The following is a 70,465-nucleotide window of genomic DNA, read 5'->3' as shown; positions in this document are numbered from 1 at the left end:
TTTTCCCTGCTGAACTGGAATAAAATCTATTGAGGGCATTCAGACTTGAGGGTCTATGATTCTACTGTTACACTTAATATTTTTGAATTGATCTGTTTGAAGAGGGAAAAATCAGTTCTTCTGCAGCCTGGTCAGCCCATGGCTGCCAGGAGAAGGCACTCCAATTCCTCCTCTGGGGGGTGTCCCTTTGCAGAAAAACTCCCAGGGAACGTGCAACATCCATGCACCAAACCAGCCACTTGTTTAGTTTTAATAGAACACAAAATTTGAGGCTAGAGAACTGGGTTATTGTCTCAGAAGGCACTCCAATTCCTCCTCTGGGGGGTGTCCCTTTGCAGAAAAACTCCCAGGGAACGTGCAACATCCATGCACCAAACCAGCCACTTGTTTAGTTTTAATAGAACACAAAATTTGAAGCTAGAGAACTGGGTTATTGTCTCAGACAAGCCAGTTTCACAGACTTTTCCTGATACTATGTGACAGATATAGTCCTGGGACTAGAAATAGAACAACAAACAAGATACTGCCACTCTCTGTTCCTCAGTCTCCCCCTCTATAAAAGGCATTTGACTAGGTCAGAGATAGCAAGAAATACAGCCTGCAGACCCCTTCTCTGCCTTCCAGCATCCATAGCAGACATTGCTAATCGATCCCAGCACACTTTCCTGCTGAAACACATCTCAGCCTCAAATACGCCACTCGCAGAGGCCACCAAGCACCAAGGACAGAGGTCCCAGGGTGGATGAAATACTTTGCCCTCCCTGGACTAAGGTAGCTCAGACTCTCCTCAGCTCTGCCTTTCAGCTCAGTATCTCCCAGTCCCCCCCAGAGTCCCCATCCCTGTGGTTTCTCTGCTCCCAGAAAGGATCCTCCCCTAGGAGAAGTGAGACTGCTGAGCCAAGCAAGAGAGCCATGGGGCAGGGTCTCCTTCTGCCTCTTTCCCTGTTGTGCAGAGAAGGGAGATTTGACAAGCCCCCTAAAGACTGGCTTCCCCAAGCAGCGCCTCCTAAAGGACTGCTTCCCAGCTGTCTGCAGGGAGGCTGGCCACTCCTGTAGTCACACGTCAGCCACCTCCCCACCAAGGCCACCTTGGCTCAGGCCAAAGTCGGGAAAGGCAAGAAGAAGAGGAAGTGTTGGGTTGGCCAGAGGGGAATCCGGCAGATGCCAGTGTCCACCATCTCGGTTGTGTTGTTGCGAGCCTTCCAGCCTCTCCGCTCCTGCACGTCCCTCCCTCTGACTGCCCTGCACACTGTCTGTCTGACAAACTTCTATTCTATTCATCCGCTCGCCCCTTTCAGATGTGCTTTCCTTTGGAAGCCTTTCTTCCCTCCCTCTAGGCAGCCACCCTTTGTGGGTATCCTGTCTGTGGCTACACACACACACACATACACACACACACCATTTCCCGTAGCCACTGGACTGATTCTCCTACTTGTTTCTCTCCCTGTGTGGACAGTGAGCTCCTCAAACACCAGTGATGTCTTATTCTACAGGGCCGTGGCCGAGAGAGGGAACTCACTTAATGTTTACAGACCTGTTGACCCATCACCAAATCCTTCTACCTGAAAAGTTTAAAACACCCCCAAGCTGATGAGCCAGGAACAAACATCATTATCCCCAATTTGTGAGTGACTCAGCTCAGGCAAAGAGACCTGCCAAAAAGTCACCTGCTTCTGCCACTAGCTAAGTCAGGGCAAGGTCTAGGAGTCCAAGCTCCTCAGCATTCCAAGGAAGGGAAGTCGTCCCTCCCTTTGATTCTGCATATGAGCTGGCAAACTTTAAGTGTCCATTAGTGGGGTTTTTTTCTTTTCTCTGTATATTCTGAGGCTGGAGCGGTTCATCCAAGTAGTTCTAGCTCATGCTGCCACAGTGAAAAGTTTGCACCATTTTCAGCAAACACCTTCTAAGAAATCAAAAGATGGAGTACTAATATCCTTAATAAACAAAGAGTTCTTGCAAATAAATAATAACTCAGTAGAAAAATGGTAAAAAAAATCATGAAGAGGTGAACCAGGTAATTTCAAATCAATTCAACAATTATTCATTGAGCAACTACTGTATGTCAGGCACTGTGGTAGACATTGGAGGTACAGAGTGAATGACACAAGGTCACCCACTCTTGGAATGATCTAGTGAGGGGAGAACAACAAGAACAGACCACTCCTAGAAGGTGGGAGGGACAGTAAAGTATCCCCCAAACTGAGAAGGCACTTTGAGACCAGAAAACAGCAGGTGACCCCGTACAATTTACACAGAGTTTTATTCCATGTAACTTACTAATGGGGGCATCTGGCAAAGGACGGTCCACGGCACCTGCCTAGTTATTCTCCACAAAGTCCAGAACTTAGTCCACAGATTTTATAGAGCGAGGGGCCGCTCAGAAGGGCACTGCAGTGAGACCAAAGGATCCAGACACGCCTCAAAGGGTTTTGCCCTGAACACTGGGAAGATGGTGGTACTTTCTCTTAGAAGGGAAAAAAGTGGCAGAAGGCAAGAGCAGAAGCTGGTTCAGACAGAAGTTTGTTTCTCTGAAGATTTTATTTTTTTCAGTAACCTCTACACCCAACGTGGGGCTCAAACCCACCACCCCGAGATCAAGAGTCACACGCTCTACCATCTACCAACTGAGCCAGCTGGGCATGTGACAAGTTTTTGTTTTTGTTGTCTTGTTTTGTTTTGTTGTTAGAGAGAGCGCAAGAGTGAGCAGGGGAGGGGGCAGAGGGAGAGAGAGAATCCCAAGCAGACTCCCCACTGAGTGCAGAGTCAGACACGATCCTACAACCCTGAGACCATGACCTGAGCCAAAATCAAAAGTCGGGCGCTTAACTGACTGAGCCACCCAGGTGCCCCAAAGTCATGAGTTCTTTGGCCAAGTTGGGCTGGAGGGCCCACTGGCCATCTTTGGACAGATATCAACCAGGCAGGTGGCTGGCCACGACTGGGGCTCAGGGAAGCAGTTAGGGTGAAGAGAGGAGCCACCTTTGGGAGGCACCAGTATCTGGTTGGGATTTATGCCATGGGACTGGAGGAGGTCCCCAAAAGGGAATGTAACATTCCCTCTCTTTTGATGGACCTTACTCCTGTTATCTCTGCCCACTCCTGTCTCAAAACAGGATGTGGATGTCCCCCTGAGCAAACACAAGGAGTGTCACCCTCCTACCTCCCCTCAAGCTCCCACCCCCTTTCTCCACTCTCCTTTCTAGCAATATTCCCGAAAGTGTGGGGCCAGTCTGTCTCTCCAAAACATCACCTTCCATTCCCCCTCCACCCACTGTGATTAGGCTCCCATCCCAACATGTTACTGAGACTGTGCCCTCCAGGCCACCAACCTCAGGGACCACTCCTCTGTCCTCATCTTATTGGCCCTCTCAGCAGCCTTGGACATACCTGGCCTCCCTCCTTCCAGAAGCACTTTGTTTCCCTGGCTTCCTCAACATCATGCTCTCTGGGCTTCCTTCAACTTCTCTTCTCCTCCAAAGGGGCCCAGGGTCTGGTCATGGACCCCCGTTGCTTCCCTACTTATACAGAAGGAAAATGGCCAGCACAAAAAGAAAAAAAACACGCTCAGTCCCAAGCATAAGGGGTGCCCAATGAAACAAATGAGATAGAGAGAGAGAGAGAGAGAAAGCAAGCACATAAGCAGGCAGAGAGGCAGGCAGAGGTAGAGAGAGAAGCAGGCTCCCTGCTCAGCAGGGAGCCTGATGTGGGACTCAATCCCAGGACCCCAAGATCATGACCTGAGCCGAAGGCAGAGGCTTAACCGACTGAGCTACCCAGGTGCCCCATAATTTCTGATTTACAGAAAAACTATAAAAATAATGCAAAGAATTCTCAGATACCCGCCATCTAGGTCAATTAGATTCCCCAAATATTAACATCTTACTACATTAATGTCTCTCTCTCTCTCTATATATATATATATTCATGTTTTATATATTTAATATACATGCTTTTCCCCAAACTACAGGCATGATGACCTTTTACCATAGATACATATTTGTTTATGTGTTTCCTACAAGTGTAGAATTCTCTTATAACCACAGTATAATTATCAAAATCAGGAAGCTAACACCATGCGGTGCTATTATCTAATCCATGGTCCTTAACGTGGATTTTACCAACTGTCAAAATAATGTCCATTTCAGCAAAACAAGATCATCTGTTGCATCCGGTCCTCATGTCTCTTTAGTCCCCTTTCATCTGAAACAACTCCTTGGACTTGCTTTGCATTTCATGACAATGACATTCTTGAAGTTTTTGCAGACGCTGTACCTCCATTTTATCTGATGTTTCCTCATCATCAGACTCAGGTGACGCACTTTGGCATAAACTTTTGTGCTTCCCTTCCCTCTGCCTAAAGCTGGTTTCCTGGCTTTTCTGTGGTTTTCTGCCCGCTCCTCTTCTGAATCTCCCATCAAACATCGCCTCCTCTGAGAAGCCTTCCCTGACCACCCTAGTAAATAGGTCTCTTCTGCTTTCTCTGTGACAACCTCATGCTTACTTCCTCTACAGCACTTCTAATACCCTGTAATTTTTTATACATTTGTTTGCTTGCTGATTATTCTTCTCTTTGTAAAAGTAAGCTCAGCCTGAGCCATGACCTTGCCTGACCTGACCTTTGCTTTCATTCTAGAGTAGACCAACACTGCCTGGAATACAGTAGCTGTTCAATAAATATTTGTTGCGCCAATAATGATTGTGCATAAAAGCAATTTGAAGCATAAGATATATATTAGTGTGATCCCATTTTTGTTGGAAAATTTTTTCATAAAATATGGTTATATATGTTAGGAATGTTCTAGAAAGATTCACATTGAAAGGCTAAAAGTGGTTACCTCTGGGAAGAAGGATTGTGGGGGAGGGCAAGCTTTCACTTTTTTTCACTTTGTATAGTTTAGTATTGTTTGATTTTTTTTTACAACAAACATGCATTGTTTATGCAATAATAATTTTTTAAAATAAAATTACTTACTCCCTCTGGGAAGTGTTCCCAAATCACTTCTCCCTCCTCTGGCCCCTCCCTGGGAACAGGTCATGCCCGTGCTGGGCAGAATGTGGCCATCCTCAAGGTCAGGGGCTTCCAACCCTCTCTTCTGTGCTCTCTCCTGCCCACAGGTGCTGGAGCTGAATAAGCAAGCGGTTAAATGGGCAGGATTCTGGATCCAGGACCAACATGTCAGACCCATTCCTTAGAACATTCTAGACTGCTCCCATCTCCAGAGTACACACACCATCCCCCTGCCAGGAACACCCTTCTCTATCCTCTGCCCGGCAAACTCCTGCTTGCCCTTTAGGACCCGGTTCAAACACCACCTCCTCTGGGAAGCCTTCCCTCATTCCTACTTGAACGCAGGCCTTTCCTGCTTCAGCAGGTGCTGGATTGAAACCTGTATTAGTGTTCCCATTTGGAGCTCCCTGAGGCTAGAACCTGCTCCTATGTATTTCCGAATCCCAGGGTCCAGCACAAAGCAGGGGTCTCAGGTTATTTACCAGTGTCCATGAAACGGTAACAGTTGGTCTATTAGCTTAAAGGGAGGGTAAGATCTCAGACCTTTCACAGAGTCCACACAGTGTCCTGCACAGAGCAGGTGCACTGCCAGGGTCAGTGCAGCACCCGGCAGGGAGCATATGTTCCATCGATTAGCTGGATCCTGAAAGGCAGGAGGAGTGAAAGTCACCCTAAAAAGCAGACTTGAACTGCCCCTACAGCTCCAGAGCTAGATGCATTTCCCTTGTGGAAAAAGCCTCTTCTCTCCTCCTGCCCCCAGGGAGATCTGCACCCACCCATGTCACTTTTAGGACAGGCAGTTGGCCACCAGCCCTACGCATCTCTGTGCCTTCTTGCTGGCTCTGCCAAAATGGCCCCGTCCTGACGGCTCCTTACCCAGGCCAAGTCTCGGGCTCATGTTTGCGGCAAGCACCTGGAGGCATGAGGGATAACACTACTCCCCCGACACCAGGACGAAGCCGGCTTCCTTGTGCTTGCTGTAAAAGCAGCAGATCCCCCAAACTCAGTGCTTCTCTGCCAATGCAATCCCCCCCTTCCTTTGAGCCCTTTCTCCAGCCCTCCTACCCAGAGATTCCCCCCAACCTCCTCCTCCTACTCCCCATCTCTCCTCCTCCCTTCAACCAGCGACCATGGTGAAGGAGCCAACGGAATCACTTCCTGTTCTGATCATGCTCTCCGAGTAACCTAGCCCTGGAGAAACTAACACATTAAAGGCATGCCAGTAATTTACTCTCTTGTTCTCCAATGTATCAAAAATGCCACTGGTGGTCCCCCAGACACCTTTCAATAGGTACAGGGAAATGAACACAGCTTTAAGTAGCACTAAAGTCCCCTGAAGCAAGTAATTCCTTTCAGGGTTCTCTTTGTTCCTTCTGGTCACCTCAAGGAGAGAGTCTCAGCTGGGCGCTACTCTTGCCTTTAACACTTGCCAATCTCCTTTTCAGGTAAAAAGAGATCAGGTCTCAGGCTCTCCAGAGCTATGCCAAAATAATGTCTCTGGCTTGACCTTAAAAAAAAAAAAATGATTTCGCTTTCCTTAGATGTATTTTATAGGAATCACAGAGGAGGTAACTGGGATTGGAACCAAGAAACCCAAAGTTACCACGGTGGTGAAGGACACCAGCCCCCAGTATCCAAGAGCATCACGATGGAGGGGCTCCTCTCTGGGACACAGTCTTGAAACCCTGTCCTGCCCCTGATCCCCTGAGTTTCTCTGCCAGACACCTGACCTGGGCCACAGTATCCTGACCAGATGTTCAGGCCACCAGCCGTCTCTCTCCTCCAAGAGAGATCTCTCAGGCAAAGGAGTGCCCAGGCAGCCCGAATCCTTCCCCGCCCGTGGAGGCAGAATGACCAACTCAGCAAACGGACCAAAAGTCAATCCACCACATTATCAATTCTCCAAGGAAGCCATTGGCCAAATTATCGCGAAACCTGATGTTTTAGACCAGACGCTGACCGACTACAACTCAGGAATCAAATCCACCCCCCAGCAGATGTGCCTACAGCCCACGAGCGAAGAACAACTTTAACATTTGTTAACATGGATTCGGGGAGGGGGGTTAAATCAAAAGAAGAATATCCCATGACACGTGAAAACTAAATAAAATTCTGTTTCCATGCCCGTAGATAAAGTTCCAGTGGAACAGGACCGTACCTGCTCCCTACTCGCTGTCCAGGGTCCCCTCGCCCCATAACCACTGAGCTCAGTAGTTATAGACAAACTCTCTGCTCTCCTCACTGTGCGTGGCCATGCAGGGCGCGACAAATCACAGTGACACAGCTAAGGTGACAGTGTGCAGATCACCACAGTATTTTTATGCATTTTTTTTACCAGTGCATTCCAATCATGTCAAAACATGGAAAAACATGGACTTTGAATGTTATATTTTTTTTATTGTGGTAAAATACACCCCAAATAAATTCAACCATCTTAACCCTTTTCAAAGTGTATGGTTCAGTGGCACTAAATGTTCACACAGTTGAGCAACCACCTCTGTCTCTAGAACTTTCCGTCTTGCCAAACAGAAGCTCTGCACCCATTAAACACTAACCCCCCCAAGCCTTCCTCCCCAAGCCCCTGGTCACCACCATTCTGCTTTCTGTCTCTATGGATTTGACTACTCTAGGAACCTCATAGAAGTGAAATCATATGATACTTGTCTTTCTGTGACTGGCTTACTTCACTGAGATGACTATCCCCGAGGTCCATCCATGCTGCAGCAGATAGTGGAATTCCCTTCCTTTTCAAGGCTGAATAATAGTCCCTCGTATGTAAATACTACAATATGCTTATCCCTCCATCTGTTGATGGTCAGACGTCACACTTTTCAGGCACAGGGGAGCGTGTGTATTATTTTTTTAGTGAATTTAATGGCAAAGCATTGTACTTATGCAAGGGCACTGTATCTCTGCTAAAAGAAAACAATACGTATCTTGGTCCAAAGCACCTAAAATATTTACCCACTGGCCATCTATGAAAAAGGCTGGGCCACCCCCATTTGGGGCTTGTCCTGGCTTCCCAGCAGCCACGGGGCTGGACTGCAAATCTGACTTCATAGCATGCTATGTCATCGTGCCAACGTCAAATACAAGCTCAAATCCTCAACCCTTATCTGCAACTTCCTGTGGCCCTCCCACAAAGGCACTTGACGCTATCTTCCTAATGGTGCCACTGTCAGCCCTGCACCTGGCTCAGAACCACCCCAGCCCCCACCCCCAAGCTGGCCTTGTCCTTTCTCACCCAAACATTCATTCTGTAAATATTTCCTGGTTCCTCTTTTGTACCCAACCCTTGGAAACTTGACACTCAAGGAGGGGGTTGATGCTTAGGCACCAGCCTTGCCCCTGCCTTCCCCACCTACATGCTTAGCACCTTCCTGAAATTAATCATAGAATCTGCAAATCACGGGATCTGAGACGCAGAGGGCTCTGATTCAGCAGGTGTGAATTATAGACCCTCCGACCTTGTAAGCTCTTGCTTTAGTAGAAGCTTAGATGGAAGACACGCATGACCTTAGACCATTAAAACGTCAGGATTAGGGAATCTTTGGATGCTACTTGTTCAAAGTAACAAACACGAAACCCGTAGACTCATTTAGCCTAAGTATGTGAAACTGCAGACTTTTAGGGCAGTGAAATAGCAGAGTGTTCTGGATGGAAGGGACCTTCTAGATGATCAGGACCCACTTCCTACCTGGGCCATGACTCCCTTCCCAACCCCAGCAACCTTCCTCCTTCTGCCTGATCTCGGCCCCAGGGTCTTGCTGTCCAGCCACGCTGTGAGCCCCCACAACCCTCCCTGCTTACCACTCTCTCCATGTGCTCTCTGAAAACACCCAGAGCTGTTCATGTCTTCAAGCCTTGCTCACATGGTCTCCTCCTCCTGGCTCATCTTCTCCTCTCTTCTCATCTCCCTACCCCTGCCTGCGGACAGGCCAGCCCCGGAACAAGAGCCTCCCCAAACATCACCTCCACCAGGATGTGCCCCTTCATTCCCCTAGGCAGAGGTCAGAGCCCCTCCATCCTCAGGCTCACCTCAAGCCTGAAAGTCACTTTAATTCTGAAAACCTCAGTCTCAACATCAGCAAAATAGAATAGAATAAAAGTTCTCCCTCTGGAAGTGTTGCTATGGGAACAAATTTAGAGAACACTTAGCCCAGGGCCCCACACATGACATTAGTCGGTGATCTCGGGGCGGGGTGTGGGGGAGGCACTCTGGCTCCAGAGCCCCACGGAGCACGGCGGGCACACAGCCTCTGTGGGCAAACACAAAACCAGTTGAACACGGCATTGAACCTGAGCCCAGGAAGAAAGGGAGTGTGCACCTGGCAGGGAGGTGCCCATCCGGGAAGACTCCCTGAGAGAAGATGGTCTGCCTTTGCCTGAAAGCATTTTGATGATGATGAAAAACAAGGGTCAAGTGCGGCGTGGGTGAGGCCAGCCCATGATTTCACCCCAGCACTGGAGTGGGTGACAGGTCAGAGGGAGGAGCTGGGGTAGGAATGGGGGAGTCAATCATCTAGCCGGATGAGATTATAACTGAGAAGTCACCCCAGGAACAAGAAACAGTGCATTTATTGAGCACTTGCTGTGTGCCTGGTGCCGTGCTGAGCACTTACCCTGAGCTGGTTTGGTCCTCAGCAAGGCCCAGCAGTGACATTCAAGAGAGGAACCATGTGGGCCTAGGTCCAAATCCTGGCTCTGCTGTTCCATAGCAGTGTGGTCTTGGGCAGGAACTGTCCCCTCTCTCAGTCTCCGTTCCTCATCTGTAACACAGGGAAGATAATATCAGGCTATACTAAACACATCTGTCAGCATTCTGACTGTTTCTGACCTATAAAAATTGCAATTTCACATGCTTTGACCTAAAATCTATCCTGACAGGCTACTGAGAAGATCAAATAAATTAACCTCTCTAACCTCATGGCCCGGTGTCTGGCACATAGTCCGTGTTAGCTCCTCTTTTTCATTTGTCTTCTTTGTCCTCGCCTAACAGGCGAAAATACTGAAGCTGGGAGAAGTTAAGTAACTCGTTCAGGGCCATCCAGCCCGCAGGCAGCTGCGGAAGATTCACATCCAGAAGGAAGGGCAGCGCCCTGGGCTTCCCCCCTCTCTGCAGCCGAGGCTCCTCTCAGATGGGAGGGACAGGGAGCCACGCCTCAGTGTGGGCCCCTCAAGCCTTTCTTCTCCATCTGCCAGCCAGATCCTGGGTGCTGGGGCCCATGTCACCCCAGCTCCATGAACCAGCTCCAGGGTCCTCCAACCCCCTCGCACTCCCTCCCTGCAGGGGCCTGACTTACACCCCGAGGGCAGCAGCAGTGCCAGCAGCCTGGTTTGGGGGGGGGGGGCAGCTGGGAGAACTCTGGGGGGGACCAAGAGATCCCATCAGGCGGAGGAAGGATGCGGGGTCCAAGGCTCACAGCCAAACCCGCTACCAGCTTTCGCACAGACTCACCTTCCTTTCCCGCCACAGAGAACGGGACTGCTGTGCGCGCCGGGTGGGAGGGGTGGCATATGGGAAGAGTTGAGCGAGCGCGCGTGCACCTGGGGGAGGTTCCCCCACTCCCCGCGGGAGGATGAGCGCATGCGTGAGCCCGCGTGCATGAAGGGCGATGGAGGCACACGTTCCGCAGGTGTGTCTGCGGGTAGTTGCGGAGGCCTGGAGCGCGCAGGCGCACAACGGGCCAGTTAGTAGAGCATCTGGAACTCAGCTCCGAGAGCAGAAAGCCTGGATCGGAATCCTGCCCGGCTCCCTGCTGGCCGTGTGAGCTTGGACAAGTTACGGCAAACTAAACCCGACAAAGACAGACGGTGTAGGGCACGGCTTTATTCACATGGATTGTTGCAGGGAAGGAAGGAACGATTTCATGGGGTAGGAGGGCCTCTGGCAGTAGGGAGAACTCTGGCCATCTGTACATTCTGTGAGCACCCCAAGAGGCAGGCAGAAAGGGCTTTTCTTTTATAGAAAGGAGTGAATGAGGCGAGAGGAACTGGTGTGGGGAAGTGGGCCGGAACGTGGGTGATGGAGAGGTAGACCACTTCGGCCCCAGGGCCCTACTGTTCCCGGGGGCAGGGGGCGGGGGGCTGTAGCTGGCCCGTGCTGAAGGTGGACCAGACAGGCAGGGAGGAAGGAAGGGAGCTTGGTTAATCAGCACCGTGTTCTGATGGATCCGTGGCGACAAACAGTTCAGCTAATCATTTATCCAGTAAAGAATGGGAGTTTGGAAACCAAGGGCCATAGCGAAACCAGGAGACATCTAGGAGCCTTAACTAAGTCATGTGGATAAAGGGGAGTTATGTGGAAGGGTTAACCTTCACTGCTGGCAGGCTCACAGGGCTCAAATGAGTTCACCACTGTCGTCACTGAAGCTCTGTGCCTCAGTTTCCCCTTCAGGAACGTGAGGGTAATGGTAGTCCCCACCTCTTAAGCTTGGTGAGAGCACTCAGCGCCGGACATGAAGCAGGGCTCGATGCTTAATTTTGTTGCCGTGGTGGGACTCTGCTCTTACCATTCGGTGAATGGTTACTGAGACTTCCCACCCCTAGGCCAGGCGCCAGGCACAGAGATGAATCAGAGGTCCCTGAACACCAGGGGCTCACTGCCAGGGATGGGGGCAGACTTCCCAGCCCCTCACTGCCCCTCAGGGTGAGGCATGCCTTCCAAGAGGGGGCTGGGTCCCAGGAAGCCTTCTGGGGAGCTGACCCTTACGGGGTCCATGGGATCAAAGCAGGATAAGCTTATGTGCGTGTTTGAGCGCACACATGTGCAGGTTTGGGCCCAAGTGGGAGGAGGGTAGACTCATCTGTGCTGATGGAGTCTGGCTCATGGGGGCAGAGGCTGAGGCTTCAGCCCCTTCCTGGCTGGAGTGAGGGTGGCTCCGTGCAGCGCAGCCCACGTGGAGACCCCAGGACCCCTCCTTGGAAGCCCGCAAGGGCCTATGAGGGCAGAAGGGTCCCCACCAGGCCCAGCAGAGCACATTCCTGCAGGCCACATGTGGGACCCCTGTTCTCTCTCTTGGGTACATATAGCAGGCACAGGGAAGGTAACAGGTGGGACTAGTGAGTGGCTCTCCCCTACATTCGGCTTTGCTGTGGGTGGCCATCTACTGACCTCAGATTGGTGAAGCAGGTAGGACACCAGGGCTCAGAAGCACTTCAGAGGCCCCTGGGCCAGGCTCTCAACAATGGGGAACAGCGGGACTGGTCCCAACCATGGGGAACAGCAGGAAACGCTGCTCCAAATTCCATCACAAAATACTGGAACAACATACCCAAAAAATTTGCCTACGATTGGACACCTGGGTGGCTCAGATGGTTAAGTATCTGCCTTTGGCTCAGGTCATGATCCTGGGGTCCTGGGATGGAGTCCCTCATCAGGGTCCTTGCTCAGCATGGAGCCCACTTCTCTCTCTGCCTCTGCCCCTCCCCCCACTATGCTCTCTCTCTGTCTCTCTCTCTCTGATAAATAAATGAATAAACTCTTTTTAAAAAATTGTCTAGGATGGATCCAGCCAGGCCCAGGTGGCCCCAGGAAGAAAACGGGGTGTTGAACTCAGCTTGGAGGCTCGATCTGATTGCTCAAGAGATCACCAAGGGCAACCTCCCAAAAAAGGGGGTGCTGTGAGTCAGATCCCGTGCTGGGCACCAGGAGTACAGCAGGGAGCATGACAGAGAGCCTGAACCTTCACAGGCTTACAGTATTGGTTGGGGAGAGGGTGTAGGACTGGCGATTATCAACACAGTTACGTAGGGGGGCCTTGCTAGATGAACTACAGGGTGCCCAGGTGAATTTGAATTTCAGATAAACAACAAATAGTTTGCAATGCCTCACGCAATATTTGGATCCTGGGATCATTATTCATTGTTCATCTGAAATTCAAATTTAACTGGGTGGCTTATGTTTTCATTTGCTTGCACAAGATATTTTCAGCCAGGAACTGAATCATCTGAGGGAAATAAGAAAGGGTAATCAGCACCATAGACCGTGATGGGGGATGAGGGGTTTTGGCCAGAGAGGCTGAGACCAGAATGAAGAGGAAGCCCCACCCCAGGCTCCACCTCTACACCCCCTCCGACCTGACCGACACCCCATTTCTTCAGCTGCGTGCAAGTTTCTTAAGCTCCAGCTTAAGAATTGAGTTGTCAATTCTCAAGTTGTCACTATAAACGCCTTAGAATTGTGCCTAGGAACCAAACAAAATCAGAAAGATTCAGTCGGGTGTCATTCAAGTATCTGTAACAGGGTGGCTCCAAAAGGAAGTCCTTGAACAGGGTTCAGAACAGATTCAAGCAGTAAATCCAGTTGAACCAAAACCCAAACCCAAACACTTAACCTCAAATATGACTTGAGAAATAGGGAATCCACAGGTGGAACCCGTGGAGCCAAGCTAGAGAACCACTCCCTTCCAGGAGATGGGAAATCTTGTCCAAGTGACATACAAAGGACTCATGTCCCATCAAGGTCATGGGCAAAAATCTGCATCAAAGCCTGCAGTTTCTGTAGATATTAAGAAATCTTAGAGGAGATAACCCCAAAATGGCTTGGGAAGTTAACCTCAGCATTTGCTTGGAGTGGCAAAATTGTAGCCTTTGTGAACCCACTTTTTTGAGCTTGTTAAGAATTGAGTACAAAGGTATTTAAGAGGGGCACCTGGATGGCTCAGTGGGTTAAAGCCTCTGCCTTTCACTCAGATCGTGATCCTAGGGTCCTGGGATAGAGCCCTACATTGGGCTCACTGCTCAGCAGGGAGCCTGCTTCCCTGTCTCTCTGCCTACCTGTGATCTCTGTCTGTCAAATAAATAAAATAAAATTTTTCAAAAGGCATTTAAGAGAATCAAACATATAGCAGTTACACAGTGACGTCGAGAAACGATGGGTGGGTGCGTGTTTAGAATTCTGAGTATCATATTTAAAAGAATATGCTCCATGGGTGTAACAGATCAGCCTTCTGGTTCTAATTGAAAATGCACAAATGAATCATTGATTGATTTAGACTCAGGATTTTTAAATTGAAATCTATCCAAGTTTGTCAACAGCATCAGAGTAGTTCTGAGAATTCAAATTCACCATATTTATTAACATAAATTATTAGATTTCTAAGAACTATTTAAGTGCTTAAGAAAGTTTTGTTTGTCATTAAGGCAAGTGAAGTATTTTAAACATAAATTGAACATATTAAATTTATACATTCCGTTTAAAGTGTTTACACATGTTTAACCAAGATCATAAACATTCATCACTTTTAAATGATCATCTTAAAAACTTATTTTTAAAGTTGCACTATTTGTGAGGGATTTTTTTTAAAGATTTTTTTATTTATTAATTTATTTGAGAGAGAGAGAGATCACAAGTAGGCAGAGAGGCAGGCAGAGCGAGAGGGGGAAGCAGGCTCCCCGCTGAGTAGAGAGCCCGATGCTGGGCTCGATGCTGAGCTCGATCCCAGGACCCTGAGATCATGACCTGAGCCGAAGGCAGCGGCTTAACCCACTGAGCCACCCAGGTGCCCCCATGAGGGACTTTTATTCTGAACTCAAACGCTGAAATGCAGTTATTGAATTTAAAACTGTAAGAAATTGTTCATTTTGGAAAACCAAAGGAGACCTAATGATCTCTAGGCAGAAAAGCCACCTCAAGGGTACCAGGAACTCACAGTGACACTCAGGTAGCATTAGCTGTGGAAATGACAATCCGGTCACCCACTCCCCCTTCCCTGGTGACTTTGGTGTCCCCCAACCGCACGGGGCAACTATCATCCGGGGGCAAGGTCCTGGTCTCTGGACCGCTCCTATCACTTGATTTCAGCCCTCATGGCTAGTGGCTGTTTCCAGAACTTACCACCAATTTCTGAACACTATGTGCCAAGGGCTTTAATATGCTTTATTTCATTTCATCCTTGTAACAATCATCTGGAGAAGACACTTTCATCGCGTACATTTCACGAATGGGAGAATAGAAAGGTAAAGAGATAAAGGTGGCACGTGGGTTTAAATCCAGGCTGCTGGCTGTGTGTTGTTAGGTCTCCAGCCCTCCCCTAAAGAGTGGAACCCGTGGAATTCACTCACTGGGAGCAGAGAGGAGGGGGCTCCTCTTTCTTGCGTTGATGAGCGCTAAGAGGCGGAGTTTCTGTACCAGTGACTCCCCCTGCTGGAAGGTGGGCGTATGGCACAGCGGAGCTCTGGCACACAGAAAGGAGCTCTCCTAAGGTTTCTGCCCCTGGAGGAACAGAAAGGGCTCCAGGCTCCAAGATTTCTAGGACCTGTCTCCAGAAAGTTCTTTAACCCCCAGTACGCCTCTCTCTAAGCTCACTCCCACTGTCCCAGCGGAGCCGTAGCACAGCTCCCATCTGCTCTTAGGGGTCCCTCCTGCCCAGTCTCACGAAAAGCCAGAGATCCTACCTTCCATGGCTCCCTAGTGCCCAAGGAATCCAGCCAGAAGACTCTCTGGCCTGGCCTCAGGCTTTTCTTGGCCCTGCCCCCCAAACATCTCCCCACCGTGTACCCTCACTCACTGAGCATCCACACCCACCTTCCTTGGCTGTGCCCTGTCTCCCGCCAGCAATGCCCTCGTCAAACTCTTGCCCATCCCTCAGAGGTGAAATCCAGAGCCACCTCTTCCCGAAGGCCTTCCCCTCTTTCCTTAGCTTGATTTAAATTTCCCTCCTCTGTGAAGCAGTGGCTGTGCGTCCCAGCCCGCCCCCCAAGAGCACCTGTATCCCTTCACCTGGCAGAAGGCTCTCTCTACCGCAGACCACAGGCCAGGAGTGCTCAGGAATCATCCCACCGCCACCCAGGTGCGGCCCTCCACCGACAAACACCCCAGCTCCATCACCCCTCTTGGGGACAACTCTGAGTTCATGCTCCACGCTCCCCCCCAGAAACTCCCCCCACCTCCCGCCCCCCAAAACTGCAGTTGCCTACACCAGTAAATTGGACACCCCTTTCCCTATTGACTCCCTAACCTTTCCTGCTTCAAGTCCTCACTCCCCGACTGGTGCTTCCTGGGACAGCCCGTCAAATAAACAATTTCTATAGCAGGATCTGCTTCCAGGGAACCCACCCCAGGCCTGTGCACTCCCTCCATGGTACTGAGCAGATGGCTTTGCTGGAGCACCAGGCAGCAGGGGCCTTGCATGATGTCCACTAAAACCACAAGCAAGATGGATCGAGCACTTTCGACGTGCCCGGGCCTTTTTACGTATCCTCTCGTTTCCAGCTCACAACAACCTGGGAAGGGGGTGCCGTGGTGACCCTGATGTCACAGTTGAGAAAACCAAGACTCGGGTAAAAACGATTTGTCCAAGGTCTCCTCAGCTAACAAGTGGCAGGGCTGGGATTTAAATCCAGGTGGATGGATTCTAGAGATGGAGAATTTAGCCACGCGTGGGCTATGGCAGGAATAATGATAGCACCTGCCTCCACGTAGTTGTGAATGCCCGAGAAGTGTTCTTATAGAAAGGGCTGGGGGGGGGGGGCAGGGAACTTCTGTCACCCCTGCTAGATTGCTTATAAGGATGGACTGTGTCTATGGACTCACGTCCCTCCTCCTGCCCAGCCCAGTGACGATGCATACTCAAGAATGATATTAAGTGTTTATTAGACTGAATCAACAGCCCAGGCTCATAGGACCAAGCCAGTAAGACAACAGGACAGGTGAAAATGTTGAGGCTCAGAGCACCTAGCAAACTGTCCGACGTTGGGCAGGTCGCTGTCCCTCTCTGGACTTCACTCCCCCTTCTTGGGGCTGCAGTTGCCCCTGTGTCTAGGGAGAGGGTCCCTTGTCACTGACCCACACAAATGGAGTCCCTAAGCCCTAATTCCAGCCATCCAGTGGGAAGAAGGTACCGAAAGCTAAAAGAAGGCTCTAAGACAGAAAAAAGCACCTTCCTTCATCTGGCAGCGTAACACTGGCTGGTACCATGCCTCCCCTGAGAAACGTCCCGCCTCCCTGCTCCTAAAATGGGGATCTGGCGCCACCTCGTGGTCATCACTTCCTCCTCCTCCACCTTTTCCTTTATCTCCTGCCAAAGAGCCCACAGATGCCCTCTGGGAACTCCAGGGCACCTCACCCTCTTCACCAAATATTTACTATTTTTAGGCATGAAGGCACAACCCAGAAGAGAAAATTACGAGCAAGGGGGGCCACAGACCCTGCCTAATTGTTTAGAAGAGGCTAGACCAGCCCTTCCAACGGAAATATGCAAGCCACAAATGGACGTCTCATAGGCAAAGTAAAACTTTCCCAAAGTTACATTTTTTTAAAGTCAAAATAAATAGGTGCGAATCATTTTAGTAATATATTTTATTTAATCCAATAAATACAAATATCATTTGCACGTGTAATCAGTTGTTTAAATCACTTTTTTTTTTCATACAAAGTCTCCAAAACCTGTATGTGTCTTACACTCACCACACGTCTCAATCCAGCCAGAAGCTGCCTGCCACATTGGACAACACCACAAATAGACTGAATCCGTTTACTCTGGTCCCTCGGTGGCTTGTCAGAGATCTGACCCTTTACATACAACTTCTTTAGGATTTACCTTTGCAGCTTTGTTTCCAGGGTGTGGTGGGACTCATCCAAATTCTGTCCTGCTGAGCTGCGTTTGAATCTTAATGACTGGGGATAGGATGCTGTGTAAGTCATTTTGCCCTTTGAAATGTACAACGAAGGTAAGAAAATACTTACCTCTGAGGTTGTAGCAAGAATGACTGGTAGGAAATCAATGCCCCATAGAGGGTGAGCTAATGCACCAAAGCCTTAGCCTGCTTTTTGGCACTGTGATAGTTAACTTCATGTGTCCATTTGGCTAGGCTGTGACACCCAGTTGTTTAGTCAAACACCAGACTGGATGTTGCTGTGAAGGTATTCTTTTTAGATGTGATTAACATTTCAATCAACCATCTTTGATATATGTGCTGCTGAAGCAAGCACTCAATCAACAGTCTTCAAGAAAAGCAGATCACCTCCACACTGTGGGTGGGCCTCATTCAATCAGTTGAAGACCTTAAGACTGAGGTTTCTTGGAAGAACTCAATTTGCTTCAAGATTATAACATAGAGGGGCGCCTGAGTGGCTCAGTGGGTTAAGCCGCTGCCTTCGGCTCAGGTCATGATCCCAGGGTCCTGGGATCGAGCCCCGCATCGGGCTCTCTGCTCAGCGGGGAGCCTGCTTCCTCCCCTCTCTCTGCCTGCCTCTCTGCCTGCTTGTGATTTCTCTCTGTCAAATAAATACATAAAATCTTAAAAAAAAAAAAAAAGATTGTAACATAGAAATTCTGCCTGGGTTTCCATCCTGCAGACTTCAAACTCAAGACAGCAACATCAACTCTTCCTGAATTTCCAGCTAGCCTGTGGTCGTGCTCTACAAATTTCAGAATTGCCAGCCCCAATAATTAGCCTGAAGCAAATTCTAAAATAAGTATCTCTTGGGGCTCCTGAGTGGCTCATTTGGTTAAGCATCTGACTCTTGATTTTGACTTAGGTCAGGATCTTAGGGTCATGAGATCAAGCCCCGCATCAGGCTCTGAGCTTCAGCGGGGAGTCTGCTTAAGATTCTCTCTCTCCCTCTCCCTCTGCCCCTCCCCCTCTAAAAATCAATCAATCTCTCCCTCTCTGTCTCTCTCTCTGTACACAGACACACATTTCCATAGGTGATAGCAGCCCTGGAAAGCTTTCAAGTGTGGAGCAAGTCACACTTCCCTCACATTTATACCTATGGTATAAATGGTAAAATAACTACTTTGTTCAAACCACTGTATAAATGTAACAATGTAACTTCCTAGCCCTTCCCTTCTCCTAAGTGGAATGGCTTACAGGACTCAGCGCTGGGGCAGAAGTGAAAGTGATGCCCCATCCCAGAGCCCCTCCACTGACTGGCCAGAGAAACCTTCCAAGAAAGTGGGATCATAGGATGGGCTTTGCCAGGGAAAAAGGGAATTGAGAGAACAAGGAAAAACCCAGGGTGTGGGGAGCTGCTCTTGAGGACAGGGTGGGGGGAGGTCCGCTGGGCACAGAGGAGCTACCTCGGAGGCGGATGGCTCATCACCTCCCCATTCTGACCTCCTATCAGAATGTCTGTCAAATTCAGCTCACGTGGTATCCAGCGTGATTTTCCTAAAGCACCCGTCATGTCATTTGCCATGTTTCAAGGTCCTTGTAAGGCTTTCCTGTGACCTTAAGGTAAAGAAAAACATCCTTCTGATGACTTCCAAGGCACTGTGTGACCTGGTCATGGCCAGACCAGCCCCTGCCCTACCCAAAACTTGGCCAGATAGAACTCACTAGACCCTTGTGTGTGTACTTGCTTCTGTCTGGAGCACTCTTCTCACCCCCTCCTCCCCTGCAGCTCACCCTCTAAGCCTTGCCTGGGATGTCTCCCTCCCCTCATCTACAAGGCAGCCCTGCACCCTTCCTCTGGGTCCCCAAGGCCCTGGCTCAGTGGCCCTTCCAAAACTTCTGTATAGAGGGCCCTCAGATCTAATCTGCTTGGATGGCTTTAGGGGGCCTAATGGTGATGTAGGGGAGCAAACTTTGTCAACCCAAAATATGCCATTTTGGCATGCTTGTTATTTTAAACTGTTTTTTTTTTAAGATTTTATTCATTTATTTGACAGAGAGAGAGATTACAAATAGGCAGGCAGAGAGAGAGAGGAAAGCAGACTCCCCGCTGAGCAGAGAGCCCAACGTGGGGTTCAATTCCAGGACCCCAAGATCATGACCTGAGCCAAAGGCAGATATTTAACCCACTGAGCCACCCAGGCACCCCTAAACTGTTTTTTTTTTTTTTAAGAATGTGTAAATCTGCAAAAAAAAAAAAAAGAAAGAGAGAGAGAGAGAGAAGTTCTAAAGAATCAATAGAAGTTACCATTTTATCAAAGATATTTAATATGTATAAGGGAAAGTTCCATTTGTAGGGTGTCTCCCTCTCTGTACCAGAAGGAGGTATTTAGGATGACCCTAAATCTCTAGAAACTCTATCAATGTGAAGACATGGACTTAAATCTGCCTAAAAACCTGACCCCTTGTTGACTGTGCTTTTCCTGGTCACCTCCCATAACTGACTCCCTACCCCCAACATCTTCTTTCATCTTTAGCTGGAGATGGAGCCACTTCAGGAGTTACTCGGTTTCCTTGAACCTCCCCCCTGTATACAGAACTTACACATCCTATTAAACTTTGCTTATTTTTCTCTGGTTAATCGTTCTCATGTTGGTTTGAGTCTGAGACCAGCTAGAAGAATCTCAGAGGGTAGAGAAGTTTCCCCCTTCCCCAGCAGTGATCAAGGACACTCCTCTGCTCCTGCCGCCCCTTCTCAAGAAAGGCCACAACAGGGGCACCTGGCTGGCTCAGTGGGTTAAAGCCTCTGCCTTCAGCTGTCATGATCTCAGGGTCCTGGGGTCCTGGGATCGAGCCCCGAATCGTGCTCTCTGCTTGACGAGGAGCCTGTTTCCCCCTCTCTTTCTGCCTGCTTCTCTGCCTATTTGTGATCTCTCTCTCTGTCAAATAAATAAGTAAAGTCTTTAAAGATTTTATTTTTATTTCTTTATTTGACAGACATCACAAGCAGGCAGAGAAGCAGGTAGAGAGAGAGAGAGAGAGAGAGAGAGAAGCAGGCTCCCCACTGAGCAGAGAGCCCGATGCGGGGCTCGATCCCAGGACCCTGAGATCACGACCTGAGCCGAAGGCAGAGGCCTTAACCCACTGAGCCACCCAGGCACCCCAATAAGTAAAGTCTTTTTTAAAAAATGGCCACAGCTACTTGTTTTTATGTCTCAAACACCTGGTGCCCAGTACAGCCTGGCACATGGTGGCACTCGCTAAATACCACCCACGCCCTGCTCTGCATTCTTCCATTTGCTGGCTGGCTGGGTGACCTCTCTCCAATCTCTCCCCTTCTCTGAGTCTCCTGAGCTAATCAGAATCTTACTTTTATCTGCAAACTCTGAAGTTCTGGACACCATAAAGGGGGAGGATGATAGCACCCTAGAAATGCATGCTCGTGATAAATTGCAGAGGTTTTTTAAATTGTTATAGAACAGCATGTACAGTCCAAAATATGCATCTAGAAAATAACTGCCATCTATTAGACTTAGCTGGAGCTGGGCTCTGGTGCACCGAGAATGTTACTGTCTGTACCACCTCGTTATTCCTTACAACCATGCCTGCTGAGTAGTGGGGTCCGTTATCAAAGAAACGAGAATGAGACAAAGTGAAAGTTATGCAAAGCCTTATTCTATGCCAAGCATTAGAAGTCAGACTGACCGGCCAGGGCCGCCTCTGAAGAGAGCGACCCCATCCCGATTTCACAGGCTGGTCTTATAGGGCATCACCGCAGACCCAAGGTACATGGCTTCTATTGTTAAGGCGTTTGCTCCCAGAATCAATACCGGAACCATACCAGAACTACGGGGGCGTTTATTCCCGGAATGAAGTCCGTGGATGTTAACAATATGTCTACCTAGGCAATATGGAGTTGCTCTGGCTAAGCAGGCCCTAATAGTTAAACAGGTTTTAAAATTAAATTTAACATTAACTTGTAAGGTTAAAATTAAATTTTAACATTAAACCTAACACTGAGTACCACGAGCATCTCCTATAAGGAAGAAGCAGCTAAGGTCCAGAACGGTCTCCTAGCTAGCGAGGGGCAGAACTGGACTTGACCCCAGCTTTGCCAAGTCCAAAGGCCATGCACGGTCTTCACCGCCAGGCCAGTTGGTTCCCCTGTGCAAATTGGGAATAATAATAGCTCCCACCTCATAGGGTTGTTGGAGGATTAAACGAGCTAAGAGGTGCAAAGCCCTCAGGGCGGCTCCTGGCAGAGCCTTAGGGCTCAGCCAGCATCATCACCCACAGCAAGCACCGACTGCCTCCGGGCTGGCCCTACAAGATCACACTCAAAAAAAGGGAACAGTGCTATCTCTGGTCCTGAGGTCCTGGGTGATCATATCTTTTTTTCTTTTTCTATACTAATCAGGTATTCATTGTATATTTCTTTCTTCTTAAATTCTTGCATAAATTATGTCCTCAGTGAGCTGTCCCTCCTCTCAAAGCAGGCTGTGATGTCTGAGTCACCTCCCCACAACCTGGCACAGGGAGACCCCCCGGGGACAGGATCATGGCACGGAATGGCTCAGAGGAGCCCTCCCAGTCCAGGCTCTCCAACCACACACTTGGCAGGAGATGGAGTTGCGGGTGTGGGGTGCAGATCAGTGCCAGGAAGCGGCCCACACTAAGCCTCTTCTTTGTTGGCATTCCCCAAAAGACACAATGAGATGCCTTTGCAGCTCTTCCGGGCCCCAGGGGAGCGGCGGGAGCAGCCGTGATGCGTGAGACCTCCGGCCCCGAATCCCCCAACAGCTGTGACCACTTCAGCTATTTTAAACCCTTGGGCACCAGGAGGCTCCCCTCACACCGACCAGTGCCGTGACCCAACTGCAGGCCCTGAGCCAGGGGTAGGAACCCGAATGTGGGTCCACTGGGTCCAGGTTGGATTTTTGAAGGAGGAGGAGTTTCATCTCTTGACTGCTTGCTTTGTACCAGGCGCTGTGCTCGTGTTTCCCACACCTTGTCTCATTTAATGCCATCCTCACACCTATGCGAGAGCTGAGTCGTTCACAGGCCCCCAAAGGGCAGGGTGAATTGTCCAGGGCTTCATGATGCGGTCCCCACAAAGGAACTAGAACTTGGGTTTCTTCATCTACCAATCAAGAGACAGCATTCCATCTCTGCCCTGACCTGTTCTGTCCCCCAACCCCTTCCCCCATGGCCACACAAGTCCCTACATTGGCTCTGCCCCTCTTGGGAGCTGGGAGGTGGAGGGTGTTGGGGTCTGTTATCAAAGGAACGAGACTGAGACAAAGTGAAAGTTATGCAAAGCCTTATTCTATACCAAGCATTAGATGTCAGACTGACCGGCCAGGGCTGCCTCCGAAGAGAGCGACCCCCTCCCGATCTCACAGGCTGGTCTTATAGGGCATCACCGCAGACCCAAGGTATGTGGCTTCTATTGTCAAGGCATTTACTCCCAGAATTGATACCCAGACGATACCAGAAACTACTGGGGCGTTTATTCCCGGAATGAAGTCCGTGGATGTTAACAATATGGCTACCTAGGCAATATGGAGTTGCTCTGGCTAAGCAGGCCCTAATAGTTAAACAGGTTTTAACATTAAATTGGCCCTAACAGAGGGCAAATTCCTTAACATATGTGCAGCTCCCTTTCTTCATCGGGAAAGTGACGGGGTTATGGGGAGGGTACAATGATCTAATTCTAATACATGAAAAGTGCCGCTGGGACAGCGCCCGGCATGCGAGAAGAATGCATTAAGGACCCGCTGTCATTCCTTCTCTCCTGGCAATCACCACCCCTTGCCTGACGTCATCACTCAGGATCCTGCTCCAGTGGTGACCTGCCAGGGCCCCAGTGGGGGTGCAGCATTCCTCCCCCCAGCTCCAGGGCCCTAGTTTCTGGGCGGGTGAGATGAGGTTGCCATGCTTCATGATCCCCAGGAAGGGGGCACCCTGGCATAGGCCCTGGATCTGCCACATAGTAGGGACTCAAAAACAATTCTGGGAGAGGGGTGCTCCGACGAGAACCCCCTCTCAGGGGACCCTCCAAGTCAGCTCCCAGGTGCACAAGCTTTCTCCTCTTTGGCGGGTAGCTGCCCTCCAGCCGTCTCCTGAGTCTCACTCCCATCAGAAGTTACCAGGGTCTCTCTGGCTCAGTGAGCCTTTTGGGGCAGATGCCCCCCTCCCCAGCCCAACTCAGACCTTCCCCTTTGTTCACCCACATTCCTCCCAGATCCTGGCTGCCCGTGAGCAGCGGGGCTCTTCACCATCTCTTAGTCTGGGCCATCTCAAGAAGGCTGCTGGGGTCAGAGGCAGGTTGTGCCTCAGCTCTGGGCACTGGTCAGCCCCTACCCGCTCATTCAGGGGCACCCCATCCCAGGGCTCCATTCCCCCAGCAACCCTACCCCCTTCTCAAACAAGAACCCCCTCCAGCCTACTCCCCTCCTTCTTGTAACCTGCGTCCACTCTGACCCCTCCTCGCTGAAGAAGTCACCCTGAGGCTCCCACTGCACACCCAGCCAGCGATGCCTTGGCTTGGTGTTCTGACCCTGTAGGCTGCTGGGTTCCCCTGCCAATTGCTCCCTGTTCTCCCTCACCGTAGTGGGTGGATGGGGACGTCAGCTTGTCTCTGGCTTCCTGGCTTTCCTCCGGACACTGCCTCTCCTCCCTTTCCCTTAGTCTGCAAACGCCTCCTTTAGGAAAGCTCAGGTCCGGACCCCAAGCCGGGTGAGGGCACCCACTCCCTCTGGGCTACCACCACTTCCTGTCCTCGCCCCTGTAACAGCTCCACCGCTGCATTATCTGCCCTGAAAAACTGGGGGCGCCGGGAGGGGAGCCCGGCCCTGCGTCCTGGCGCCCGGTAGCTGGGGGCCCACTGAAAGTATACGGAGTCAGTAAATCAGCCGTGGAAAGGAGGAAATGGGCAACCGCCGGCTTCACCCCGATTACAGACCCGGGGATGGGGAACGCGAGTGCGCGGGCGATGGCGCGGAGGTGGGGGGAGCTGCGGGAAGGGTGGGGGCGTGGCCACGCTTGACGGACGGGCCCGCCCTCTGCTGCGAAGCGGAGGCCAAGCGGCCGCCCCGCCCACCGGCCTTAAATAGAGGCGAGCGCGCAGCCAGACCGCCGGCAGCTGGAGTGGGCTCACCTGCGGCAGGTGCTCCGGCAGGTGCTCCGGGCCGGCGCGACCTGGACGAGCGAGGACCGGCACTGTGGGAAGATGCTGCGCGAGCGGACCGTGCGGCTGCAGTACGGGAGCCGCGTGGAGGCGGTGTACGTGCTGGGCACTTACCTCTGGACCGATGTCTACAGGTGAGTGGGGCCCCCGCGACCGCTGGAGACACCCCTACCCCCCGCCCATTCCAGAAACCCCGAGCCCCTCCTCGGATGTGGGACGCGACGGACTTCCTCCAGCGCGAGTTGCTGCTCATCTTGAGGCCCTTGTATCCAGAAATTCTAAGAAACTCACACGGAAGACCGACTGCCCCCAAACCGACAGCCTCCCCGAAATCCTGACATCCTCTCACACACCCTAACACAGACCCCCTCCCCTGGACCCCAGTCTTCCCATGGTCTGACCGTCTGCAGCCCCTCACCCAGAACAAACCGGGAGACCCCTAGTCTTTCCCCTCGCTCTCCCCTCAGCACCTCCCTTCTCCCTCCTAGGCTCTCCCCTTCCTCTCAGTCCCTTCTGACTCACCACCCACCTCAAAGCAGCTGAGCTTCCTCCAGGATCTGCTGCGGGGAGGGGGGTACGGCCAGGGCCAGGCCAGAGGGGAGCTGCCCTGGGGCGGAATCTGGCCCTGGGGGTTACTCAGGCTCCAATTTCGCCCTGTGGGGGCTGCTGGTGGTTGCCTGTCCCCAGGCACTGGCTGTGAGCTCCATGTCCCTGAATGCCTTCCCCTGACTTCACGCTGGAGTTGGGGAGGACTTGGTTCTGCCAGGCTGCAGGGTGCAGAGGAAGGGTCTTTGGAAGAAGAGCGTCCCTGACTGCACCCTATTCCCTCTCCCTCCTCTCTGGCCCGCAAATTTTGGCAGGGTACAGGGTTTCTGAAATAGCAGGAGATAGGATGGGGAAATTGAGGTCATGACCCTCCCCACTTCCCCCAGCCCCCAGGAAACAGGGGGACCCCATGGTCCCCCTCCTGTATTCTGTGGGTCACCCTTGCGAAGGTGTGGCTGGTGTGTGCAAACGGGTGGAGGGGGAACCCTGGCAGGATCATTCCGTGAGCATTTTACCAGAGCAGCCCTCTCCTGTAAGCATGGCTAGAGTGGGACAGGCAAGCGCTGACAGGAGGGACCATGCGGGACTCTAAGGTAGGACCCCAAGATGATAACCTTGGGCAGGTCCCCTAACCTCTCTGTTCCTTGAGCTGAGCTGGAGCTGCCGATGTCTCATTTTCCCCAAATCATTCCGCCATCCGGAGGACCCGCCTCCCTGGGATCTTCACCAAATCCCAGCCCTGCATCTCCCCACCCCCCTCCCCAGCCCATTCTCGGTCACCTCCGGTGGCCCTGGCAGCCCTGCCCAGTCAGTCTCCTGCCACCCCTTCATTAGGCTCTGGCCACGCTGATACCATTAGGACCCCAGCCTCCTCCTGTGAGGACAGAGGGTCCCATCACCATGCAGACAAGGCACCCTCTCTGCTCATCGGCCCCTGGCCTCAATTGTGCACATGGAAACATCAAGGTGGTTTCTGAGGGTCAAAATACAGCAGAGGACTGTGGCCCAGGCCTCGGTGGCCTGGAAGGGCTCCCCTCTGTTCCCCACCCCCAATCCTAAACCAGGCACTGCCAGGGAGCGGGCGGGGAGCCAAGGCACTCAGGTCTCTAAGCCTCAGCTGTCCCTATACCCGCCTGTTTGTTCACTGGAGCACTTTCGCTGCAGCCTGAAAGCTGGCATGGTGGCTCTGGTGGGGGGATGGGGAGAAGGGAGGGGGGTCATCCTTAGGCCTCCTGCCCTCCCCTGTCCTGGCAGAGAGCGGCCCAGCCCCAGTAGGGAAGTGTGTGGGGGAGGGGTGGACCCACCATCCTCCCTCTGGCAGGGGGCAGAGGTGTGATGATCCCCTTTGTCCTTTCCCAAGAAAGCCCCCATTGCCACGATGACCCTCGTCCTCCAGCTGCCCTTCGCTTAAGACCCCCCCCCCCCAGAGTAGAAGCTTGGTCTAGACCAGCACGGTCCAGCAGAAATAGCACGCCAGCTACAAAGAGAGCCGCAGGTGTACGTTAATTTCCTATCACCCACAATTTTTAGGATTCCAATAAAGAGGCAAAATTAATTTTCATAGTATATTTTATTTAACCCAAGAGATCCAAAATACTAGCACTCAACATCTAATCAGTTTTAAATGATTAAGGAGATAGTTTACATTGTCTTTTTCATACTAAGTCTTTGAAACTCAACGTGCGTTTTACTTTTTTTTAAGATTTATTTATTTATTTATTTATTTGACAGACACAAGTAGGCAGAGAGGCAGGCGGAGAGAGGAGGAAGCAGAGCCCTGTGGAGCAGAGAGCCTGATGCAGGGCTCGATCCCAGGACCCTGGGATCATGACCTGAGCCGAAGGCAGAGGCTTTAACCCACTGAGCCACCCAGGCACCCCCAATATGTGTTTTATACTTAGGGCTCGTCTTGGTACAGACGCACTGAATCTTGGGAGCTCAGTAGACACAGGTGCCTGGTTGCCACCATCCTAAACAGTCCAGGCTGGGGTTCCAACCCTCAACACTAGTGCATTTGGAGCCAGATAATTGTTTGTTGCGGGGGGCTGTCCTGTGCAATGTTCAGCGACACCCCTGACTTCTAAACTCTAGACGCCTGTAGTAAGTCCCCTGTTGCTGTGATGACCTAAAATGTCTCCAGATAATGGCAGCAGCCCCCAGCAGGAGGACAAAAACACCTCCAGCTGCGAACCACTGGTTGAGTGGAAGGAAGCCTCTTTCAGAACGAAGGAGATGGGCTGTTACTCCTCCTGCCACTCCTAGTATCTGTGGTGATAAGGACTAGGGTCCATTTTAATAATAGCGGGGATTTTAGTGAGCACTTGGAAACCAAATGCATTCTCTTGTCTCTTCCTCACCACGGACCTTGGGGGTCAGGCTGAGATCATCTCATTTTCTAGATGAGGAAGCAAGGCTCAGAGACGTGAGGCCAGTCGCCTGATGTCAGACGGGATTCGGGTCCGGCTCTGTCTGACTCAGAACCTGTGCTCTTACCCTCCACTGTATTCTGTGTGACTTTTAAACTAGCAAGTTGAAATGGGTGACCCTCTCAGCCAGCGTTTCTTCCTCCCTCCAGAATACCTCAAGACCCTCCACACACCCCCTTTTGACCCTGCACTTCCTACAGAGCCCTTCTGGACCCAGATACAGGTTCTGACTCTATATCCCACATGAGTCCTCCCCCTCCGCCCAGGGCCTCCAAGGAGAGAGACATCAAGGGACAAGGCCTTGTGGACCCTGGGCCCAGCTAGTAAGGGAGTGTGTTTGGACCCCTCACTTCCCGAGTGACAAAAGTGAGTGAACAGGTCTCAACACCCACCCCTTCTTCCCAGGGGCTCGGGCCCCCTTTCCTGAGATGCATGCATGGCCCCCCCTTTCCTACAGACACACAGTGGGGGCCACAGCTGTGGGTGAGGAGGCCACACGGGGGGGTCCTCAGCAGACCCTGTGGTTGACCCACCCTCTCCCAGCCACACTGGCCCCTGGGGGTAGATGTCCTGGCCCAGGCACTTTCTGCATGCTGGTTTCTAGTGAGCTATAAGTAAATAAATGCACGGAAAAAGGAAGTCGGTTTTTTTCCTAGAGATTTACTTTGCGGTTGTTAAAGGTACTTGCTGTTTCCTTCTCTCCATCCTAAGCATCTTCTCTTCGATCTGGTACGTGTACACCTTGCCCACACCATCTCCCCCGACAGTCCCTTGACTTGCCAGATGCTTCCTCACTGGGGCTGGCCCTGGTTCCCCTCTGCTTCGGGCTTGAAGCTGGGGAGAGCAGAGAGAGAATGGCTTCTCCATGTTGATTTCAACCTCCCCGCTCACCTCAACACCCCCAGAGCCGGGAGGGATCAGAGAAAGGGCAGCCTTGGAGTCGGGTAACGGGGGTGATCACACTGTGCCTGATTGTCCCACTGACCCACAAACCAGGCTGTGTAGACAGCTCCTCCTCTCCCTCCCTTGGTCTATGCATCTGTCCAGGGGAGTCAGAGGCATACCCTTCTCTCTGGTGGAGAAAGGTCAGGATCTGTTTCCTAAAGCCTGCAGAAGCTTTGGGACACAGATGACCTTAACAATGGTCTCTTGCCTCTGTGGAGTATTCTCCTAATTACAACTGACATCAGGAAGAGATGGGGGGTGGGAGTGATTCCCCCGCCCCCTCCCGTGGGATACCCCAAGGCAGAAGCTGGCCAAGGGTACAAGGGCAAGAGACACGAACATAGTAAAATGCTGGGGAAACAGAGAGGGGTACAGAGATATACCCCACCTTGGGGAAGAGCCTGGAGAATCAAAATTCACCATCTCACTCCCTTGACCCTTCTTAGACTTCCTTCTTGCTTCTTGGTTGGTGTGAGTGTTTTAGAAAGTATCCTTAGGACAAAGGCCAAGGATGGGGAGTCTGTGATCCAGTTAGAAGCATTAGAGAACTGGGGTGCCATGGTGTCCCCATCCCTGAGAGTGCCAGGCCCTGCCTCACAGATCCCATCTCCTGCCAACTACCTACACACATTCTACTCTGGCCACGTTAATTTTGTGGATGCTATTAGCTCTTGACCACACTAAGCTCATTTGTGCCACAGGACCTTTGTACGTGCTGTTCCTGCTGTCTGGAGTACCATTCCCCAAACCTCTGCAAGCCTGACACTTCATCCACCAAGGCTTAGCTCACACATCACCTCCTCTGAGAAGCATTCTTCATTACCCTCATTTCATGACACACTATCTCAAGCCTCAAGCATTCTCTGCCTCCATGCCATTTTTCCACCGGCAGATCTTATTTACTTCATATTACTGGATAACATTTATTGAGCACATATTCTGTATCAGACTGCCTTCCTAACATCTTCCATACTCATCTCACATGTATTTAATAATTTACATGTGTTTAAACCTCACAACAATTTAAGAGTTAGCTACGGTTGCTGGCCCCCTTGGTTGGGGAAACTGAGATAAGGAACATTTGTCTAAGTTGGCACAGCAGGTAAATGATAGCACTGCCTCACCCCAGCCCCAGACTACTCTGCCTGGCTGCCTTCTAATGACTTATGTTTGGGGTGTTTCCCCTCCACCCTGCCTTCCTTACTCCCCTGTACCTCCAGCCCTCACATCAGTGAAGGCCTCCTTCACTGAGTAAATGAATGGATGGATGTGGCCAGTGATGCATGTAGATCGGCCCGTCACTGGGCTGAGCTCCCCACCCCCAGCCTCAAGGGATGAGCGCTGTTGGACTAGCCAGTGGAAGGTCAAGGGCATGTGGCCGAGCTTGGCCAGAGCAGCACTTGCTCCTAAGGAATCAGGCCAGATCAGGTGGCCTCATAAATTAGAACAGCACCCAGCACTCTCAACCCTAAAAAGGAGGTCTTGCCAGGAGCTGTTTTGCAGTTCTGGTTTCAGGCTAGTTCCTCGGGGGGGAGGCAGGGTTCTAAGGAGGACCTGGTACCCTGCGTGTGCAGCCCACAGCCCCAGACACAACTGGGGTCCCTCAGAGGCTTCCCTTCTTGCCCACGGGACCCGCCATCAGGTTGGGAGCAGAGTAGCAGGAGCTCACCACTGTGTCAACCCCCCAGCTGGACAGGGACACCTGTTAGATGGGGGAGGTAGGGGGAGGCCAGTTTTCAGAGGCAGCTCTGCCGGCCTAGCCCTACCAGGCTCCATGGCCAGGGGCTTTGACTGGCCCAAGTCTGCCTATCTAGGTCACATGCCCAAGCCTTCGGTGTCCCTTTTCTGGGCCTCAGACCCCACCTTCAAAATAAGTAGGGGTCTCTAGAGGTTCCTTCGGGCTTCCCATTTGCTCCTCTCCTGAGCCAGGCCCAGGATTCCCCATCCCCATCTAAAGGACCTTTAGGGAAGACTGTAACCTCTGGACCTCCCCCCGGGAAGGGAGCAGCCAGGCCAGGGGTTCAGGGAGCTTGAGTTTACCTCGCACTTGGCCGTTACAGTCCCTGAGACTCAGATCCAGTGGTCACACTCTACAGGTCTGGACACGCTCATCTGTGAAAATGGATGATACTGATACAGACCTCCTGGGATTTCAAAAGGATGGGCGGAGAGAGATCACATGGGCCAAGGGCTTAGACCAGTGCCTGGTGCATGATAAACACTCAGTAAGTCATTATCATGAATTAGTACTGGGATTATTGTAATATTATTAAACCAGTGATGAGCTTTGGCCTCCAAGCATCCATAACATTCACAGGAGAGAAAAGTTGAACAACATTTGCATGAGGTGCTGTTTAAAGCATCAACAAAGTGGGGAGGGAGGGAGGACTCCTGGCAGATGAAATCAGGGAAGACTTCCTGGAGGAGGTGGCAACCAAGCTGAAGGATGGACAGGGGTTCACAGGGTGACCAGGACATACCACGCAGGAGCAACGGTGCCTGGCAGGACTGTTGGGACACATGCAGACAGAAAGGCAGAAAGGACATAGACTCAGTGGCCTACAGTGCAAGGGTGGAGAGTGTATGAGCTCAAACCAGGGCTTTGACTGTGAGGCTCAGGTGTTGGGCTTTGTTACATAGGCAGTGGGGAGTTTTTGAAGCTGTCTGGAAAGGGAGTGATCCCAGATTTGATTGTTTCTGCCCTAAGGAGAGGGGCCAGCTAAAAGCACCAGTGTCCAGGGAGAAAGGCGGCCGAGGTCACCAGACAGAGAAGAGGACTTGCTGAAGGCAAGGCCTTTTCAAGGCAGCCACCCACAGGGCTCCAGACCTCCAGTCATGCCAAGCTGAGGCTTCACCTTCCTCCTCTCATCCGCGTCCTTGAGGGTGCTCACCCTGGGCTTGCGTGCCGGGTTGGCACCTGCGAACCCCTCAGACTCCTGCAAAGACCGGAGGGCAGGATGTCACACCCGCAGCACCAGGAGCCGGGTTCGCTGGAGCGGGAGGGAGTGGGGGGGGGGGTGATCCCTGGCGGGTGTTAACGAGGCCCAGGACAGGTGGAGAAGCTGGGAGGGCCAGACGCCAGCCAGAAGCAGGCACATCACACCCTCCAGCCTGGGGCTGAGTGGGCACCCCAGGCCTGCAAGGCCAAACCAGTAACCTCCCCACCGAGTGAATGAAGACCAGAGAGGCTGACTGGCTCCCCAGAGGCCCTACGTGGGGCTGAGCAGCTGTTAGACCACAAAGCCTATTCCCCCCGGGCTGGGCTCAGGAAGCAACCCTCTCCCACGTCCAACACCGCGTTCCAGTCTTGCTCAAAGTTGCTTTGTTTACCAGCCATTTCTCTCCATTTCCCCAGCCACCACTTTGTCCCACACCACCATCCTGACTCACCCAGACAGCTGTGGGGTCGCCGGAGTCCCCCTCTTCCGGCGTTGCTTTCCTGAAATGCTTTCCCCACTCTGCACCCTGGGTGATCTTTCCTCGGGGCAAGATCAGTCATGACCCCCGCCCCCAGAAGCCTCCGGTGCCCTCAGTGGGGAAGGCCAGCTCACCACCACAAGTTAGGTCCTCTCCCCTGACCGGCCACCCCTCCCCCCACCCCCCAAACTGCAGCCACAGTGATCTTCCTCCAGTCCCTCCAACACACTGGGCTAAGATCTACCTCGGCCCCCACCCAGGTGGTCTATGCCGCCTAGAAATTGCTCCTCTTCCTCCTCCCTTTGTCCAGTTCACTGGTTCTTAAACTGTGGTCCCTGGACCAGCAGCCGTAGCAGCAGTTGGGGACTTGTTAGAAACGCAGTCTGAAGTTGCGATGTTAAGACTATGCCTAAGTGGCCAGGCTTGGTCCTTCCCCAGGTCTGGTTTGATAAATGCTGGTGATAAACCAAGTCTGATTAATATACTGCCTCTTCTGTGGGAAGTGCCTGGGATTCTAGGGATCTGATCAACCTCAAGAAATGATAGTACATTCAGCATCATAGCTTTTGAAGATGACTGTTGTTCATTTGCCATTAAATGAATTATAAAACTGGGAAAAGAAATGCAGTTTCTTTCCATGATGTATATGTACAGCAAGTCATCGTGTTGGACACTTTAAATATATATAATTATATTTTTCAATTGTTCTTCTGCAAATTTGGGGGAGAAAAGGAAAGGTAAACCTCGTTTCCCGGGTCCCCACCCTGGATCAGCTGAGTCAGAGACAGGATGGTCCAACAACCTGCATTTTAACAGACCCTTCCGATAATGCTGATGCATACTCCAAATTTAAGATCCGCTGGTCTAGTGAATTCTTGCTGTCCTTCAGAGTATAGAGTTAGACCCCAGCTCCAATGCCACTTCTTCCAGGAAGCCCTCCTTGACCTGCAGGCCGGGGCTTCATGGCACCCCATGCTTCTATGTTAGAGCCATTCTCACCCCCAAAACCACATCGTCAGCTGGGTAACCCACAGAAAGTTCTTCTCTTCCACTAGAACATGTACTCCATGGGTCCAGGGAACCTGTTCTCTTTTGCTGATCTGCCCCCCAGCACCGAGAACTGTGTCTGGCACTTAGGAAGTGCTCAGCCAATGCAGGTTGAGTGACCACATAAGCAAGCCCTGTTCTTCCAGTCCTTCCCGCAGGAAACACCTAGATTTACGGTGAGCCTGGACTGGGCCAGGGGCTAAAACAGGAAAAAGAGACAACCCCCACCTTCAAGGACCTACAAGGGGAAAAAACACGGATGGAGACAAATGGATTGAGCTGGGTCTTTAAGGAGGGATGGTGAGTCGTCTGGCAGAGAAGTCAGGGAAAGGAAGGGTAGAAGGAATGATAGTTGCCTGGGGTAGTGCAGGCTGCAGAGGCTGGAGAGTCATGCTGAGACCCAGGGACGGAATGTCACTGGTTGGGTCCCATCTTTTACTGTATTGTCTGCTATCGAGGAGCCACTGAATATTTTCAAGCAGGAAAGTTGCCTGATTTCATTTTTTTAATCCCTCTGTGATACAGTTTGGGAAACCAAGAAGGGTGGGGTCAATCATTCATTTATTCCCACCAAAGAATATATGGAGGGTGTGGCCTTGTCCAGGGCACTGGGGTGCAGTGGTCGGCGGAACGGTTGTGTTCTGGGGACTGGCAGCCTGTCCCAGGCACGCTACCTTTAGCCTCCATCCCATAAGCTGGAGCCAGGTCCTGGCCACCATCAATACCCTCATTCTCTCCCTCATTACCATCCTGGGCCCCTCCCTGCAGCCCCCTGGGACCACTGAGCTACCCCCTAGCCCCGGGTTCTCGGGTTTCTGGGGGATGAGTTCTGAGCCGTTCTTCCTGGGGAGGGAGGCAGCCAGCAGGCTCTGTAGAGGACAATGGTTGCCTTTGTTGCTTCTGCCAGAGCCTCTCCAAGAATAGCTGTTTGCTCAGCTCAGAGCAGGCCTGGTGCTGGGGTAGAAGGGTGTGGGGCCCAGGCGCTAACCCCTGGAGCCTCTCAGGTCTCCTGCAGCTTCTCACCAGCCCAGAGGAAGGAAGGAGGCAGGAGGCATCACTTAAAGCAGCTATGGTCAGTGTCCCGTCCTAAAACGCATCCTGTCTGTGAGTTTAGAAAGCATTCTTTTTCCTAAATAGAACTGTATGCAGAAACCCAATCTGTGAAACCAGGTGACATCAGTGGCTCTACTTAATGGAGAGTGGGGACACAGCCAAGAGATTCCCAGCTTTTCCCTGCCTCCCTCCTCACCCCTTTGCCCAGGGCTTGCCCCCTCTGTGCTGCCCAGATGCCAGCCACCAGCCAACCTGGTGCCACACTCCCATGTCACACTTGGTGAAACTGAGGCAATGTGCCTTGCAGACAGAAGGTGGCAAACCCCTACCGACAGGTGTCCAGCCTCTGAGCAACCCAGTGGCCCCGTGAGGAGCTGGGAAATGTAAAAAGGGGTAAATAGACAAGAAACAGGGTGGCCCTGTTTCAAGCTCCTCTCCCAGGCCCAGGTGTGGACTGCCAGACCCTGGTCCCCGCTCTCCTGCAGTGCCCACCCAAGACCAGTGGTCTCTGCCACTGTCAGGCTGCCACTGTCAGCCTGGGTCATCAGAGAGACCCTGCGTGACTCACACTCATGGCCCCGGCCACTCCAGGGCTCTCACCACCAGGCCACACGGCTGAATGTCCAGACCAGTGGTTCTCAGAGTATAAGCCTGGACCAGCATCACCAACCGTTCCTAGAAATGGTAGAAACACAAATTCTCAGGCCCCACTGCAGACCTGCTGAGTCTGAAACTCAGAGGAGGGGCCGGGCAATCTGCATGCAGAAAAAGCATTCCAGGGGACACTGCTGAGCTCGGAGAACCACTGGTGGAAACCTCTCCAACCCCTGGCCACAGCTGCCCAGCTGAACCTCCACCCGGCCAGTCAGACTCTCCAGGGAAAGGATCTACTAATCTCTAGCCTTAACAACACCCACAGAAAAACCAAGCAAATAAACCCGGAGATTTAGACTGCACCCCTGGATAATTCCGATGCCCAAACATAGCGGAAGGCTATTCTGGAACCCAGGAAGGCACGGCCCTCTGAATAGCACGTGTGGCTTTGAGGCAGACACTTGTACCTATGTCTTATTCCCAAATCCAATGAGAATCCCACCTAAATCCATCTGAGCCCTCTTCAGCCTCTGGGAACCTTCAGACCAGGGGATGGATTTAGCAAAATTGTCTGCCCTGGGCACCTTCCCTCCCCCAGTCTACCCGTCCTTCCTGCCACCTCCGCTTAAACCAGTGTCTTAGGCAATAACAAATACCTCGGGCTGGGTGGCTTAAACAAAGAAATTAATTTCTCACAGTCCCGGAGGCTGGAAGTCGGAGATCGGGGGCCCCTGTGGTCCTATTAGGGTGGGACCTCTTCCCGGCTCACAGGCAGCTGTGAGCTCACACAGGCATCCTTGTAGCATGGGAGAGAAAATGATCTCTCTTACCCTTCTTACAAGGCGACCAGTCCGATCAGAGGGGACCTCGCGCTCATGATTTCATTTAAGGCTATCTTCTGAAAGCCCTCTCTTCCAATGCAGTCATATCAGGCGGGGTAAGAACTTTGGCGTTTGAATTTGAGGGCACACAGACGTGCCTACAGCAACTGAATCAAACTAGTCCGTTTCCTGCCCTGAAATCTTCATGGCTTTTCAAGAATTCCAAGGATACTAGGACGCCTGCGTGGCTCAGTCCTTTAAGCCTCTGCCTTCGGCTTGGATCATGATCGCAGGGTCCTGAGATCAAGCCCCCACATCAGGCTCCCTGCTCAGCGGGGAGCTTGCTTCTCCCTCTGCCTGCTGCCTGCTGCTCCCCGTGCTTGTGCGCTCTCGCTCTCTCTCTCTCTGACAAATAAAATCTTTAAACAAAAAAAAGAATTCCAAAACTATCAGCCATTTGTAGAAAAACCACTCCAGAGCCCCTAGGAATGACTCTTAGAGGAGGGAGTTCCAAGCTGGGAGAGGAACTTGTGGCGGGGGGGGGGGGGAATCCGTGTGACAGAGCCAGCCCATCGCTGCCCTTGAGGACCCAAGTCCCAGGCTCCTCCCCTGGGCAAACCCAGCGTTGTGGACACCTGCCTCGTGCCCTTCCTCTGCCTGCAGTTCACACCCTGGATCGGGGGTGGGCGCTGCCTTTGGTGCAAATTCGTTTCTTGGTCTGAGCCTCATGAGGTACCCACACCCTTAGGGCCCCACATGGCGGCCCATCAGAAGCACCAGGAAGTCTGTTAAGAATTCAGATCCCCGGGCCCGCCCCCGAATATGCCAGCTGGGTGGATAGAAGTCTGCCCCCCCAGGGCTCTGTATTGCTACCCAGTGCCCTCCCCACTACGGGGTGACTGTGGTGCAGCTGGGTCCTTGGGTGTCCCCCAGACCTGGCTCTCCCAGGGTTGAGCTGCAGCCCCGCCCCCCCCCCAGGAGTCTTTTTTGGAAACCCCTCGTCCCACCTGCCCTGGGATCCTCCCTGCACCATGACCCCCTCTCCTCTCTCCCCACAGCGCGGCCCCCGCCGAGGCCCGGACCTTCAGCCTGAAGCACTCCGAGCGCGTGAGCGTGGAGGTGGTGCGCGACGGGCAGGCCGAGGAGGTGGCGACCAACGGCAAACAGCGCTGGCCTCTGTCACCCAGCACCACGCTGCGGGTCACCATGAGCCAGGCGAGCGCTGAGGCCAGCAGTGACAAGGTACCTTGGCTGAGGATGTCCTCCAAGGGCGAGGGCAGCGGGAACCGGGGGCGGGGCTCAAGCAGCGTCACCCAACGCAGACAGAACAGAACGTGCGCCACACTTGTCCCTGTCCCGTTCCTAGCATCCATTCTCAAAGAACAGAAAGAGGCAGGCAGCCTCCATTTTTATAGTACGTTTTCCTTAACCCCATAGATCACGTATTATTATTTTGACATGATGCTAATATTCTAAAAAAAAAAAAAAATCCATGAGATGTCATATGTTCTTTTTTACACTAAGTCTGTGTCACGCTTAGAACACATCTCAGATCAGATTGACCATGGGATACCCCTGTGGCTGGTGACTACTGGACACAGAGGCTCAGGGCCAGACCGTGGAACATGGCTTCATGGAATGTTAAGGCTGTGGGCTGCTGAGTGATATATTAGAATCACTGGAAGTTACAGCCCCAAATGTCCTTGGCCGCCTCCTGTATTAAATGGGGTGCTGAGTGCCCATGCAGTAGGGCAATTTGCCCAGTGGTAAAGCTGAGACCTGACGTCTCTTCGCTGGGTTCTGTAGTTATGGACTTCCGATGCGCCCCATGGCAGTGATGGCGCTGGACATTATTTAAAGAAAACTCCTCAGCCCTACCCCTGGATGCTTAGCAGGAGCAAGTCATATACCATGGCAGATATGGGAGGGCAGGTAGACAGCAGAATGCACCAGGACTCATAGGTAGGCAGTCAATACCCTAATGCCCTCTAAGAAGAGGGGAGCCCCCTATCTGTTGGAGAATTTGAGAGAAGCAGCCCACCAACCCAGGAATGCTTCCTGGAGAAGAGGGTTTGTGTGTTTGGGGAGAATTGGCTTGACAGGCTCTGAGGGGTGAGTCAGGGAGAGGGGTCACCGCAGATTTTCCTGCCTGTGATCTGTGATCTCTGCTCTTCTCTCCCTCCCAATGCACCCCCTCCCTGCCAAGGTCACTGTCAACTACTATGAGGAGGAGGGGACTATGCCCATTGACCAGGCTGGGCTCTTCCTTACAGCCATCGGTAAGTTGGTATGACTGCGGCCTGGGTGCTTTGCTCCCCAGGGAGGCTGACCCTGCTGCCCTTCTCAGCGGCACTTGGCCTGAGTCCGGTGCTGCAGACCTGACACTCGGAGCTTCCTCTGAATAATGCAGGCCTGAGAAGTGATGCCACGCGTGCCCAGGCCCTTCTGTCCTGGGGTGAGGGATGTCCTGCAGAAGGTGGCATACCCTGGTCTGCCAGCACCTCGCCCCGCCTTGTCAGCATCCCCACCCCAGGCTCTGTGGGCCACTGAGAAGAAAGAGCAGAGTCTGTTCCTCCCCTGCCTCTCCCCTGCAGCCTGGAGAAGAGCTTGTCCGTCCTAGTGAGGGAAATGGCCAGTCTGCTCTGTCCCTCACAGTCCCAGCTACCCCCTTGCCCTCCCTAGATCCTGCCCTGGGAACACAGAGAGGCAGCCTGGTTCCTTAACTCACCTAATCCAAGCCTTTCATTTGGCATGGAGGACAGGGAGGCCCAGAGAGGTTAGGGAACTTGTTCAAAGTCACACAGCATCTCTCTGGCAGGTTGGGTCTTGGGCTCAGGACGAGCCTCCTCTCGGGGGCTCTTCCCATCTGCACAGCCCGGGTTCCGGGGCTCGGGCGGTGTGGTTTTCTTCCAACACTCCCCTCTTCTGCAGGTGAGGTGTTAACTTTTACATCTTCCTTTTCATCTTAATTACATAATGATTAAGCCAGGAGGACATGTCAGGGGGTCGTTCTGTCTGTCCAGCCTTGACTCAGCATTGCTCGAGCTGCCCCACGGCAGGGCGAGAGAACTGCCAGCTGCCGAGAACCCGCTGTGTGCGGAGTGCTTTAAAAATTGCAAAAATGTCTCGCACTTACTCAAAACCTACTCTGGGTCCTCTACGGTGCTGGGTGCTTCGAAGAGGAGGAGAAACACCCGACCTTTCTTGATTGCTGACTGTGTGCCCAGTTCCGGTCCTTCAATGTCATGGTCTCAATCTTCTCTTCCAACTATGGCCAGGGTAGATAAGAGGACGCAGAACCTCCCCCCAAAACAACCAACTCCCACTCAGCTTCTCCTCCTCCAACCACCAGAGGAGCAGCAATGTACCTCCGCCCTCGGCTTCTTCCCCTGTGGATTTTGTTGGCTGGTCACCCTGACCCTCTTTCTGCACGGCGGGAGTGCCCGACCTGGGGCTGGGCTCCTCAGGACACCCTTGAGGGGCCCCGGAAGAGGGTCCTCATATGCACACATGGCCCCTGAGCGTCTCAGATGACATGCCCTGAGGAAACCTAATCCCACAGAGATTGGGACACCTAGGATGTAAGCAGGAAGGGCAGTGGCCAATGGTCCCAGAGGGCTGACGCCACCTTGAGCGAGTCTACCCCCAAGCCAGGCAGACAGGATAGCTGGCAAAACAGTGCCCCGTGAGGAGGCAGGACCGGACCCCCCTCTCATCCAAAGGACTGGGGAGCTTGTGTTCGAGGGAACAGCAGGTTCCACAGACCAGTAAAGTGCCCACCCCGCCCCCAGTAATAAGCCTGACATTGTTGGTGCTTGGCCAAGAAGAAAAAAATATGTGAATATTTATTTATATAAATATAAATAAAATAATTTGCCAACAACTATCACCATCATTGTAACATTTTTCACACTTAAAAAGTAGGCAGAGGAATCATTCCAGAATAGAAGACAGTCCCTTAGATTGCCGAAATAAAGTCTTGTGGAAACCTCACCCGCTGAACTTACGTTTCCTGTTCTACCAGGGACCCTGGGGGAAATCGGTTCCCCTCAGGGCCCGCTGCTCTGTCTCACCCTCCGGGTCTTGTCCTTCTCAGGCATCTATCCCAGGGGCCCTGAGCCCCAAGTCCTGAGTAATCATTGCCCCTTCCTAGGGAGGGCACCCCAGAGGCAAGGAATACCCCAAAAGTTCCGGGATGGGGGGCTTCCCCCCCAGGGATATATCAGAGTCCACCAAACCCTAGCTCTGCCCTGAGCCCCACACTCCTCACCTGCCCCGAGGGACCCACAGTGCCCTTGTGCACAGTGCTCACGGAGATCTGAGCATGGGGCCTGGGGCAGACACTCAGTCAATACTTGTTCTTCTCGCCCTTCTGCTTGGGGGAGCCACATTGTCCCTCCACGGGGGCAAAGCTGAAGTACCCTATTGTCCCTCAGTCTTCCTCCTGGGACTTGGAAACAAACCCATGGTGCCCTTGGCCAAACCAGGCCCTTGGGCTTGGCTCCCAGTCCTGCCAAGGCCATGCTGTGTGACCTCACCAAGTAGCCCGCCCCTTGGGACCTCACTTTCTCCCAGCCGTAAAACCAAGGCTTTGAGCCCGTTGACGGCGCCTTCAAGACTCCAGGTAGGACTGAGTTGCAAAGTCCTTCCTGTGAAGGGGACTGGGGGAAGGGGGTGGTGGGAGACAGAAGAATGGTCTCCCCGTCTTGGCTGTGGTTCTGGCAACAGGAGCAGGCCATGAGCCTTGAGAATTATTAGCCTCATCCTAAGGACCTCATTTCTTGTGCCCCCTCCCCAGAGCCTAGGCTGATTGCCCTAGTTGGCTGTGGGGGAGAAAGTCCTGCTTCCCCACCACACCCCGTGCTGCCCAGTTACGTAAGAAGGGCAGGCATCCTGCCCCTGCCCCTGCCGCTGGGGTCCGGCAGCCTGCCAAAATGCTTATGCCTCTGTGTCAAGCCTGAAGCCTCGGTGTCTAGATTCTCAGGACAGACTACCTTGAACTCAATCCCAGTGACATTTCCCATAAATCTGCCCCACACCCCAGGTGCCACCTGACCCCTTGGGGCTATTCTGGGGAGCTGAGGTAGGATTCTGAGCCTCTGGGAAATGTCATCTGGAGCCCAGATGCCCCGAAACAGCTGTCCTCACCCCCCTCCCCTACAGGGAAGACAGAGCTATCTCAAGACGGCAGAGCTCTGGGGGGGTCACGATGGCCCTGTCCTCTGTCCCTGCAAGGATCATCTCTGCGGAAATCTAGTTAAATGGGACACTGGAGGGAACGTTGAAGGGGAAAAGCCTGGGCGGTTGGGAGGTGGGTGATAAGAGAGCCCGATGACGTCATGTCTGAATTTTGTAACAGGAAGTCAGTGAAACTTGTCTGAAGTTAAAACTTGTCTCAAGGGAGAGCAATAAGCATAAGACTTGGCATTCTGGAGATTTCCTAAGGCCGATGAGAGGATAGAATGGACAGAAAACTGCTATTTTTTAGGTGTTTGGTGCTATTTGCAGTTGGCTTGTTTTGTGTGTGGGTTGTTTGGTTTTGTTTTGTTTTGCATTTTGTGCAAATATTCCATCGATAAAATTTTTATTTTTTAAATTTTTTTGAGAGATTTTATTTTTTTTTTTTTTTGAGAGAAAGAGAAGGAGCAGGGGGAAGGGGGTGGGGAGCAGACCCCCCGCTGAGCCTAGAGCCCGATGTGAGGCTCCATCCCAGGACCCTGGGATCATGACCTGAGTGGAAGGCAGAGGCTTAACCGACTAAGTCATATGGGCACCCCTACATCGACAAAATTTTTAAATTTAAGGAATTTATCATGAAGTAAGACACAGTTAAGTGCTTTTTAATTTCTCTCCTGTGACCCACTGTGTCCGTGGACCCACCAACAACCATGGTGTGCTGCCACCCTGAACTAAAGAGCAAAGTCCCAGGGCTGCCAGGGTGGGGATGTGGCCAGCTCCCCTGGGAATGGCCTTAAGGAGAATAAGCCTTGGGTCTTTGAAGGCAGAGTTGGCTTTTAGAAACAGCCCAAGGTGGAGATCAGCCTGAGTCAGTGGAGAGGAAACGGGCCAAGGTCAGGGGTCTGGAGTCAGAGGCCTGAGTGGGATGCCTGGTTCTCCACTCTCTGGAGACTTTGTGGGCATTTCCCTGCAGGATGCCTCGGTCTCTCTGTCTGTGCGGTAGTGGTTAAGTCGTCTCTGCAGGTGTGACTAAGAGGAGAACACGCGATGGGAGGCACTCTGCCTTGGGAGAAGGGAACTGCACCCACAGAAGAGATTGTTATCTGCCAAAGCAAAGACAGGGGGGTTCCTTAGGGAGTCCAGGACTGTGGCTGGTTCCCAAGGAGGAGCTTCGGGAAGCCAACCTCCCTGAAAGGCAACACTCACTGGGGAGTGTCCTGTTGGAAAGTTCATGAAGGTCTGGAAGCCAAAATCAATACTGTTCCTCCATCAGAGCCTTCAATCTTTTTAACAGCAGCTGGCAGTACCTGCCTTCCCACTTGGTCTGGAGAATCCCTACCCGGCACCAGTCTCCAGGCTATCTATCAGCCCAGTTTGCTGACAGATGACGTCTCGGAGGCTGGGTTCGCTCACCTCTACAGTCGTGGCAATCATAATATTTATCTCATCGGACTGGGGACTCCAGGGTAGGCAGGTGTCCCGAATGCCCACCCTGGGTAGAGCGCCTGGAATGATGGGATGCTCAGTGATGATTTATTGACAGATGGGCTCAATAGGACGAGCTTATCTAATAATCACGGCCTATGGCACCCAACTGACAGCCGGGCTGCAGAGGCTGGGACGCTGGGGTGCTCCCTCTCCCCAAGGACCAAGCGCCCTGAGAGTTTCCCCTGTCCTGCCTCCTTCAAGACCTGAAAAGCCCCATTCAGGGAATCAGGCCATGAGCAAAGAGAGGACTTGTGTCTTATCGCCAGGGTGAGCCGCCTCAGGAAGGGTGACATCAGCAGCCCTTCCTGTGCCAGGACCCTCCTCCCCACCCGATCCAGGGACAGAGCACGCCTGCCAAGGGGACAGACCAGGAATGCATTCACTCCCACCCAGCTCCCGCCTCTGTCCAAGTCATGCTTCGTGTGAGGCCGAGCCCACGGGGCATTTCCAAGACCTGGCCTCAGCTCATCCATTGTGTGACACTCCGTCACCTCGGGACAGCTCCTCAGCCCTGCCCTGCCCTGTCCTGTTAGTCTCTAACTCGGGGGACCATTTGGCCTCCCAAGGGACATTTGGCAATGTCTGAAGACATTTCGGTTGTCGCAGTTGGGGGATGTCACTGGCATCTGGCAGGTGGTGGCCACGGATGCTGCTAGACATCCTCCAATGCAGGTAGAGGAACTAGGGCTCAGAGAGGCTGTCCAACCTGCCCAAAGTCACACAGCTTATAAGCAGAAAAACAGGGTTTGAACCCAGCACTAACACTTAATCTTGGGCTCCTTCCACTGCCCTACATGGTTTCCATGAAGCTGGTCCCTAGGACAGGCCTAGAGATACCAAAAACCCCTTCCCCAAGAGAAAGAATAAACAGGGACCCCTGAGTGAGACCTCTATCTGAGAGCCTGGCTTTCACAGGCACCCTCAGACCAAAAGGGATTGGAGACCCAGCTTCCCATCCAAGGTAAAACCCTCACGGGAGGCGGAAGTTCTAGAAGAGATCACACACGGGCATGTGTGCACACTGCCAGGACAGACGGAGAAAGGCAGCCAGGAACACCTATGAAAGTTTTCAAAATCTGAACTTCAGGTCAGGCCAAACGCAATGTGCCCCAGTTCCGCTAATGCCGCCTGTCCACACGGGGCACGTGACTTGGCGTCTCTGAACCAAGTCTCCTGGACCTGTCTCGTGGGGCTCATCCACCCACCACCCAGAACCGTCTGCGGAACCATGAAGGCTGGGGGGATCCCTGCCCTACGTGATCGCCCCTCTCCAGGCCGTCATGTGTGAGGTTGGCACAGTATCCACTTACATCCTCCATCGGGCGGTGGGGGGCTCCCTGAGATGGCAGCAAGACCCTCCCCTAACAGGGACCCAGGGCCCAAGCAAACGTGTGAGCTGCACAGGGCTTCCTCCCGGCCCTCACCCCATCCTGCCCTCTCTGGCAGGCTCCCCGATTCACGCGTGTGTCTGTCCGCAGAGATCTCCCTGGATGTGGATGCAGACCGGGACGGTGTGGTGGAGAAGAACAACCCGGGAAAGGTACCGAGCTACCAGGGCAAATGGCCCCGGACTTGGTGGGGAGGCTCCCGGGGGTGCAGAGCAGAGCCCAGGACAGGTGCTGCGGTCAACCGCGGTCCTCCCTGCAAGCACGGACAGCTCCCCTTTTACAGAGAAGGAGACTGAGGCCCAGCGCAGGCTCCCACACAGCACGCCCATGGCGGAACCCACAGAGGAGCCAAGGGCCTCACAGCCGCAGCTGCCAAGCACCGTCCCGAGTCGGTTCCCTGTCCACAGGACAGGACACCCGGTTCGTAGAGCTGTTGGACGGCGTCCTGCCACAGAGGAGGCATTCGCTCTTATGACTCGGCCTTCTTTTTCATTTTAAAACCAACCGAGGGAGACCCTCGGGAGCAGAAGGCCGCGTAAACCATTCTCGTTCAAGGCGTGTTATCTTTAAGGGCGCACTGACACCCCCTCTCTTGTTTTATTCACCCATTCATTCATTCATCCCTGCATCGGTTCCTATCTTCATTCATTTACTCCCTCTTACCCTGCGTTCCACACTTCTGCTCCCCTGCAGAAGAGCATTTTAATAGGTTTGGTGTGTTCCTTTCCATTCTCATGATTCTTGCAAAACACACCGTGTGCTTGGTGCACGTGTGTCTTTAGCCTGCGCAGCACAGTGTTCTCCGGCTCCTTGGGCTGTGGCCTTCACCCTCCAGCCAGGGTTTAAGCTCCACCGGTTTTGCTCTGTGTACATGCAAGGTTCCTTCTCCGTTCCATTTCCCGGCCTTCTAGATCACTTACATTGGTGGCTTATGTTACTTTCATAATAACAACCCAAAGCCTGTTTTAAATTACATGTAGATGGATACTTGCAAAAGTTAAATGAGCACAGCCCAGGGAGAAGCCTGGGTCCCAGCAGCCAGCTGCAGACTCTCTGTACCTGTCTGTAGGTACAGAGACCTACAGGTGTGGGGGCCTCAGGCCTGTGGGGGAGCCCCCTCTTCCCAGCTCCTCCATGGGACTCCACCTTCTGTAGGGCGCCCGCTGCAAGGAGATGCCGAGTCTGTGTCCATGGCCAAGCCACATGACAGCAGACTCCACGGAGGCCTCCGCGGCATCCCGCCTCCCCCAAGCAGCTCTGCAGCCTTGGTGAAGTCCCACAGTCCTACGGGTCTAGACTTCCTTGGACTCTCTCTATCCAGGCCTGTGGGGCTTTGTATGCTCTCCCCTTGTCCCATAAGTATTTGTTGATGTTCCCGGACTGGTCAGGCCCTGGAGCTGTAGAAGGAAAGAGTGGAAGTTGGCTGCTGCCCTCCAGGAGCCCACGGTCCAGGGCAGGAGGAGGGAAGAGGGGCCACATTAAACAGAGTGACACAGGTGACCGTCTCATCACAATTGTCCCAAGCTCGCCTCCAAAGGGAACATCTGTGGGGCCCTAAATGTAACCACAGTGCAGCTGCTCAGGGCTAGAAACTTAAAAGGTCTTCCGGAAAGAAGGGGTGGTCCTGCCAGGACCCCAGGAGTTGTGGGGTTGGTCAGGCGAGGGGAGGCAGACAGTGTCAGGAGCACAGGACCTGTGAGGGCACCTGCCTGAGAGGTCCTGAGTCTGTATGGAGGGAGCAGAGCGAGCCACAGGAAGGGGGATGGATGGAGAGTGGGCCGGGCTTACCCGGCCCTGAAGCCCACGGTCAGGGATTGGGGCCTTATCCTAAGTCAACAGGGAGGCCCGGACAGGGCTTACAGCAGGAAAGCAACATGATCTGGCTGGAGCTTGTTCTAGTAAGGCCCTGGCTACAGCGGAGAGAACAGATCACCTTGCAGGTCCCGTTTGGAGCACTCAGCATGTCTGGAAACAGCTGGGTGTCCGTCCATCCAGGCGTCTCCCCTCTGACCCCCCCGGGGACTCCAGAATCTGTCGTAGAATGCGAGCCTCCTCATTCCTCCGGCCGCCCTCCGTCTCCCTGCCTCCACCCCTTCCAGACACAGGCACACCAGGCTTGAGGCTCATAAATGCTCAGTGTTCCCATCTCTGTGTCTCCTTCTGTCACCATCCCCCTCCTGAGCTTGTCTCTGGTGCCTGCACTGAGCCTCTCCAGGCATGAGACGTGGGGTTCACATTTGCCACGTCACCCCTGCCTCGATGCATGGTAGCTCTGTTTATCCTCATCCTGGGACGGTCTCTTGAGGGTCCTGTGGGGTCTGCGGCAGAACTCGAATCAGCCAGAAGGTAGACAAGAAGGTGCTGAGCTCTTTCCCTGACATTGCAGGCATCCTGGACCTGGGGCCCTGAGGGCCAGGGGGCCATCCTGCTGGTGAACTGTGACCGAGACACGCCCTGGCTGCCCAAGGAGGACTTGAACGATGAGAAGGTCTACAGCAAGGAAGGTGCCAGCAGGACCCACGCTCGGAATGGGTGGGGGGATGGGCAATGGAAACACACATGCTCCGTCCTGGGCGGGGCCAAGACGGAGGCAGGAGTGACCTTCAGTCTCCTGGGGATGGTGGACTCCAATAGCCACTCTTGGGGCACCTGGGTCACGCAGTCTGTTAAGCATCCAACTCTTGATTTTGGATCAAGTCATGATCTCGGGATTGTGAGATCAAGCCCTGCGTCCAGCTCTTTGCTGGGTCTGGAGCTTGTTTAAGATTCTCTCCCTCTCCCTCTGCACATCCCTGCTCTGCTCTCTCTCTCACTCTCAAAAAAAAAAAAAAAAAAAATCCATTCTTGCTAAAAAAACAGAAAAAAAAACTATTAACAAGGTTCAGTGGGAACCATGGTTTTGTAACAAGAGTTACAAGTACACAAACACATAGGGAAAGGACTGGAAGGTAATTCCCGAAAAGTTCCATAGGTCATGGTATTAGAGAAGACAGCCTGTTGTTGTGCTTCTCTGTGGTTCCTACAATACACACGTGTAGGGTTTTCTGTCCTGATTGGAAAAGCAACAATTATTCCTGAGCTCTCATTGCAGCTGCCTGTCTCTTAATTCTAACCTCCTCTGTATCCCCCGCTCCAGACCTCAAGGACATGTCCCAGATGATCCTGCGGACCAAAGGCCCTGAGCGCCTCCCCGCCGGATACGAGATAGTTCTCTACATTTCCATGGCGGACTCGGACAAAGTGGGCGTGTTCTACGTGGAGAGTGAGTGACCCCGGTTCAACCCCCTCTGGAAGTTTCTATCCATTTGGTGCTCACTGAGCTAACTTCCTCAGGGCCTCCGTTTGCCCTCCTGCTCCCCAGAGCACCCCACCCCCTGCACCAGCAGCCATGACCTCTGCAGGTGCAGGTGACTGGAGAGGGCCGGGACCCGCTTCTTAGTAATGGTCCCTGGGAGCACCGTTGCTGTCCTGTGAAGTCAGGAGGCCCCAGGGATAGGCCTCTCCTCTCTCAAAGGAGTTGGTGCTGATGGGGGTTTATGCACAACCCAGAGCCCCTCTCTCCTCTGGATGGTGACAGGACATCCTGGGCCCCAGCTGTGTAGGGAACATGCTTCTGCCACAGAGCCAGTCCTCACAGCCCCCTGCTCCAGTTCATGCCTCCTGTAAACACGTGTTGAGTCCCCTCCGCACCCGGCACTGTTCTCAGTGCTGGGGTCCCCTGCAGTGAGCTCTGCAGTCACACCCCACGTGTGTCTCCCTCTGCCACCATCCCTCTCCTGAGCTTGGGGGAGGGGATGGTCTGGGCATGATAAGGAGAACAATGGGAGAGAATGACACCCACCAAGTACTAGGGACTTTCGGGGGCAGAGGTGAGGCCGTCCAGAAAGGCCTCTCTGTGCAGGTGACATTGGAGCTGAGGCCCAAATCCACAGTAACAAGGACCCAGACATTCATAAGCTGAGGAAAGAGTGTTCTAATTAGAGGAAACAGCACACACAAAGCAGAGAGGAGTGGAACCAGCTTGGAGTGTTACAGGAGCAAAAGGGAGAGACCAGAGGTGGGGGATGTGTTGGAGTCAAGGTCAGCAAGCTGGACAGGGACCAGGGGCATGAGGAGCAGGCTTGGATTTTATTCTGAGAGCAGTGGAAAGCCATTAGAGAGTTTTAAGCAAGAGACTGTCAAGATCTGATTTATGGATTAAAAAGCTCTCTCAGCAAAATAGTTAGCTTTGCCATTTGCTATGATGCAATGCATCATGGCATGCAATTTGCGAGGTGGGGTTTCCCCTGTGTGCCCAGCTGTCTGGGGGGCCCAGGATCTCTGGCCTACCTCTGGGGACCACCTCTGGACAGGCCCGCTAGCACCAGGACAGTCGCCATGAGGAGCTAGTCATGGGAGCCCCGGACCCTCACTGCAGGGAGTGATTGAGCCCAGACAGCAGTGGACAGCTGCCACCCAAGGCCAGTCCTGATCCACCCTGGGCCTGGCAGTGGCCTCCCCGAGATTGGAATGTCCCCAGAGTCAGGCCGGCTCTGCTGCCCCAAGGGGCCGGAGCTGTTGATGTGTGTCCCGTCCAGTCCAAGGCAACCGCAGAGGATGGGGCTGACGGCGCGGCAGGAGGAAGTGGTACAGAAGAACCCCCACCTGGTCCTCTCCTCATTCAACTGGGACATGCAGCGTGCTGCTAATAGTGGCACCTGGCCATTATCTAGAGGGTGCTGCTCATTAAGGGAGTGGATTGTAGTCTGGCCCCATAATCTCATCCCTGCCCCTCTGTTGCCATCCGAGATGGGCCCTGAGCAGACAGACGCCTTGAGACACTGCTGTTCCCCAGTCTGCCTTATAGGGCTGCTGTCCTGTGGGGCACAGGAGGCACCTTACCGATGCAGTGATGAGTCTAAAATAGTTTTCCCACGAAATGCGGAATCCTGGAAAGAACGGAGTGGGGAGTAGGATGGGGAGGGGGGTTCTCCGTCTGTGGCAGTTTCCCTTTCTTCTGTGCAAACATTTTCAGGTTTCGTCAAAATCTGAGTACACCTATACGGGAGAGTAGGCCGTATTACACAAATGTTTCATGTCACCTGGGTCCCCCAAGAGCAGGGAGCTGGGTTGAAGGCCAAGGGATCCTTAGAGGGAGCTCTGGTGCCTGGGGCGTGCAAACCCTGCATCTGGACAAGTCTACTTATCAGTCTGTGACTTGGGTTCAGCTGTGATGTGACATGGGGATGATGGGGGGGCATGACGGTCCCTGCCGAGGTTAGGGACTAAACAAGGACCATGTGTGAGACACCCGGTGCAGGAGCGGGCCCATGGAATGCCCTCTAGAGATGGCCCTTGTTGGTTTGGCTGGGATCATTCTGATGATTATGAATTAGAACCCTTGCAATAGACAGAAGTCCCCCATGCTGTTAGGAAGACACTGATGTCTGGGTTCCAGCCTCCAATTCTGCCCCAGGATCCTGAAGTCGGGGCCTGACTTCTTCCAATAACAATACAGTGACCAGCTTGTCCCCGTTTGCCCAGGACTTCCCTGGCTGTCACAGTGAAAATCCCCCTCCCTGGGAAACCCGAGTCCCAGGCAAACCAGGACGGTCGGTCGCACCCTCATTGAGTCTCCTTGGGCGCTTGGGAGGTGGAATGGCTCCAAGGTGACCAGAAGGGTTTTGCCAAACCAGACCACGCGCCGGCCGGTAGGGCCAATGCCTGGGGCCAAGGAGAGGTCAGGGTGGCTGGCAGGCCCAGCAAGGGGCATGTGGGCCGCTCAGAGAAGGGCATTGTTGGTTCCTGCAGGGAAAGACGGCTGTGCTGGGGCAGCCTATCCCAAGCTGGGGGCGGGGGGAAGCAGGCTCCTTGGGACAGTGGCTGCATTGTTCCCAGGACCGAGTCAGTCCTCCTGGAGCTGGCCCAAGCACCAGAAAGAAAGACGTGTGTAAATCACAGGCCACAGGAGGGAGAAAATCACCTGCAGAGGAGTGAGAACGTGTCCTTCCACCTGACCCAGCCTCCTGGCCAGACCCCTTCCCTCCCCAGGCCCAGGCAGAGTGCCTCACCACCCAGAGTCCTGGGGAAGCTTTGGAGGTTTCTGCAAAGACAAGCCAGCTTCTGGGCCTGAGATCTCTCCGCTGAGCCTCAGCCAGGCAGCCTGAATGCCTGGAAGAGAACTTTTTAATTACAAAGATCCTTCTGGATATATTCGGCAGTTAGGATCTACTGAGGGCGCACCCTGTTGTTTCCGAGTGAGAAAGACTTCATTTTCTCGGTCAGCTCCTTGGCACGTCCAGGGTCTCTCAGCCTGTCGGTCTCATTTCTTGGGCCCAGCCAAGGGGAGGAGAAGTGAGGTATTATTTCTTTGCCTTCTGCTCATAAGCCGTTCAACACAAAGACCATGAGTTTTGCAGAAAGGGGCGTGCCAACTCGGTTCAGGCGCTTGTCTTCCACTACGGGTCCCGACTGTGTTAATGATGGTCACCCATGGTTAACAGGTTTCCCTAAGTTTCTAATGCTGTGTCATTCTATCTTGCAATGACCTTGTGGCTAGGTGATATTAGCCCCACTTAACAAATGGGTAAACTGAGGCGTGGGAAGGTTAAGTGAATTCCCTGAGGTTTTGCGGCGTGTAAAGCCTGGATGGTATTGGAACCCAGGTCTCTCTGACTCCGGAAGTCATAACCAGCAAGGTCACGTGCCCTCAACAAGACGTATAACCGGGGTCCCCCTGAGCACATTGTCCTACATGAGGAGCTGTCCCAAGCCCAGGCTTCGGTGTTTCCTCCTTTTAATCTGCTGGTTTTCAGCATACACCCTGTTTGCACGAGGACCGACCCACGGGTGACTAGTGATTAACCATTACCATTGTTGCTGGCAGTATGTCCTAAGCTGAGCCTGATTCTGCCCTTCCAGCTCTGCGGGGCATAAAGAAACTCCTTCTGGAACTACATAGGGTTCTGCCTCCATGCCTGTGGCAATGCAAGTATCTGTCTCCTTGCCTCACCGTACCCCACCTCTGCCACCCCAAAGGGCATCTCAAAGTCTCCCTTCATCTGCTCACATGCTCTCCGTCCTGCCTCCCTTCCCCCCCACTCCTCACCCCAGTAACCTGCCCAGAGCTCTCGCCCATGTTACCATACTCCCCACGTCCGCGTTATCATCGGCCGAGCACTGCTGTTGGACAGACAGAGGTATAGAATCTTGCCACCACCCCCCTCCCCCAGAGGTTGCCCATGCTGGGAACAGAGTAGTAATGCTGCTCTGGCCTGGAAATTCTCCTGTAGGGAGTGGTGTGGAAGCCACGGTTCATTCGGTAGATATTGACTCAACATGACCTGTGTGAGGCTGGCACTGGGCCCAGCCAGGCCTGTCTCTGCCCTCAGGAGACAGTCTCTCGGGGCCGAGAACTAAACACTGAGATCATATCCCCTCAGAAGGGCTGTGATGGGCCAGGAGGAGACGGCAGAAGCTCCACACGGACCCCAGCTTGGTGTCTGGAGGGTCCGGGCGTAATTCCCAGAAGGGACCCAATCGAGGCCTGGAAGGAAAGAACAACTCTGCCCAGCGGAGGGAACAGCTCTGGAAAGAGCTGGAGGATGCCAGTGGGACAGACAGACGCACTGGGGAAACCTGCCTTTCCGCCCAGCCACGAGCCAGTACAGCCGGACACCATGCGTGCAGCTTTACGCCAATGTGACTTTCATCACACGGACAGGAATCTGGGATATAAATGGGCACCTTGGGGTTTTGCGTATAAAAGGGGAGGGGAGCTTGGGGTTCAGAACTGCACATGAATTTGAGCCCCAGCTTGGCCTCTTGCTGGCTATATGACCTCCGCAACCCATTTCTCCTTTCTGAGACTCGGTTTCCTTATGTGTAAAGCAGGCACGTGCTGTCCTTCCTCAGCACCTCTCAGTGCTCGGTCATCACCTGCTATCAGAGCGCCTGGGCCATTCCTGGGCGTCAGCCCATCTTCTAGATGACGGAAGCTAGAGAGGTGGTCCGGTTCGCACCACAGGCGAGCGAGCGGCAGTGCTGGGACGATGACTGGCGCCATGGCCCTTCCGGTGGCATTTTCTGCTTGTGCTTATCTCCCTGTGCCTAGAGGACGAGTCACTCTGCCCTCTTGTCCCCTGCCCCACAGACACCCCCCTGACAGAGGCGGGTGCCTGACATGAGCCCCTCTCCCTCCAGACCCGTTTTTCGGCCAACGTTACGTCCACATCCTGGGCCGGCGGAAACTCTACCACGTGGTCAAGTACACGGGCGGCTCGGCGGAGCTGCTGTTCTTCGTGGAAGGCCTGCGCTTCCCCGATGAGGGCTTCCCAGGCCTGGTCTCCATCCACGTCAGCCTGCTGGAGTACATGGCCGAGGTGAGGGCTCCCAGGCAGCCACCATGAAGGGCCGTCCTGGGGACCAGGTGGGAGTCTTTCCAGCCAGTCTCAGGGGTTCCCATGAGGCTCCAAAACACTGGGGCGGGGATGGGGGTTGGCCAAGCTTAGAGACCCACCCACCAACCTACCCGCACCTGCCTGCCAGGCTCCTCTGGGCTGTGCTCTAGGAGTCCTCCTGCTGGCCGTACCTGCTCCCCAGGACCACCCCCCCCACTCCGAGGGTGAGGTTTTCTGGCGTTCCCCACAGTGGTGTGGTCTGTCTTCCTCCCTGCAGCGCTGTGGTCCTAGTTCTGAGGCACAGATGCCCAGGCAGGAAGGAAACTAGGCCATACACTTGAGGTTTTCCCTCCCCAGACTGACCGTTGACCCTAACTGTGGGTTATACCAACTCTGACCACAGGCTGAACCCATCCCCCCAACACTGCGGGCAGACATCGCACTCACCATTGTTCTTGGTTTGGGGAAACTGGACGAGAAGGAGAACGTCCGCCCCTCTAGAGGAGAAGCCCCCTCACTTAGAGTGTGTCCTGCTGACGAGGCCTCTTCTCACAAAGACTGCAGCCCCAGACTCCTACTGCTCGGGCCCACCCCACTTTGCTCAGATATAGGGAGGGACCTGGCTGCCCTCCTCGACACAGGGTCCCCTCCCCATTGTCACTTCCAGAGTACTGGGGGCAGGGCACAGTGGGCTCTGTAGAAGAAGAGGCTGAACCTAGCTTACATTTATGAGAATGGGCTCTGGAGTCCGACTGCCCAGTTCCAAGCCCAGGAGACATTGGGCAGCTGAATTTGCCCCCTGTGCCTTAGTTTCCCCATCTGTAAGACAAACGGCAGAAATTTCTGCTTCCTGAGGTGGTTGTGAGCATCCAAACTTGTAAGAACTCCTTCACAAAGCATCCTCAAGTCCCTCAGAAGAGTAAAGGCAGGAAGGGCAGCGCTAACAGGACGGGACAGAGAAGGGCTTCTGCCATCTATGCCTGGAGTAGCCTGGCCATCGGGACCTCAGACTGGCCCCTCCAGCAGGCACCAGCAGAGACTCACAAGGCAGACCCAGGCAGGAAAGGAGAGCCAGGGCCCTAGTCCCACCTGCTCCCACGGTCTCTGCCAAGGGCAGGTGCCCATTTCCCCTGTAGCTGTTCAAAGCCAACTACACAAAAGAACCCCAGAATCGACTCATTTTCCCTCAAGTTCCAAGCAAGCTTCCTGAACCTTTACTTAAAGAACCATCTGGACATAGAAAAATTTCCCCGAGAATCATGAAAAATGCTCACCTGTAGAAAAGGGCAAGGTCCCAAAGCAGAGACAGAAGAAGGCGCGGCTGGCCCGGCCATCCTGTGGGCAGGTTTCAGGACGGGGACTTTGATGGGGCAAGACCCAATAGGGGTTGAGAGTATTAGGGCAGCAGCCTGACCACCTGGGTTTAAATCCAGGCTCCTGACTAACCACATGAAAGAGGTCTGTGACTAGAAGCCTGTGACTCAGTTTCGCTACCTGTAAGACACGGGTTATAGTAGTATCTTCCCCCTGTAGTTGCTGTGAGGCAGAAATGAAATGGCATGTGTGGCACTAGCCCAGGGCCTGGTATACCACAAGTGCTCAATAAATGTAGTTTTGTCATCAGATTCACCCACTTTAGGAAGCAGGCGTGAAAGCTACCCTGACCAGACTTTCTGGTCCCCTTCCGTCTCCCACGTCCAGGGGATTCCCCTGACGCCCATTTTCACGGACACCGTGGTATTCCGGATTGCTCCATGGATCATGACCCCCAACATCTTGCCTCCCGTGTCGGTGTTCGTGTGCTGGTAAGCTATGGCCAGGGCGCAGGGAGGTGGCACGGCCAAGTGGCTAAAGCTGGGGCTTTACGGACAGACAGCCCTGAGTTCAGAGCCTGGCTCTCTCCCTTACCCCCTGTGTGACCTTGACCAACTCCCTTGACCTCTCTGTGCCTCTGTTTCTCTGAAATGCTGACATCACAGCATCACTGTGGGCACTAAATGAAGCAGGTCAAGTATTAACCCAAGGTCCTGGCTCTTGTGTATGCTATAAAAATAAGGTCTGTCACTCCTTTTCTCATTCTTGGCTTGCATCGTCTGCTTGGTAACCTCCTGTGCAGTGGATATTCAGCTCATCTTATGCAGCTTTTTTTTTTTTTTTTTTTTGAGCAGCTATTATGTGCTAGACATCTGCAGCAAGATGAGAACCAAGAGAAAGTGACCTACAGGTGGCTGCTGGCCATGATGAGAGGGCCCTGAGGCCCTGGGCCCATCCCCCTGCCTCTGGGCTAGACAGAACTTTCCAGAAAGCTGGGCGGGTTGGGGGGGTGGGGAGAGTGTCCCTTCTCGTTCGTGACCTTGGCAAATACCATGGGTGGAGGAATTTGTCTGACCTTGGCTCCAGCAGCCCTCGCGAAGGTGACTAGGAACCCATTTGTGGCCTCAGCTTCCTAGCACAACCCAGAGGTGAAAGCTGCTTGTTGCCACCTCAGTTGGACTGGCCCTTGAACCTCCTCACCCTTCCTCCTGGCCTCCCTCTCTTCCCCAAACTTCTCAGCATGAAGGACAATTACTTGTTCTTGAAAGAGGTGAAGAACCTGGTGGAGAAAACCAACTGCGAACTGAAGGTCTGCTTCCAGTATATGAACCGAGGGGACCGCTGGATCCAGGTGAGGCCCTGCAGGCTGGGAGGGATGTGGTCCAAGGCTCAGGCAAGAAGAGTTGGCTTAACATCAGTACCCTGGCACCCAGCAGCTCCATGGATTGGAATTCTTCTATTGGCTCCTACATGCCCATGTGCACAGAGACAAATGTAGAAGGCAATTCACTGCAGCATTGTTTCTTGAAGTAGCAAAAGACTGTCCCCCAAGAGAGACTGGGTCACTATATGAGCAGATAGCCTTACCATGGAGTACTATACAGCAGCAAAAAAGAAGCCAACCTAGAAATACAGAATGTACTTCAAATGGAGATGTTACTTGCAGGAAATGTAAATAGGATATTATTGATTATATTTTAAGAAATGGGGTTGATAGGAGTCAAGCATGCTTGGAGCAGGCAGAGACTATTTGGAGAAGGATATATAAGGAACCCCTGCCATCGCTTGCCAGGAAGGAGAACTAGGGAGGCCGGCTCATCTGACAGCTCTCCTTGGTGTCCCCAAAGGATGAAGTTGAGTTTGGCTACATAGAGGCCCCCCACAAAGGCTTCCCCGTGGTATTGGACTCCCCCCGAGATGGAAACCTGAAGGACTTCCCAGTGAAGCAGCTTCTGGTGAGATGCTGAGGGCCACCTCAGGGTAGGGGGTTGGGGAAATGATCCTGGGAACTCTTACAGGGCAGAGTGGGCAGGAGACCTGGGGGCACCCTTGACAAGTTAGTCTATTGCCCAGCACCTCCATCTTCTCATCTGCAGAATGGGTCAGTTGGGATAGTGACCTCCATGGTCCTTTCCTTGGAGAGTTTTCTCAGAGGAAAACATGACATTACCCCATGGCCTGGCACACCACAGGTGCTCAATAAATGTACCATTGTTATCAGTTTCACCCACTTTGAAAGGCAGGAATGAAAAGCACCCCGACAAGACTTCTCAATCCCCTGGGTAAAAAATTTACTCATAGGGGAGTTTTCTCCTAGGAAATGGGAACTTATGGGAAAGGGGCAGCTCCTGCTCTTGCCCCTGCCCCACCCCCACCTTGCAGAAAAATCAGTTTCAAAGAGGAAAGTTAGAGTTAAGCCATTGTCAAAAATTATGGTTCCAACTTCAAAGCTCCCTGAAGCTGCAGGTTTCAGTCTGTGGGTTTGTTTGTTTTTTTTAAGCAATCCAACCCCCTGATTCTAGAGGCCATTACCACTCCCACTGATGCCCTTAGCCACTGGTGGAGTGAGGGCAGAACCAAACCTCCTTCTTTTGTCCTCACCTTCCACCTTGAACAGGCAGGGGAGGCGAGGACAGAGCACGGAGCAGAGACTGGGATAGATCAGGGGCTCTTCCCAAGGTCGCACATGGGACAGCTTCCGCTCGAGTTGGAAACATTCACAGGCTCACCTCTACTTCTTGAGAACTTAACCTAGGGCCCTCACCATAGGGAGACGGTGCTAGAGCCTGGCCTGGCATCTTGTCCCACTCCTTGACCTGAGGCAAGCAGCTGAACCTCGTCAAGCCTCAGTTTGCTCATCTGTAAATGGGGCTAGAAATGGCATTCCTCTCACAGAATCATTGTGAAGATTGAAGGCAACTAGAAGGCATCCTCCTACTCCTAATAAAATGTTCCTTATTAGCTTACCTTCTGGTTGTCATCCCACAGCCCTGAACGTTGTCCTTGGTGAGGACTGTCCGCTTCTTCCCACACTGGGAGGGGTAGAGTCAAGCTGGTCTTCAGCAGCAGTGGCCACAGGCCTGAGAACCACGGCCTCCCAGCTCCTGCCCTCACGGTCTTCCCAGGCTGTCACCTTCCTTTAATGTTCCAGGCTGGCTTGGTGCCAAGGTCAACGGCTGCATTGTTCCTGGGGACCTGGGCCAAGCTCGGCTTTGTGCTGCGTGCCTGCCTGCCTACGTGTGCCCTAAAGCCCAGCTGCCCCAGCTTCCGGCAATGCACACCTTGCCATCTGGGGCTCCCGGGTGAGAAAGCGCTAAGCTGTAGACATCCACGCCATTGGGCATGGCTGTCCCTTGAGCCTCTCAGCTGGGTGAGGATAAGCCACATCTTCCCACCCCAGGGGATTTTTTTACCAAGAAGTTTTGTCAGGCAAGCTTCGTTCTAGCCCCAGTACAAGTTCCCAAGCAAGGGCCCTACTGTTTCATCAAAAAGTCCTGAAAGGAACCTTAAATTCAAGGGTCCCTGGGGTTATATTGTGCACCAGCTCTCGTTTCCTGGAGCTCTGTTCGAAAAAGGATTCTGAGGCTGTCTCTAGGCTCAGGGGAGAGGAATGGGTTGGTCTATATGTTACACATCTGCGATACTTGCTTGAATCGGTCAGATGTTCCTAGGTAAGGCTGCAGGGACAAACAGCCCCCAAACTGTAGGGGCTGACAACAGCAGAGGTCCATTTCTTGCTGCATCTTGCACAGATGCCTGGTTGGTGTTCTGCAGCCCTGCTTCTGAGTGCCTTTTCCATTCCATAGCCCCGGCTGCAGGTGCAATGCTATCCTGGGAAACGCCGTTCTCCTAGCACAAGGAGCAGAGAATGATTTGGCCTTATGCTCTGAACGGGCATGCGTCACTTCGGCTCACATTTCACTGGCCAAAGCCAGTCACGTGACTGAGTCCAATGCTGGGTGTGGAATTCTGTTCCTTCCGCCGGGAGATACTGCCATGCATACCAGCCATGGCTCAGGATGCAAAATCCTCTTTCCAGGGAGAGGGCAGCAAGTCTCTGGGCACAACAATAGAACCTACAGGCCTCCTTCTTTTACAGATGGGGAATCTGGCTCCTCTCCTACAGATGGGGAAACTGAGGGTCAGATAAATAAAGAGATAAACAGGGATGTCAACGGCACAAAATGAGAACCAGCCCTGAAGTCACCAGTGTGTCTCTGTGTCCAGAAACAGAGACGCATAATGAGACCCAGTGCACACATGCACTAATACGTACTTATATACCATCAGGCAGGCCCACCCTCAGCCAGCCTGCCCACAAACTCAGCCTCCCTGTGTCTTGCCCCCTGCTCTTCAGTGGGACTAAGAAGACCACTAGAAACCAAGTGCCCACAGTGCCAGCCCAAAGGTAGTGAAACAGTAGTCCTCCTTGGCTAGCTGAGCTGGGGTTAAGGACCTCTGGCTACAGGAGACTAATGATGGGTGTGTGCTCCCTGCCCAGGGCCCAGATTTTGGCTACGTGACCCGGGAGCCCCTCTTCGAGCCTGTCACCAGCCTTGATTCCTTTGGGAACCTGGAGGTCAGTCCACCAGTGACTGTGAACGGCAAGGCCTACCCCCTGGGCCGGATTCTCATCGGGAGCAGCTTTCCTCTGTAAGAGAGTTGAGGGTGGGGCTCAGGGTTGGGGGGGTGGAGAGATGTTACTCTTTCTCTTTAGAAGTAGCCTGGGCTGTTCACACGTGGAGAGATTATCTGGGAGAATGAACCCCTTCCACGACTCTTAGAAATAAAACCAAGTTAGCCTTTATATCTTCGTATGACTTAGGATCTAATATAAAGCTAAATAACTCTTCCCAAAATGGGAGGTTGTATAATGAGATTATAAACCATGAAAGGAAGGGATGAAGGAGTGCATAAAAGGTAACTGAAAGAGGCTGAGTGGGAAGGTAGCCACAAGTTCTTGGGGTTGCCCATACACCAAAGAGGGATGAGAAGACATGGCCCTGCCCCAAAGTGTGACTACTTGGATCTTGGGCCTGTCCACAACCCTGTCACTCCCTCCCCCAGGTGACCCACTTCCCAATAAAAAGGCAGATTCTTCTTTGGTCAGGACAGTCACTAGGAAGACTGAATACTATGGGTCCTCATTTCACAAAAGGGCTGCCAACAACCTGCACACATGAGATCAGCCAGGATTTGGGCACCAAGTCCCTGTGAGCTACAACAGGGGATACTCTACCTTCTGGGAGGAGGCCAGTGCCTGTTTGCCCACCGCCTCTCCTCCCTCCATTCATCCATTCCTCTGGTATTTTCCATGCCCTAGCCAAGTGCCAAGTGTGAGCCATGGCATTCTAAACCTGAAGTCCAGCCCCCACCTTCAAGGAAACAGTGGAGATCACAGACATGAAACAGTCAGGGGCAGGGGGATGACCATGTAGATGATAGAAAGAAAGGGAGCCGGGGAACCCAAATAGAGACAAATATTTATTGAGGACCTTCTCTGTCAGGCACTGCTCTGGGCTCTAGGGATACATCAGTGACCCAAGCAGGCAAAGCCCCAGATCTTGGGAAATTTTCAATCACAGTGGGAGGAGTACAGAAAATCAACATGGAAGCCAGCAAATGAGACGCTTCTGGATGCTAATAAGTTGCAATGAAGAAGGTAAAATAGGGTTCCATGGCAAAGAGTGATGGGGCAGGTGCACTTTAGTTTTTGTGGTTTTAAGGAAATGACTTGGGAATTGAGACTTGTATGAGAAGGGAGCAGCCATGGGAAGATCAGAGGGAAAGGCATTTCATATAGACGGAACAGCAAGGGCAAAGACTTTGAAGGGCTAGCTAACACGTAGGAAGTAGAACAAGGAGGAAGGGAGAGGTGGCAGCAGGTCCAGGCAGGGACCAAATCAGAGAGGAATTTCTTGGCCACTGGGAGGGCCTTGAGTAATAGTCTAAGGGCACTAGGGAGATCGAAGACCTCAGAGAGTCTAAAAGTCAGGAAGGACTTCCTGGAAGAGGTGTCACTTAAACTGATTAAAGGTGGAAGTTAATGTAATAAAGAGGCATATGGGCTCGGGCAGATTTTGGAACCATACCTGTGCCCTAGCCCCCTCCAGCAGTCCAGGCAGGGCCACTGAGCACAGAAGATGGTCTCTTTATGTCAACTGATACCCTCAGGATCTGAAAAAGCCGAAGGCTGGGCTCCATGCCATTCATACAGACCATGGCTCCAGCTTATGCCTCCATTTTTCCCCCTTGGGCTCAAATGCCTTCTTGCCTGCACCAGGATCTCTCCGCCCTGTGGTTCAGGCTCTTTTCCCTGACTTTTGCTGATGCCACCTAGGATACAGGCTGGGTTGCAGAGGCTGAACTGCTGCAGACCCTCTGGTGAGGCAGGTACAGTGGGAGATCTGAAGAGTGGCCTCCTCCCCACCCCTACCCCCAGGTCCGGCGGTCGGAGGATGACCAAGGTGGTGCGGGACTTCCTGCAGGCCCAGCAGGTGCAGGCGCCCGTGGAACTCTACTCAGACTGGCTGACTGTGGGCCATGTGGATGAGTTCATGACCTTCGTCCCCATCCCGGGCAAAAAGGTGAGCTAGTCCCTGAGTCTAGAGTGAATAGGGTGATGGCGAACCCATGTACTACCAGCTCTTGTTAGCAGGGGCCAGGATCTACAGGTAGTGGACTACATGCATAAAGGAAGAAGGAAGTAGGCTCAAGTCGGTTTGCCTGTTGTCGCTGTGGCGCGTAAATGTTTAATCCGATATACCAAAATACTAGCATTGCAACAGGTCATCAATGTACAAATATAAATGAGAGATTTTACGTTCTTTGATCCATACCAAGTCTTCAAAATCTGGTGCGTGTTTTACTCTTAACCACACATCTCAATTCAGATTAGCCACAATTCAGGAGTCCAATAATCACGGGGCTCGTGGCTACTGTATTTGCTGTGATGCTCTAGAGAGCTCTGGGGTATGGGCCTAGGGCTTTTTCATTTTCTGATGTGAAAGAAATGGCTGCAACTTCATACCCTGGAAATGTCGTGTAAATGGCCTGTCCTCTTAGCCCCTTGGAGATGCAGTTCCACCCTGTCCGAAGACATTCTGGACTCTGAGCTTTGACGTGAGGTCATTGCTGAGGTGGAGGAATTTCTATAGCAGGAAGGGCAAAAAGTATTCCCCCAAAAGAGAGAAAGCCCGGCCAGGCCTCCTTGCCCCTCAACACTGGGAGGCCTGAGACCACAGGCAGACAGGGCTCCGAGTCCCTGGTCCCTTCCCCGCTGCTGACACGGTCCCTCTGGACGTCCTCTCGCAGGAATTCCGAATGCTCATGGCCAGTACCGCAGCCTGCTACAAGCTCTTTCGAGAGAAGCAGAAGAAGGGCCACGGGGAGGCCGTCATGTTTAAAGGTGAGTGACCTTGGCAGGGGGTGGGTAGCTGAGCCCCCAGAGGGATGCTTGGGAGGATGGGGCGGGGGATCGCTTTGCTCCTGAGCATCCAACTCCCCTTCCCTGGGTTCCTGGCCCACTCCAGCCTGTGAGCTCACTGTGGTGGGAAGCAGCGGTGGCCTCTAGTGACCCTCGCCGTGGTCAGCCGGACCATCGAGCCACCCACCGCTCCTCATTATCAGCAGCGGGGCCAAATGCTTCTCCAGGACCCAATGGCACCAGACACAAAAGAGAGTTAATTGACATGTGATCTGTATTCAAGGAGCTTGAAAAGGAGATAGAGAAAAACAGACACAACGCAGTTTAGGGACAGGAAGAAAAGGGAGCGTACATAGACATGAGCTAGAAGCAGACATCACCACTGTCAGTCCCAGAGTGAGAAATTACCTGCTTCGTGTAGACATTCCCTTCACTGGGCCAGATGGAGACGGGGATTAGGTGTGCTCTTAAATGAACCACGGAAAGAGGGGAAGCTGATCAGACGGAGACGGTGAGCCGGGTTAGAGAGGCCGTGACAATTTCTTCCTTACATGTTTTTCTTAAATTATTTTATGTCACTTTTCAGGTTGGTATCTCCAACCTGCCTACTCCCCAAAGTCCCATTACTAAGGCTGGCTGATACTTACATGCATCCCTGCCTGCTGAATCCGAAGGCAGTGTTCCTAATAGTTTTTGGTGTCTAGAGCAGAGGAGGTCAGTTTAAGCCCTCTGTCCTTTTTTGATTCCCCGCTGATGGGAAGTCTTTTCTTTGGATTAGCAGGCATGAGTCTGGATTTTCTGGAGGCCCCTTTATATATTAAACATACTCTAAAGCTACGCATAGGATATAGAAACCCTTCTCTTTGTAGAGATAGGTTCAAGTGGGGCATGGAACAGCAGGGGCGTGACAGCCCCAGTCTCTTTGCCACTGACACCCTGCAGGACTGGGAAGGGCAATGGACCAGCAAACTCTTTCCAGATCAGGCAAAATGGAAAAAAAGGAGGAGGTAGAAGAGGAGGAAGGGGAGGAGGAGAAGGAGAAGAATTATGATTAATAGCTTAGGCTCTGAAATCCGACTGTCTGGTCTGCATGTGGGCTCTGCTACTAGCTGTAAGACCTTGGACAAGTCATTGAACTTCGCTGTGCCTCCGTTTACTCATCTTTAATGCTAGCAGCTACCTCATAGAAATGTAGGGATGATTCCTGAGTTAATCCCTGTAAAATATCTAGAAGAGTGCCTGTCACACAGGAGGGGCTGGATGAGGGTTAGGAATTGCTAATCAGACCAAAAGCCAGGTGTGGACCAGGAAGGAGGCAGGTGCAGCAGCGACCAGGGCAGGGGCTGAGCATGAGGCAGTTCTGGAAAACAGGAAGGGTGACCTCGGGGTACCTGCTCTGCCACCCCACCCCTGGTCAGCTGCTTGTCCTTAGAAGCAGGCTCCTGGGAGGCCCAGGTACTTGTGCTACCCCACCCTCTGGCCAGAAAGAGAGCAAGATGCCACCACCTGGTCTCTGGCCCAAGACACACAGCCGCCCTGGCAGAGGGGCCTGGGTTCCCGGGGCTGGCCCTCCTGGGTCTCAGCCTGTCCTGGCTCCATCTCCCTCCTCCCCGCAATTAGCCCAAAACCTGGGGGCTTGATAGAGGGGAGAATGCAGGCTGGGTACCTGAGGCTAGACTGTCCCCTGTGACCTCTGACTTCCACAGGCCTGGGCGGTATGAGCAGCAAGAGAATCACCATCAACAAGATTCTTTCCAACGAGAGCCTCGTGCAAGAAAACCTGTACTTCCAGGTAAGAGCAGAACAGGGAGCCCTAGAAGGGACAGGGTTGTGCCCAGTGACACCACTCACATCCTCACGGCTTCTAGAGGGAATGACCAAGGGGTCATGGCCCATGACAGAGGGAAGGGCCTCCATGAGCATTTGGTTCAGCCTCCTTCCTTCACCCCCGTGTAAAGCCGGGAGCTAAATGGTGGGGCAAAGGCAGGGTGTGCAGGTCAACAGAGGTCAGAAGCAGCCAGGAGACCAGGGAAGGAGAGCATAGCAGGCCGTGCCAAAGAGCCAACGGCTCTATAAGGCTAGAGCCCGAGACATCTGGGGGAGACACAGCCCTTTAAACTATGATGTGAGAGCACCTGGGTGACTCAGTCAGTGAAGCATCCGACTCTTGATTTCAGCTCAGGTCTTGATCTCAGGTTCATGAGTTCAAGCCCCACGAGGGGCTCCATGCCCAGCATGGAGTCTACTTAAAAAATAAATTAATTAGGGGCACCTGGGTGGTTTAGTCGTTAAGAGTCTGCCTTCAGGGGCGCCTGGGTGGCTCAGTGGGTTAAGCCGCTGCCTTCGGCTCAGGTCATGATCTCAGGGTCCTGGGATCGAGTCCCGCATCGGGTTCTCTGCTCAGCGGAGAGCCTGCTTCCCTTCCTCTCTCTCTGCCTGCCTCTCTGCCTACTTGTGATCTCTCTCTGTCAAATAAATAAATAAAATATTTAAAAAAAAAAAAAAAAGAGTCTGCCTTCAGGGGCGCCTGGGTGGCTCGGTGGATTAAAGCCTCTGCCTTCAGCCCAGGTCATGATCCCAGGGTCCTGGGATCGAGTCCCACATCGGGCTCTCTGATCAGCGGGATCCTGCTTCTCCACCCCCCTCCTCTCTGCCTGCCTCTCTGCCTACTTGTGATCTCTGTCTATCAAATAAATAAATAAAATCTTAAAAAAAAAAAAAAAAGAGTCTGCCTTCGGCTAAGGTTATGATCCCAGTGTTCTGGGGTCGAGCCCTGCATCAGACTCCTTGCTCAGCGGGGAGTCTGCTTCTCCCTCTCCCTCTGCCTACTTGTGCTCTCTCTCTGTCAAGTAAATAAATTTTTTAAAATTAATTAATTAAAATAAAATAATATGACTCAAGCTACAGACCTGCCCTCTAGAAAAATTAAGTGTCGGTATATGCCCTGGATTTTTATTTATTTTAGGGGATCAGAGTCTCCAGAAGTTTGCCATGAACAGATTGACCTTCTGAGTCCCCGTCCCATTTCTGTCTAACAGCATGATTTCTGTGATCTTCTGTCCTGCTCTCTCTGTCACCCCTGTCACCGGACCCTGATGGGAGGGGCACTGGAGAGGTGGCAGGGGGCGGAGGTGAGCACTGGAAACCTCTCTGGCATGCTGGGGCCCAGGGTCTGCTGCTGCCAGAGACAGGAGCAGGGTGGACAAAGCGACAGGAGTGTCCCCTCACTCGCCTGCTCTCCGCCCCCTCTCCCCCAGCGTTGCCTGGACTGGAACCGTGACATCCTCAAGAAGGAGCTGGGGCTGACGGAGCAGGACATCATCGATCTGCCCGCCCTGTTCAAGATGGACGAGGACCGCCAGGCCAGAGCCTTCTTCCCAAACATGGTGAGGCACTCGGGACCCCAGACTTCACCCAGGCCGCTGAGGAGCAGCCAGATCAGAAGGACCCCTTAGCTGAGGCTGTTCCCTCAGGAGGTCCAGGTGCCCGTCCTGGCTGAACTGCTGGGCGTCCTCGCCCACCCGCCCCAGGGCCCTCGTCCTCACTGGGCTGCATTCCCTCCTAAGGGTGAGACGCTCATCCTAGCTGCCTCCCTGGGGTCCTGGGATATCTTTTCCCTTAGCAGATAGCAAAGTGCTTTCTAAGTTTAAAAAAAAAGCCTTTACAGAAAGGAAGGATGCTTTTCATCCTAGGGGAGAGTCTTCTGTGAGATGGGGGAGGTTAGAACACATGCCCAGGTACACACTTGCACGCACGCACACACCAACACAGACACGTATAACCACGTGCAGGTACCTGTACACAGCATACATGCGGAGGTAGGTCACCTGGTTTTCCACTTCAGCTCTACCACATAGGAGCTGCTTGGCCCCCTCGGTGCCTCAGTTTTCTCATCTGTAAAATGGGGATGATCACAACATCTACGTCACAGGGGAGTTAGGAACGCCCAAGAGCTTGGAACAGGGCCCCGTGAGTTGTCGGTGCTCATTAAACGGGAGCTGTTGCCCATGCCCCATCACAGGTGAACATGATTGTGCTGGACAAGGACCTGGGCATCCCTAAGCCATTCGGGCCCCAGGTGGAGGAGGTGTGCTGCCTGGAGACGCACGTGCGCTCCCTGCTGGAGCCCCTGGGCCTCTGCTGCACCTTCTTGGACGACATCTCAGCCTACCACAAGTTTCTAGGGGAGGTGCACTGTGGCACCAACGTCCGCAGGAAGCCCTTCTCCTTCAAGTGGTGGCACATGGTGCCCTGAGCGGCCGGGGCGGGGGCTGTGCTGTGCGGGTCTCAGCCCATCAGTAACCAAGATTGTGGTGGGACCAGCCCTCATGGTTCTTATGATTGCAAGATGTTCTTCAGCAATAACGGTCAGGAAACTTTGGGGGGGAGGGTGGAGAAAAGGATGATTATTTCCAGGACCTGGAAATTGCACGGCACACCTGGGGCCACACAGCAAAGTCGCAGAGAGAGAGAGACAGCCCAAGCCTGGGGTTCTGCTTTTTGGGCAGTGGAGGGTGGGGGCCGGGGGTTTTGCCACTGGCGGGGAGTGGGGTATGAGGAAAATCGAGGGGCTCAAATGGTCAGCTTTAGAAACCAGCCAAGATTTCTAAAACGAAGGAGCCTGGGGCAGGAGGAAGCCTGGCGTTTTATCTAGTCCTGTGGCTGGCAACAAACATGCTTATTGGAGATGGCTTTCTTTGAAGTGGATACCTCGCAATCAAAGCCCAAGTGAGGCACTTGCATTACCAAAAAGAGAAAACACACACAACTGGGGCCTTGGCACCCGCCTCCTTCCTTCTCTAGACCCCTGGAACCGCCCCCCAGAGCTTCCCCCTGCCTGACGAGGACTTGACAAGGACTAGACTGTCCCCACCAGGCCTCCAGGAAAGGGGAAGGGACCTGAGACATCTGTGCCTTGCCATCTCTCAGAAGGGCCCCAGCATCCACCAAAGTCACCCCCGATGAACCTCAACTTGGTACTTCCTGAAAAGAGCTGTGCCTTTGGCCAGCCTCTGTATAGCCCTAACACGAAAAACCAAGAAACAAAAACTCTGTACCCAAACCATTCCCCAAAGAGTGCTTAGTCTCTTGTCCAAAATTGAAGGAGGGGAGAAGGGGAGAAAGTTCTAGAAGCTCTGGGATCACCAGCTCTGGCAGCCATGCTCTGAAGGTCAAGGCAGATCCCATGGAAAGGGACCCTGGGACCCCCAGACGTACTTTGAACTGCCGTCATCATTTCAAGTTTCCCACTCCCTTGGAGTGTGCAGGGGGCTGCCCTCAATTATTCATTCCTTCCCGGCCTCTCTCAGACCCCTTGGCTTCCTCTCTGCAGTGTAGACATCCCTGACTAGCTTCCCCATTCCCTGAGGGTCCAATAATTTAGCTTAGAACCTTCCCCAGAAGTGGATTTTCTCAGACCTCTCCATTTCCAAGATGCTCCTTATACCTCATCTTTCTGTTGGACACTGGTTCTCCCAAACGCTTGTGAGGCTCCCCCCAAACCAGCATCCTTGAACCTGAGAGTGCCGTGGGTATAGATGTCTGGGCTCAGCCTTATCCTTCTCCTGCCTGGTTCTCCATTCCCCGGGCAGTCCCTGGCCTCCCTCCTCCCATGCCTCCACTTCCTATTCCCGATCCTATCCCTCCAAGCAGCTAGATGGGGACTGGTTCGCCACCAGCCAGGCTCAGACCTGCCCCAGGTTATAATTAAAGACCCGCCATCCTCCCCAGACCTTAGACCCGACATCTAAGGACCTGGGCTGGCCCCCAGCCCAACGGCCAGTTCTGGGCCAGCAGGTGGCCTTGGACACAGACTGTCTATCCCATGGAAGTTCACCAGCACATTTGCTGAACATCCTCTCATCTTCACATAACCAGATTAATTCCCTGTCTCCAACCCAAAAGACTCAGTTTCCACTAAAAAAAGTTCCTTGAGGGCCAGCTGATGTCGGGAGAATAAGTGAATTATAATCCCACATTGTGGGTTAAAAAGAACCAATTTATAGCCAATGAGACCATTATAAATTTGTATTCTTGCGAGAACAGGATTTTCTTCTTGGGTTATTTCATTCATGCATTCAGCAGACGTTTCTTGTGTGTCTACTAAGGGCCAGGCACAGTGCTGGGCTCTGAGGATGTGGTGATCCCTAGCAGGCTGGACCTGGTCCCTTCCTCCTGGAGCCGGTCAGTTCTCAACATGCCATGTCCACATCTAAAGGGCCAACATTTGCCCTTTCAGTGATACGCTCTTCCAAAGTGGGAACCCGCTATATTCAGGAAATACCCGGGGGCACAGACCTTCCAGCAAGTCACAATTTTGGATGAAGGTAGAGGGTTCTTCTCCAACCAGACCTCCTTTTCCACCCAGCTGGGCCAGTACCCACCCCATAGATCAGACCCCAGAGCCTTTAGAAGCTGTTGTGCCCCTGCCTTTGGGAGCCACAGCCCCAGACCTCTGCAACCCCAGAGCTGAAAACACCAAGTGCCTATTCGAAAGTGTCCATCTGGAGACTTAGAGTTTGTCATGTGTGTGTGTGTGTGTGTGTGTGTGTGTGTGTGTGTGTGTGTGTTTGGTTAATGTGGGGTTTGGGGTTTTCTTTCATTTTTTTTTTCTAGCCTACCTTTAAGGGGAAGTGAGCATCTCCCATGTGGAGACAGTGTGTGTTTATAAATTTTTCTAAAGCTCTCCCCATCGGTAAGTTGGTAATTTCTGATGATTCTGGAGCCCCCAGGACTCAGACACCCATTCCCATCTTGCTTGCCCCTCCCACCCCGTGTGACTACCCTCAGCGTGCACAGCTCCCCCAGTCCCCATGAACTCATTGCTCTTCCCCATCCCCAACTTTCTATAAATGTAGACCTAAGATACAGTTCTGTGTTGCAAAACTCAGCTAAGTTCCTGTTTCGACCTTTATTTTGAAATAGTTTATGTAAGAGGGAAGGGGAGGTGCCATGAAGATGGCAAGAAGCAGGGAAGTTTCAACTTTCTGGACGAGAGGCCATGACAGAGATCGAAAGATGTTTGGGGAAGGGCCTAATTAAATAGCAATAAAATAAACCATCAGAGGGGAAGTCATGTGTTGGTGTGATGTTCATTGTTGCCTCGGGGACACGGCCTGGAGTGAAGCAGGCCAGACAGGGGCACTCTTCTGGACTTGTAGCCACTATTCTTCTGGGCACAAGGTCAGGGCTCATCAAAGGTATCTCAAGGGTTTGGAATCCCCCACACATTCAGTGGATGTGTATTCCATGGCCACCCCCAAGGTCAAGACCAATACCCACAATAAAGTCTGGCTGTGTTTTTCTGGTGGCGTTCTGCAGAAGGAGATCTTGAAATGAGCAACTGAGAACAGGTGATTTGTTATTTACTAAGTGCCTCCAAGAAAAACCAGGAAGGGAGTGAAGGGAACAGGACAGGGAAGGGGAAGAAGCCAAATGAGAATGTGACTTGAGGTATAGCCTCAGCCTGATCACTGGAAAGCCCTGGAGCATAAGTGCAGCTCCGAGCTGTCCCACCTGGAGGCAGAGTTTTGTACACCTGCTCTAGTCAGTTGTTGGCTATGGGGACTTTGGCTCTCTGAATGGGCAAGGGGGTACCAGTAGCAATCAGAGCTGCAGTTAGCAGCAAATTCATGGGAGCTGGGGTATGGGCTCACAACCAGAAGAGGACCTGGTAGGGCACCAAGAGTGTCTACCACTCTGGACCATATCATTTTCTTATCATATGGAATTGTTACATGAGGACATTTGTGATTTGACTCCTGGTATAAAAATCCATACTACACAGCCACGGTCTAACAGGGTCTTTGTAAACAAACTCTCCGAAACCCTAAAAATAAAGCCACTTAGTTCCTTCCCGAGCCTGGAAACCACTCCCCTGCTCTTTGGGATCGACATGGGGGCTTCTCATCCCTCAGCCCCGTCTTGGACTTCTAGACTGATGTTTTGTTGAAGCTATCTTAAGGAGCAACTGCAAAATGGAAATCACTAGTTCTCATACTCCCAGATTTAACCTGTAGGTCCAGCTGTCTGAGGTCACACTTCCTTTTTATACCCAACTAAGGTGGCCCAAGCCACAGCAATGGCAATCTTCACTGGGGTTTCCACATCCACCAATTTCTGAGACTCCCCAAGGGATGTTGGTGTGTTAAACCCAGCCCTGGTGGTGCTTTCATATCTTGGCCACTCACCTAACTCAGGATGGCTGGAAGTCACCCTGAGACTTCTAGACTTCTAGAACAGCACTTTCCAACAAAAATGTAATGCAAGCTATGCATGTAATTTTAAATTTTCTACTTATACGACATCTTCATCCAGATTAGCCACAAGGAGCACCCATGTTTGAAAGCACAATTCTAGAATCTTCTCTGCCAGGCTGAGCCCAATTATAAGAGTAGGCACATTCCTTAAATCCCCAGAGTCCAGCTAGTCTGATAGCAATGGCTAACAGAAGTTTATTATTATAATACCGAAAAGAGAAGCATAAAATAGACATCAGCCCTCCCTGGCCCCAGTGTGCAGAGCCTTGCTCCTCCAGAAGGTCCTCTTGCCTGAGCTGTGGCTGCTGCCATGTTACCAGAATTGGCCTTGCCCTCAGCAAGGGGAGTACCTTTGGGCAGGCCACCTCTGCCCACTGTCAAGATGAGAATCCCCATCAGCCCCATGGAAAATAGAACAGCCTCACTTCCACAACTCAACCCTGCATCTTCCTGCAAGACGTAGTCTGCAAGTCCTGGGTGAGTGGAGTCAAGGTCCCCATTATCTCAGCCTCTTCATTCCAGATGGGACCTGATCCATACCTCAGTAGAGCCAAGAGCTTGTGTAAGTGGGATCACTCCCCCAAAATAAAAAGAGCAGCCAAGGATGAATTCTGCCTGCCCAGGGGGATATATCCAGGATCCTCACCCAAGCGGCGTCAGGTCCAGGGGACTGAGGGCAATGTTTTTGGTAACTCAATACAGTGAGTGACATCAAATGACAGCACGTGGTATCTCTTCCACCAGCTGGACAGCCAGAATAAGGACATGCCCAGGCAGAAAGCTCAGCTCTGCGGCCTTGTCTCCAGGCTAGCTGTTGTGAGAAATCAGCCTTTCCATTTCAGCTTCACCTCTGGGCAGCCCAGGCTCCTTTTGAGCCCTGATGGCTGAGAAAGCAAAGGTCTGGGCTTCTCTAGCTAGTCGGGAAAGAAAGTACCAGGTTCAGGTCAAGCCTGCTTGTGCCTTGGCCCCTCATGCTCTATAACCTAAGACCCATTTTGTCCATCGTGGATATGCCTCCAGATGAACTTTATGGACCTGTCTCTGACTTGCATTCTGGAACTCTCCTTACACACTATCCTGCTACTGGAAATGTTATAAGGCTTACTCTACTTTCCTCCCGCAATTCCTAGCACATAGCGCTCAGCAAAGACCTTTTTTTTTTTTTTTCAAGATTTTATTTATTTATTTATTTATCTGAGAGAGAGCAAACGCACGGGGAGGAGGAGCAGAGGCAGAGGGACAAGGAGACTCTGAGCTGAGCACAGAGTTCCACCCAAGGTTCGATCCCACAACTCTGAGATCATGACCTGAGCTGAAATCGGGAGTCAGACATCTCACAAACTGAGCCACCCAGGCTCCCCAATTGCATTTTGAATGAAAGAAAGAAACGTCTGTTCAGCTAAGCAACGGAAGCAGAAAGATCAGCCCAAC

General features: G+C 52.7%; 1 protein-coding gene across 2 annotated transcripts; it reads left to right on the top strand.

Annotated features, from left to right (window-relative positions):
* The first annotated feature begins 24,671 nt into the window (after positions 1 to 24,671).
* On the top strand, positions 24,672 to 67,847 carry PADI2 (peptidyl arginine deiminase 2). Of its 2 annotated transcripts, XM_082685557.1 has the most exons (17): positions 24,815 to 24,889; positions 33,295 to 33,436; positions 36,663 to 36,846; positions 37,811 to 37,883; positions 43,749 to 43,810; positions 46,045 to 46,162; positions 46,795 to 46,920; positions 51,840 to 52,018; positions 53,738 to 53,841; positions 54,590 to 54,701; positions 55,198 to 55,305; positions 57,852 to 58,003; positions 59,793 to 59,937; positions 60,665 to 60,758; positions 62,483 to 62,568; positions 64,034 to 64,162; positions 64,798 to 67,847. In XM_082685557.1, the coding sequence occupies exons 2-17, from the start codon at positions 33,396 to 33,398 to the stop codon at positions 65,029 to 65,031; spliced, it is 1,947 nt and encodes a 648-aa protein (XP_082541683.1). In that variant the 5' UTR covers positions 24,815 to 24,889; positions 33,295 to 33,395; the 3' UTR covers positions 65,032 to 67,847. The 2 variants fall into 2 exon arrangements, with proteins under 2 accessions (XP_082541682.1, XP_082541683.1); XM_082685556.1 differs by lacking the exon at positions 33,295 to 33,436 and having other exon boundaries at positions 24,672 to 24,889.
* Positions 67,848 to 70,465: the final 2,618 nt, after the last annotated feature.

The sequence above is a fragment of the Mustela nivalis genome (genome assembly GCF_964662115.1).
Source record: "Mustela nivalis genome assembly, chromosome: 10".
Lineage (NCBI taxonomy): Eukaryota > Metazoa > Chordata > Mammalia > Carnivora > Mustelidae > Mustela > Mustela nivalis.
Note: the sequence above shows the minus strand (reverse complement) of the source record. Positions and strands in the feature narration are given on the sequence as shown.

Coding starts and splice junctions, on each gene's coding strand:
- PADI2 (XM_082685556.1), top strand. CDS start 24,798: ATGCTGCGCGAGCGGACCGTGCGGCTGCAGTACGGGAGCCGCGTGGAG. Junction 37,884..43,748: donor GCTCTTCCTTACAGCCATCG/GTAAGTTGGTAT, acceptor GTCTGTCCGCAG/AGATCTCCCTGGATGTGGAT. Junction 43,811..46,044: donor AGAAGAACAACCCGGGAAAG/GTACCGAGCTAC, acceptor CTGACATTGCAG/GCATCCTGGACCTGGGGCCC.